This window comes from Tamandua tetradactyla, chromosome 13 (genome assembly GCF_023851605.1).
Source record: "Tamandua tetradactyla isolate mTamTet1 chromosome 13, mTamTet1.pri, whole genome shotgun sequence".
Classification (NCBI taxonomy): Eukaryota; Metazoa; Chordata; class Mammalia; order Pilosa; family Myrmecophagidae; genus Tamandua; species Tamandua tetradactyla.
The window spans coordinates 70,735,230-70,807,318 of NC_135339.1; positions in this window are offsets into that span (position 1 = coordinate 70,735,230).

Below are 72,089 nucleotides of genomic sequence, written 5' to 3' on the forward strand. Positions count from 1 at the left end.
CTTCAGGGAAACACAGCTACTGGCACACAGTTCTACAGCTTCAGGTACTTTCATCTAAACACAATAAACTGAAAGGGGATATCTATATAATTTGTAAGAATAACCTCTAGGATAACCTCTTGACTCTGAAATCTTTCAGCCACTGACACTTTATTTTGTCTCATTTCTCTCTTCCCCCTTTTGATCAAGAAGGTTTTCTCAACCCCTTGATGTTGAGTCCCAGCTCATCCTAGGATTTCTGTCCCACATTACCAGAGAGGTTACACGCCTGCTAGTCATGTCCCATGTAGAGGGGGGAGAGCAGTGAGTTCGCTTGCTGTGTCAGCTGAGAGAGGCCACATCTGAGAAACAAAAGAGGTTCTCTGGGGATGACTCTTAGGCCTAATTTAAGTAGGCTCAGCCTATCCTTTGCAGGGATAAGTTTCATAGGGGCAAACCCCAACATTGAGGGCTTGGCCTATTGATTTGGTCGTCCCTACTACTTGCGAGAATATCGGGAATTTTCTAAATGGGGAAGTTGAATTTTCCCCCTTTCTCTCCATTCCCCCAAGGGGACTTTACAAATACTTCTTTATTCACTATTCAGATCACTCTGGAATTTATTGGGGCATCACACCAATCTAGACAAACCAACAAAATCTCATGCCCTATTCAAGGTTCCATTACTTATGGTGTTCAATTAAACTATCCGTATAAGTTGAATTAGGAAATGCACTAGTTAAAATATAAATATTGCACCAAATAAACCTTATTTTGTTTCACTTCTCTTACCCCTTTTGGTCAAGGAGATATTGTCAATTCCATGATGCCAGGGTCATGCTCATCCCTGGGAGTCATATTCCACATTGCCAGAGAGACCTAAACCCCTAGGAATCATGTCCCATACAGGGCACATGGTAGTGAGTTTATTTACAGAGTTTGACTTAGAAAGAGAAACCACACCAAATTGTAGAATTTTTTATATATATCAGATATCAAATCCTTATCAGGTATATGGGTACCAAATATTCTGTCCTATTGAGTTGTCTGCCTCTTCACCTTTGAGGTATAAAAGTGTTCAATCTTGAGGATTTACCATTTACCTATTTTTCCTTTCATTGTTTGTGCTTTGGGTGTAAGGTCTAAGAAGCAACCTCCTATCACAAGTTCTTGAAGTTGTTTCCCTATATTTTCTTCTAGGAGTTTTATGTTACTGGATCTTATATTTAGGTCTGTTATTCACCTTGAATTAATTTTTTATAAGGTGTAAGGAAGTGTCATCTTTCAATCCTTTGGATATAGGTATCCAGTTCTCCCAGCACTATTTATTGAAGAGACTATTCTGTCCCAGTTCAGTGGATTTGGGGGTCTTACCAAAAATAAAAAATAAAAAAAAACACAGATCTGAGTATCCTTTTTTGAACTCTTAATTCAAGTCCGTTGATCAATATCTCTATTTCTGTGCCAATACCATGGTGTTTTGATGATTGTGGCTTTTCAATAAGCTTTAAAATCAGAAAGTATAAGTTCTCCCACTTCATTGCTCTTTTTGAGGATATTTTCAAGGCAACTTTCTCCTCTATGTGAATTTAATAACTTACTTTTCAAAGTCTATAGGTAGATTGTTGGAATTTTTATTGGTATTGCTTTGAATTTGTAGATCAATTTGGGTAGAAGTGACATATTAATGATATTTAGCCTTCCATCCATGAACATGGAATGTCTTTCCACCTATTTAGGGCTTCTTTGATTTCTTTTAGCAATTTTGTGTGTGTGTGTGTGTGTGTGTGTGTGTGTGCAGGTCCTTGTATCTTGGTTAAGTTTATTCCTAAGTACTTGATTCTTTCAGTTGCTATTGTGAATGGAATTTTTTTTCTTAATTGCCTCCTTGATTAGGTCATTACTAGTGTGTAGAAACACTACTGATGTTTGCATGGTTATTTATATCCCGCCACTTTGCTGAATTGGTTTACTGCTCAAGTAGCATTGTCACAGATTTCTCAGATTTCCAAATATAGGATCATGTCATGTGTAAACAATGAGAGATTACTTCTTCCTTTCTGATTTGGATAACTTTTATTTCTTTTCTTTGCCTAGTTGCTTTAGCTAGAACTTCTAGCAGAATGTTGAATAGCAGTAGTGACAGTGGGCATCCTTGACTTGTTCCTGATCTTAGGAGGAGGACTTGCAGTCTCTTACTGTTGCGTATGATGCTGACTGTGGGTTTTCATATATGCCCTTTATAATAATTGAGGAAGTTTCCTTTGATTCCTTCCTTTTGAAGTGTTTATATCAAGAAGGGAGGCTGAATTTTGACGAATGCCTTCCCACTTCAATGAGATGATAATGTGCTTTTTCCATTTCAATTTTTTGATGTGTGTATTGCATTGGTTGATTTTCATGTGTTAAACCACCCTTGCATGCCTGAATAAACCCCACTTGGTCAGGGTGTATAATTCTATTATTGCGATATAGGATTCAATTTGCAAGTATTTTGCTGAGTTTTTGTATCTACAATCATTAGAGAAATTCATCTGTAATTTTCCTTTCTTGTAGTATCTTTATCAGGTTTTATATTAGAGTGATGTTTTTTCATAGAATGAGTCAGGTAGTATTCCCTTTTCTTCATTTTTTTGGAAGAGTTTGAGTAGGAATAGTGCTAGTTCTTCTGGGAATATGTGGTAAAATTCCCCTGTGAAGCCATCTGGCCCTGCACATTCCTTTATAGGCAGGTTTTTGATGAATGATTGAGTCTTATTTGTGATTGGTTTGTTGAGGTCTTCTGTTTCTTCTTGAGTCAGTATAGGATGTTGGTAAGTTTCTAGGAAATTGTCCATTTCATCTAAATTGTCTAGTTTGTTGGCATACAGTTGTTCATAGTAACCTTTTATGATTTTTTTTATTTCTTTGGTGTCCATGGTAATGACCCCCGCTTTATTTGCATCCTCTTTCTCTTTCACTTTGTCACTTTAGCTAAGGGTCTGTCAATCTTGTTGATATTCTCAAAACAAAACAAAACAAAATACCTTTGGGTTTTATTGATTCCCTCTATTGTTTTTTTTTTTTGTTCTGCATTTAGTTCATTTCCACTTCAATCTTTTTTATTTCTATTCTTCTACTTGCTTTAAGGTTAGTTTGCTGCTCATTTTCCAGTTCCTTCAATTGCTCAATAAGTCCTTTCATTTTATCTTTCTTCCTTTTTAATGTAGGTGTTTAGAGCTATATTAATTTCCCATTCTGTACCACCTTCACTGTATCCCATACATTGTGATATTTTGAAAACTTGTTTCATTAATCTCCACTTACTGGTCTCTCTTGCAATTTCTTCTTTGATCTGCTGACTGCTTAGTAGTGAGTTGGTTAACCTCCACATGTTTGTGAAAGTTTCAACTCTTCAGGGGTTATTGATTGCCAATGTCATTCCATAGTGATTAGAGAAAATGCTTTGAGTAATTTCAATCTTTTAAAATAATTATTAAGACCTGTTTTGTGTGCCAGAATATGATCTATTCTAGAGAATGTTTCATGACCATTTCAGAAGAATGTACATCCTGCTAGTTTGGGGTACAATAATCTATACATGTCTGTTAGGCCTAATTCATTTATCATATTGTTTAGGTTCTCTATTTCCTTACTGATCCTCTGTCTGGTTGTTCTATCGATCTTTAGATGGTGAATTAACCCATTAATATTCAAAGTTATTACTATAAAGGCTATTCTTGATTCAATCATATTATCCTTTGGTTTTTATTTTTCAGATCTATTTTCTCTCTATATATGTTTATGCTGTTCTCCAGACCTCTCACTCCTTTTTTTCAGCCAACAGAACTCCCTTTAGTATTTCTTGCAGAACAAGTCTCTTATTACCGAATTCTCTCAGCATTTGTTTATCTGTGAAAATTTTAAACTCTCCCTCATTTTTCTCCATCTAGGACACTGATGATTCTTATATTTGCGTGCTTCACGATGTCCATCACTTCCCTGAGACTGAATTAAATTTTTCGCATCTATTTTGCCATCTGTTCTTTCATGTATTCAAATTCAATTGTCCTGTCCTCTAGTTCACTTATTCTTTCTCCTGCCTCTTCAAATCTGATGTGTGTCTCTAGACTATTTTTCATTTGGTCTGCAGTTGCTTTCATCTCTATGATATCTGCTATTTTTCTACTTATTCTTTCAAATTCTTCTTTATGCCATTGTAGTTTCTTCTTGATATCTTTTATGTCATTAGCCAGCCTTTGAATTTATTTAGTAGTGTTGTAGCAACATCTTTGATTAGTTGTTCCAAAATCTGTTTCCTCCAGTGTTTTAATTTGGTCATTAGCTAGGCTATATCTGTCTGCATCTTCATATGCTTTGTGATTTTTCTGTTGACTTCAAGTTATCTTGATGACGTTATTCCAGAGGTTGTTTTCCTTTAGTCATCTAAGGTTTTGTATTTGCAGGTCAGGCATGGGGTGGGGTATGGGGTTCAGGGCAGGGCATAGTAGCACATTGGTGGGGACTAGCACAGGGCTAGGCACAGAGCAGGGGCACTATGCTGGTGCCTAGAGCATGGGGTGTGGTACTCAGGGTTGCAAGTAGTGGTACAGGGAGTGTGGGGATGGAGTGCAGTATGGGCAGTTCTCACAGTGCAGGGGCAGGGTACGGGTGGGGAAACACAGAGGCAGGGTGTGGTCAGAGGTGGATTCCAGGGACTAGGCAGGTACAAGGTATGGGTGTGAAGGGGGATGGGTATTGGGGGCAGATGGTAAGGGTGTGAGGGGTGCAGAGTGTGGTTGTGGGATACGGGGGTTGGGGCGTGGATGCAGGCATGTGCGGAGAGCTGGGTGTGGGTGTGCACATGTACAAGGTGTGGGGGACAGGGTTCAGGGGTGGGGTAGTGGGGCACGGATACATGGGTCACAGGGGGACAGGGTGTGGGTGCTTGGGGCTCTGGGAGGCAGGGCTCAGGTGCATGGGGTGTAGGGATGGAGCACAGGGGTCGGGTTGTGGGTTGCAGAGTGGTGGCACACATGGGCATGGGGGTCAAGGGGCATGGCTTGACTTGCTTCCTGTCACCACCTTCCTGTCCATGCACTCCTGGGGGCTCTGGGTATTTCTTTGGAAAGGTGTGCTGTAGGCTCTTAGAGACCATTGGATGGTCTATTTGAGCAGGGAAAGTTGATTTACTGGCTTCTTGATTCCCCAATGAAACTCTGAGCTATGGAGATGAGGAGGCTGATATCCTAAGCTAGCTGCATTGGCAGGTACTTTCCTGGGCATGACTTCTTGACCCTGGTAGAGTCTCGATGGTGCCCACTCACCCAGTTCTCTGCATCTAAGTTCATCTGCTTTTTCATCCAGGAACTCCTTATGTATTATAGAAGACCCTCTCAGGTCATTTGCACCCTGGAACTGCTGTCCTGGCCATTTTTTATCACCTCTCTAGTATTTCCTTGGAGCAGGGGTGAACACAGCTTATCCTATTCCAACATTTTCCCAGAAGCAACTCTCCCTCATTTTTAAAGGACAACTTTGCTGGGTAAAGAAGTCTTGGTTGGCAATTTTTCTCTTTCAGAATCTTAAATATATCATACTACTACCTTCTCACCTCCATGGTGCCCTACAAGTGGTCAGCATGTAGTCTTATGTGACTTTCCTTGTAGGTGGTGAATGACTCTTCTCTTGCTGCTCTCAGGACTCTTTCCTCTTCAGCATGTGAGAGTCTGATTAGGATATGTCTTGGAGTGTATCTATTAGGATTTATTCTATTTGGAGCTCACTGGGCTTCTTTGATTTGCAAATTTATGTCTTTTATAAGGATTGGGATGTTTCCTCAGTAATCTCCTTTATTCTTCTCTATGCCTTCTGGGACACCAATGATTCTTATATTTGCATGCTTTATATTGTCCATCATTTCCCTGAGATTCAATTAAAATTTTTCCATCTTTCTCAGCATTTGTTCTTTTGTGTGGTCAAATTCATTTGCTTTGTTCTTTAGTTCGTTTATTCTTTCTTCTGCTTCTTCAAACCTGCTGTTATGTCTCTAGTGTATTTTTTATTTGATCTACATTATCTTTAATTTTTTAAGAGCTGCTATTTTTCTATTTATTCTTTCTAATTCTTCTTTATGCTCTTCTAATGTCTTTGTATCATTTGTGTCTTTAGTCAACCCACTAAATTTATTCAGGAGAGTTCTTTGCACATCTTTGATTAGTTGTTCCAAATTCTGTGTCTCCTCTGGCTTTCTAGTTGGGTCATTTGACTTGGGCCATATCTTCTTGCATCCTCATGTGTTTTGTGATTTTTTGTTGCTTTCTCGGCATTTGATAATCTTGAAAAGATTATTTTGAAAGTTGCTTTCCCTTGATCATCTACCTTTTTGTAGTTGCTTGAGTTAGCATTGAAGTTCTCCTTTGGCACGTGGTTTGTCAGTAATTTCTGGTGAAACCAGGGCTGACGCTCAACACAGGAGGTGCGACTCTTTTTGAAAGACCTTTAGGGGCTGAGCAGAAAAGCAATTTCCCAGACTTCTTCCCAGCAGATCTTCCTCTTGGGCCACCTCCTCCCTACAAACTTGTCATACACCGACAGTGCAATCCACTACTCAATGACCCGACCAGGTACCAATCCAGCTAAGGCCACAGTTCTCCATGTGCACCAGAAGCTGCCAACTCCGGTGCTAACACATGGGCATTGTACACCATGAATGAGACCCTACCTGTGGGCACAATGTGTCTGGTGATTCCTGGGCTCCTGCATGTAAAAGCCTCACACTGCAGGAGTGAGAGGTTCAACTTCCCCAGCAAACAGTCAGCCCAGGAGTGCCCTGGCTCTGCTATTTGCTGGGCAGCAAGACCTTGGTTTGTTTTAGAGCACTACTTTGACAGTTGGATTGTGCATATTTCTTAGCTCAAACAGACCCAGGTTCAAATGCATGGGGGTGCAGACCATCTCCAATACACCTGGGATATTGTCTGGGGAGGCTCTGAAAAGCTCTGCAAGGCCCCTGCACTTTCCGATGTGTCCAGCAGATGGAACTGGTTGGTGACTTAATCATCCTCAGAAACTGTGTGCCTCCTGGAACCCCGATAGTGTCAGCCAAGGTGGGGCTAAAACTATGGGATCCCTGTGTATTTATTTTGCCATTCAGAATCTGGCCCAATGTGGGACTGTTTCCCCTGCTCTGCTTGTGGCAGAGGACTCCCCCAGCTGTCCCAGCCTGCACCTGCCCCCAGGAAAGGATCAAGCCCCTAGCTACTGTTTTCCTCAAAGGTGAGGGATGGGTACCAGGATCCAGGCCTGGAACCACAGTCTCTGTCCACATTTCCTGGGACTCTTCATCCCTTACTGACCTGGGCCTTGAGATGTCCTCCCCTGTCCCCTGGGTCCCCAAACAGTTGATTTGTGTAGTTTCTGCCTGGGCTACTTGCTTCTTTTAATGAAGACTTTTTGGTTCCCTTCCTAGTTCTGCAGTTTTGAAATTCCTCCTTGCTGCCCTTTTGTACTCTGCTCTCCCCCATGGCTTAAATCTATGTGACTCTGTGGCTTTGAGTTTCTGTGTCTGGATATAGGTGGGGATCTGTCTGTAAGAATTGTCCCTTTTATGGCTGAATCTCTGGTGACGAGTTTTCAGTAGCTATTTAAATCACCATGTTGATTTTGGACAAGTGTGCCAAATCCACTCAGTGGGGGAAAGAACAGTCTGTTCAACAAATGGTTCTGGGGAAACTGGATATTCATGTGCAATACAATAAAGTTGGACCTCTATGTCACACCCTATACAAACATTAACTCAAAATGAATCAAAAACCTAAATATAAGTTCCAAACTTATGAAATTACTAGAAGAAACAAGGAAGTATCTTCAAGATCTTTTGTTAGGCAACGTTTTCCTAGAATTTACACTAAATCATGAGCAACCAAAGTAAAAGCAAATTAGACTTTATCAAAATTAAAATAAAACAAAAATTTGTGCATCAAATGGACAGTAATGAAATGAAAGTAAAAAATACACAACGTAGAACATATATCTGCCAAAGATTTAATACCCAGAATAAGTAAAGACCTCCTTCAACTCAAGAACCAAAAGACAGACAACCAGATAAAAACTGAGATAAAGAAATAAATATTTCTTCAAAGAAGATATACAAATAATCAAAAATCATATTAAAAAAATTTTCAACTCCATTAGCCATTAAGGAAATGTTAATACCACAGTGAAATACCACTTCGCACCCAGTAGAATAACTACTATTAAAAATAGAAAATAGCAAGTGTTGAAAAGGATATGGAGGAGTAGGAATGCTTGTTCCTAGCTGATGGGAATATAAAATGATGCAGCTGCTATGGCAATCATTTTGGCAATTCCTCCGAAAGTTAAGTATAGAAATTACCATATGACCCTGCAATCTCACTTCTAAGTATAAACACAAAGGATTTGAAAAAAATAAATAAATTTGAACAGATATTTGCACACCAGTGTTCATAGTGGCTTTATTTATAATTGCAAAGATGGAAGCAATCCCAGTGAATATCAACAGATGAATGGATGAACCAAACGTGGTAGATTAATACAACAGAATATTATTCAGCCAACAAAGGATGTATGTATCTGATACATGGACGAAACTTGACTGTATCATGTTGAGCAAAATAAGCCAGACACAGAAGTACAAATATTGTATGATCTCATAGGTATCAAATAATTGGAGTAATAAAATTCATAGACTTGGAAACTAGTATACACATGTGGGCTGGCATGCAGTGGGGAACAGAGATTTAAAGTTTAATTAGTACAGAGTTTCTGTTTGGGGTGCTAGGAAAATTTTGATAATTGATGGTAGCGTTGGTAGCACAATAATGTGAATGTAATTAACATCGCTGATTTATATAATTGAAAGTGGATAAAATAGGAAATTTTAAGTCACATAAATCTCTAGAATAAAATCTTAAAAAAAAGAACCATAGGACTGTATAACACAAACAGTGAAATTAATGGACTATAGCTAATAGTATAATTACAATAATATTGCTTCATCAACTGCAATAAGTTACCTCAGTAACACAATATTAATAAAAGGGGAACCTGAGTGTGTGACGGGAGTTATGGGAACACTATACTTTCTGCATGATTTTGCTTCAAACTTATAATTCTTCTAATAAGAAATATAAATTTAAAAATGCACTAAAGGAGAATTGAAAGATTTAGACTCTGATTTATTATCAACTGTGTAATCTTCGACCCCTGTTTCTTCATTTTTTAAATGGAGTTATTAAGAAATCTTACCACAGTTCTTATTTTAATACAAATGAATTTGTGGACATGATAGTTTAAAAATCTTTTTAGTTTTTTTTCTTCTTTAAGACATAGTCCTTTGTTTTATGGATTTCCTCATTTTACCCTGAATGATTGTTGAATAATTGGGACTTATGTCCATACATAGCCATAAAAATGTGATAATATCCATAACATGATAATAACTTGACACTATAATATGTGCCTGAAGGCTACAGCCATTAGTATCATTTTTTAAACAAATAAGACAGGAATGATCTCGGTGTGTTGAGGTGTTAGGGGAGTCTACACAGATGAAATATGATTAGAAGAAAACACAATATTCAAGCATAAGGAGAGAATTGTCTATATATTTATGTGGTCTCAGGTTCTGCAGCACGATGCAAATTTGAGATACACTGAATATACTGCCTCAAAAGCTGTGTGCTTCTCCAATCTGTATAAAATGTTGGAGAGAGGAAGTTACCTACAGGTGTGAGATGACAAAATGTCCCTCTTCATGACATGATAATTGACAAATGTTGCTGCACAACCTGAAATATGACCACAGAGAATGGTGGAGATAAGAAAGTTACTGGTCACAGAAACAGAGAGCTGGAACATAATTAAGATTACCGCCTGGTTCCCAACTCTTTACAAAAACAAAGAGCTGACCTTCCTCCTGCCCTTTGACTTTTTATGTTGATTCCACACAAATATGATTCTGTTAACCCCTTCTCTCCAACTATAAGAGCTGGTTCATAAGCAAGATCCCTTTTAAATCTCTCCAGTTCACCCTTCTCCAGATAGACTTGAAAGTTTTATTTCCATTTTAATTTTAGTTGCATGCTATTCCAATCTTCCGTTTAAATGACATGCAATCTGTACACCTAACAAATAAGTTCAGAACTCATTGGGTTTTTCTTTAACTCATGGTAATGTTTTGTTTCTGTTTTTGTTTTCAGCAGAAGCATTGTACTTGAAAATCACCCAACAGAGACCTGAATATATAAATAAATTTGTACTTGTAAAAGACAGCAATGCCAAAAAGAAAAATAGTAAAATAAAACCAAACTGGAAATAATTCCGATCATTTATCACAAATTTATGTATTTATTTTCTTAATTTAGTCCATTAAATTAGAATTTAACAAAACTTATTGCCCAAAGAGGCTGGAACATTGGATATGGATTTTTGGAAAGTAATATTTTTAATATAAAGACCAGGTCAACAGGTACCTCCTTTCTGTACATAGCTGTATAGTTGTCAATAATTAGTAATGTAATATATAAGTAGACTTAAAGCCACCGAAAATCTCACTGAGAAGGCTCCCAGGCTACTGTATCACAACCTCAAACTACAGAATAGAAAAAAAAAAAAGATGCTACCATGTGCATTAGCTATGATAGAAAATCCGAGAAGGCCCAAAGATTGGTGCCAGCCAGAAAATACCAACCCTGGGAGGTCCCCATGAACCAATAAATTCCTGTGTTTAAGTCAACCCATTGTAGATCATTTATTCTAGCAGCTGAGAAACTAAAAGAGCACCAACACATACAAATGCATGAAACAAAGTTCCTTGAAATATGATACTAGGTGTAATTCATTTTGATATCATGCACGATACCTGTCATGGTAGTTTCCATATTGTAGGTAATACTCAGCCATTGCTTGATATAAAAAATCCATACTATTGATTTAATGCACTGTGATGTGAGAAGTAGGTACAGGATGATTTGCCCTGAATTACTGATTTATTAGGCTTGACCTATGACACAGTATAACTAAATTTAAGAATTAGTATGATGAAACTACAATTTGTTGAAAACAAAAGATAGGAAGGCAGATTATAAAACTGGAGGGCTTTATTAGCACAGTGACTGGATTTGGGTTTCAGCTCTGTCACTAACCAGCTTTGAGGCCATCAAGCAATTCACCTCTCTGACTTTTCATTTTGTTCAGCTATAAAATGAACTTAGTTTTATAATCTGCAGGCAGCCTTTCGTTCAATTATATTTATTGGGTGCCTACTACATGCCTACATGCACAGTGTTATATATGCATTGGTAATTAAATCATCAGTCCCATGCTTTGTTGTTACCTGCTTTACAGAGAAGAGAAACTTAGGTTCATAGAACTCAGGCAATTTAAGTCACACAGTTTAAAATGTGGTATAAGTATTTTTGCTTATTAGGTGTTCCCTCAGAAACCACCTCCACTGGAGGCAGCTACACTTTGCAGAAAAATTGTAGCATTCTTTGTGTTCCTCTCCAGCACACATACCATAGTATAGTGCAGTTATATTTAATATAAATGCATAGTAACATAGCATTTACTGTGTAAATCAGGGTTTTCCGGAGAAATAGAACTAACAGAATATGTGTGTGTGTGTGTGTGTGTGTGTGTGTGTGTGTGTGTGTGTGTTATTTATAAGGAATTTGAATTTGTAGGACAGGCTGTAGCCTGGAAATTTCTGGTGAGAGCAATATTGAATTGTGGAGTCTGAATTCCTTAGGGTAGGAAATCAGCAAGGAATGAGCATGTATTCTTGAGGCAGAATTCTTTCTGACGCCTGGAACTCTCATGTCTTGCTGTTAAGATCTCTAATTGATTGGATGAGGTATACCCACATTTTGGAGGTGAATCTCCTTTACTAAAAGTCAGCTGATTATAGATGCTAATCCCATCTGGAAAATACCTCCACAGTAACAACTAGGCCAGTGTTTGACCAAACAATTCGACATCATAGACCAGCCCAGTTGATATATAAAATTAACCACAACACCATGTACCAAGAACTTTGCAAATTTCTCTACAGTAATTATCTCATTTAATATCACAATCCTATGAGATAGGTATGATTTTTATATTATGCTTTGATGAAGAAACTGAGGCACAAAAATTTGGGTAAGATGTCCAAGTCATATGTCTATTCTGTGAAAGAGACAGGATTTGAACCTATATCTCTCTGAGTCCAAGTTCAAATCCTTAATACTTTCTAAAATTCAGTTTACCTTGAATTTTTTAAGGACAAAGCCATAGAGAAAAGGTAACCTACACAGATGGTTATAATAGCCAATAAATAATAAATGGCTACAATGTTCATATAGGTTAGAATAATGTAACCAAGTTGTACATTTTCCAAATGGCACTGCCTTGGGTATAAATACCTGTCGATATAGGATGCTAGTAGGTCATATGAGTTCCTAAGACAGTGCTAGAGAAATTGTAAGGTATTCAATAAGCATATGCTACTTGATTTACTCATCCAATATGTATCCCACCCTCCTCCATCATTAGCACGTCTTTGAGAATTTATAACAATCTATCAGTTTACTCACAAACATATAACCTGATTCTCCTAATACAGCAAATGAAGCTTTAAAATATCATGTTGTTGTGGGTATTTCCTCTGAGTCTCTTGGCACTGCTGGTTGTAGAGCGGTAATAACTTTATTATCCAATCGGACTTAGATGGTTGTTTGCAAAGCTTATTTGTTGCTGGGAAACACACACACAAACACACACACCCAGATTTATAATTGTGTCTGTTGTTATTGGAAGGATTGTGACAGGTGGTAATTTTGTCAACTGTTAAGAATCCCCATCCAAAATACAAAATTTCACCTCTCTCTATGATGACCTTTTGCAACCTTCAGCTTCCACCACACGCAGGCCTTGTTCTTTGGCTGGGTGAGCACCCTCCTCCAATGGTGTACCATTTTGGGGTATTTATGTTACGTGAGTTTGTATTTTCCTACCAGAATTTTCCATCACAGCCCTAATAAAAGGATATAATGTATTTATTTATTACAATAATAAACACAGTTGTAAAATGGACCATAAAAAATAGATGACATGAAAATTTCTATAACCAGTATGTCAGTTGTAATTGAGAAATAAATGATCCACCTGTTTCCCATCATTAATTCCACTATTTTCTTCAGTATTTAGGATATTTATAACAAAATCAGCATTGTTTATATTAATTATTCCCTGACAACAGTGCCACATTGAATTTGGTTGGCTTTGTAATATAATTTCAGCTAACATAACATGACTCTTTCCAACACACTAAAATCTAATGAATATGATTAGATTAATATTAATGTCGTTTTCTTTTTTAACTTATACTATTAAGTCTATTTATATTGGTTATTGATAGGTTTTTCAGTAACAAATGGAACAATCATTTAATCGTCTATCACTGTTGTGATTTCAAAGGAGAGTACACAGATAGATAGATAAATACATAGATAGATAAACAGATAGGTGGATGGATGGATGGATGTGTTTTGTGTGGGTTAAATTATAAACTTAACCTTTCTGCACATATAATTCACTGATGAGGATTTAAATAGCCAAATAATCATTAAAATGAATGAACTATAATTATTTCACAGTTCCCCTCAATATTGTTAAGTATCCCTCAATAAAACAGCATCTGTCAGTTCAGGGAAAGTAGCAAAGATTTATTTTAAGTTTTTTCAAACTTTTTTTGTTGTTAAACCTTTCCTATTGCTAAAACCATTTTTCCCCTTTTAAGCAGATAGGCCCATTCATGTCTCCTCCTGGCAAATTATTTGCAATATTTTGGAGGAAGACTAGTAATGCAAAGGTGCATTTTTAAATGTATTTTTCTCAAAGATTCATTAAGTGATTACATAAATAATTCATGTTGACTGTAATAATAGAAAATATAAATAAGGAAAATAACTACTCCAGTCTTTTGGTGTCAGTCCAGTCAGTGATTGCTTTATAACAAACTACCCTGCAATCTGGTAGCTGAGAAGAGTGACCACACGAATTTTGTTCACAAATCTACAATGTGGGTGGGACTGGATGGGTTCAGCTCATCTTGGCTTCACTGATGTCAGCTGCAGTGGTTTGAACTCTGGGACCTGGGATCATCTATCTGGGCACTTGCTTGTTCACAGGCTTGATTATTGATGCTGCCAGATCTCCAAGGGGTGATGGCTGGAAACACGGTATGTGCCCTTTCTAGGCAGTTGTTTGGTTTTTTTCATACCATGATAGATGTGTTCCAAGGACATGTATCAACGAGGTCAGGTAGAAGCTATATTCTCCTCTTTTTTTTAGCCTTTTTATCTTTGGAAATAATTTTAGGCTTAAAGAACAGTCGTAAAGTTAATAGAAAGTGCCTACATACCTTTCACCTAGTTTCTTCCAGTGTTAATAGCTTACATAGTAAAAAAAAAAAAAAAAAAAAAAATCTTTACATAGTCATGGTACTGTAGCAGACAGCCCCTGTTTGCCCAAGCCATTCCCTCTTGCAGCAGGTGGGTCCCTCACCCCTCCTTGCAAATTTAAACTACCTCCTTTTAAAAAATTCCCCAAATTCCTCTGAGCAGTCGAAACTATACGTGAACAGGATGTTTGCCTCGAGAACGTGTAGAATTGCTCATAAGCAAGGTAAGACAAAATTCCGGTGAAGAAACCCCTCCCCTAACCGCTCATCCACTTCTATAAACCCAGCCTCAAGCCTTTACTGATTTAAATCCGCCAGTTGTTTTCTTCCAACACCACCAGTCCATACCTGTAATACATCATCCTGACTATAAAAGCTTCTGTAACCTTTTGTTCGGGGCTCAGACTTTCGAGGTGACTCAGTTGGGCCCCGTGCACATGGATGAATAAAATCTTGCTCCAGAGCCTGGGTCCCAGTTCCTTCAGTGTTCCCACAACAGTACAATGATCAGAATTGAAAAATTAACATTGATACTATAGTGGTAATTAAATATCAGACTTTATTCAGATTACACTAGTTTTTCAACTAATATATTTTTCTGTTCCAGGACCTAATCTAGGATACTATATCATCATTTTCATTATGTCTTCTTGTTCTCTTCTGATCTTTGATAGTGTCTTGGTTTTTCTTTGTTTTTTTGTGATTTGACTCTTTTGAAGAGAAGTGGTCACGTATATTGTAGAACATCCTCACTTTGGGTTTGCCTATGGTTTTTCATGCTGAGATTGAGGTTGTACATTATATTGGGAAGGATCATAGGGAGGTGATATGCCCCTCTAAATAAATCTTATCAAGGAAGTCCTGATGTTAACATGCCTTTTTATTGGTGACATTAACATTGATCACTTGGTTAAGGTGGTGTCTGACAGATTTCTCCACCGAATGGTGCAATATTTTCCTTTACAATTAAAAATATTTTAGGAAAGGTACAATGAGAAAGGTACTGCTTCTCCTTAATCTTTGACTCACCAAATTTAGCATTCCTTGGTGGCTCTTGCCTGCAACAATTACTGTGATGTGCTATGTATTGGCTTTTATGACTTAGCCTTGGTGGCACAGTGTCAATTCAGTCATAGTGACAGCTCCACTTAAATTCAAGAGGAGGGACATAATGCCATAGACTGTGAGGTAGGATGTATTGGGTTGGTCAGTGTCATCTTTGAACATACAGTCCTCATAGTAACTTTCCTTACTCTTTCCCTATGCATTTGCAGTTTCTTTTTCATGGACATGAGTTGCTGTACTATCTTGTGATCATGAGGATATTTCCATGTCATTGTCTATAGATTGTCACCATGATTTTGAATAGTTGAACAGCTATTAGCATTTAATCAAGCCTATAGTGTTGTATATTTAGGCAATTTTGACATTCCTAGGGTTTCTGGGCAAGTGTTTCCAAAGCCTAGAAAGAGGAAACATACAGGAATTCCACATGTATCAATAACCTCATTTTTGTCTTTCATATTAACTACTGATTCAGTGGCAGAAATTCTTATAGTATCTCCTAGAAATAATGGTTTCCTTAAACAGGAAAAGAGCCATATATTTGTGTATGTATGTATTCTCTTTTCTGTCCATTCTCTTTGCTTTTTGTTGTTGCATATCCAGACTCCCTGCCAGGGTAGAGCCTTGTGCCTCCTGACTAGACAGACTTTTCAGGATGGGTGTAAGTCACATAATAATAGAAGCACCTTTTATCTTTATCACAGTCTGTTTTCCCTTCTATGTAGATGACTCAAAAGTCTGTGTGAAGTTTGGCAGTGATTCTCTTGTTCATTGTTATGTCATGGCTTTGGAAGGAGGAAAATAAAAAAGTATTTGACAAGAGAACATCCATTTATCTCCTGAGGATATGATAAGGAAAACACACATTACTGATGAACTCAGTGTCATTTTAAACTTCTTTCCTTTTACCTGTAAGCATTCATTTACCAAAAAAAGTTATAAGACAATGTTGTTTAGACATTTCCTATGTCTAGTCTTCTTCAGTGTATAAGATTGTAGAGACCACACACTCTCTGCTTGCCCCAGCTTTTCCCATGAATTGGCCCTTTTAGATTTTTGTACAACTCACCTGAGGGTTTGCCAGCCCTCAGTGCCAGCTACTTAATTGATCCCACACTTCATCCAATCATCTTCTAGGACTGTGTCATTTAACTTTTGCCAAGTTTAAAAATAAGAAAGCAAACAAATGAAAACTTAAAACTTAACACCTTAAAGCCATAAGCCTTTATTTGGCTCATGATTTTGTGATTCGTGGGGTCAAGTGATCTGGGCTGGACTCATTTGAATGGTTAGGCTGATCAAACAGACCTGACTAACCTTGGTTGGGCTCCCAAGGTGTCTGTGGTCAGCTGTGAGATTGAGTGGGGGCTGGCTAATCTAAGATGGCTCAACTGAGTTTACTCATCTCAGTTTCCTCATCTCAAGAGAATGAGGAAAACTAAACAAATTTTCTTAAGACGTAGGCTTAGAACTTACACAATGTTGTTCTGCCATATTGGCCAAAATTAGTTACAAGATCATCCTAGATTAAAGGGTGAAGAAAGTAGACTATATCACTTGATGAGAGGATCTTAAAAGATTTGTAGCTACTTTTGTATTTGTCACATGGACTGGCCCTTGTGAAAATTTTACAAGTTCAAATTCAAACAGCCAGGGATAACACGAATTAGTCCTTCTATTCAAATTTTTATCAACTGACAGCCTCATAATTAGAACTATGAACACAACCTTCCTTATTTTTGTGCATCTAACTTGCAACTCAGTTGGTTTGAAATCTGGTGTCTAGAGTGTACAAGTGGTTCAGTGGTAGAATGCTCACCATCCAGGTTGGAGTCCCAGGTTTGATTCTCGAACCATGCACCCAAAACAAAACAAAACAGGCAGCCCAAAACTGAAATCCTATCTGATTTTTCAAAGTTCAGCCGGGCACTAGCATCTTCTTTTGCTGCTGCCTCACTGCCCAGCAGCTCTCCTCATACCACTATATCCTATGACTCAAGATATGTGTTGTCCTACTTGACCCACTGTCCTTGTTCCCTGCCACATCTCTGGTTCACCTGAAATGTCAAACTCCAGTTATCAGCTTTACCATCCTGCCTTGCTGGACGTTTTTAACTTCTAAGATTTTTCATTAAATAAATGTAGGCAGAATAAAACTGAAATTCTAGAATCACATTAGTTCTGGGGAAAATAAAAAGTTTAACAGTCTCCATTTTTAATACGATCCATGTAATGATGTTTGTCTACCTATCTTTACATATTGCTTTAGCGTGTAAGCTACCAGAAGGCAGTATACCAGAAATGGAACGGCTTTTAAAAACACTTTTATTAAATTGCAAGTTTACAGTTCTAAGGCTGTGAAAATGCCCAAACTAAGGCATCTAGGGAAAGATACCTTGATTCAAGAATGGCCAATGGGTCCAGAACAGCTCTGTCAGCTGGAAAGGCACATGGCGATGTCTACTAGCTTTCTCTCTGGTTTCTAATTTCATAAGGATTCCTGAGGGTTGTTCTCCTTCTGCATCTCTGAAGATCTCTGACTGTGTGGCTTCTCAGCTCTGATGGCTTTGTCCTTTCTGGCTCTCTCCGCAATGTTTCCTCTTTTAAAGGATTTCAGTAAACTAATGAAGACCCACTTGGAATGGGTGGAGTCACATCTCCATCTAATCAAAGGTCATATCCATAACTGGATGTGCCATATCTCCATGGAGATAATCTAATAAAAAAACTTAGACCTACAGTATTGAACCAGGATTAAAAGAAATGACTTCCCCCATATATTAGTTAGGGTTCTAGAGAAACAGAATCAACAGGCAACACTTGCAAATATGAAATTTATAAAAGTGTCTCACATGACCACAGGAATTGCAGAGTCCAAAATCCACAGGGCAGGCTGTGAGGCTGACGACTCCAATGGAGGGTCTGGATGAACTCCACAGGAGAGGCTCACCAGCAAAAGCAGGAATGGAACCTGTCTCCTCTGAATCCTCCTTAAAAGGCTTTCCATGATTAGATTAAGCATGATTCATTGTTGAAGACACTCCCTTTCGCTGATTACAAATGGAATCATCTGTGGATGCAGCTGACATGATCATGATCTAATTCTATGAAATGTCCTCATTGCAACAGACAGGTCAGCACTTGTCCAACCAGATAAACAAGTATCACAACTTGGCCAAATTGACACATGTCCCTGACCATGACACCCCACAAGGATGAGTCAGGATTAAAACATAGCTTTTCTTGAGTATATAATACTTTCATTGCCCTCATAGTAAAGCACAGTCTTCTTTGCTTTTACAGGCATCTCTCATTCTGCCCTAATTTTCAAGTTGAGATTCTTTTCCTACTAAGCCTCTCAGGGAACTCCATGTTACTGATAAGTTTCCTATAGCCCACCACATATTTCCCTGACCCTGCTCTTAAACCAGTTTATGCAATGACCTGACCTGGAATTCTCTGTAGCAGGATGGTAAGGAATTATGGCTCCAGAATCAGACTATTGGGCTTCATATCCTGTAGCTATGTGCACCTGGGCAAGTGGTTTAGCCCCGCTGTGCCTTTGTTTCCCCATTTGTAAAATGGGAACAATAATAGTACATGTGCCGGTCTGAATCTGTGGTGGATCCCAGAAAAGCCATGCTCTTTGATCCTCATTCAATATGCTGGGTGGGAACATTTTGATTGTTTCCATGAAGATGTGACCCACCCAATTGTGGGTGGTAACTGCTGATTAGATTATTTCCATGGAGGCGTGTCTCCACCCATTGAAGGTGGAGTTGCTTGCTGGAATCCTTTAAAAGAGGAAACATTTTGGAGAGAGTCCCTTTTTGGTAGAGCCACGAGAAAGCCAGCAGACGCCGCCATGTTTGCCATGTGCCCTTCCCCCAGCTGAGAGAGAAACGTTGAACGCCATTGGTCTTCTTGAACCAAGGTATCTTTCCCTGGATGCCTTTAAATTGGACATTTCTATAGACTTGTTTTAATTGGGACATTTTATCAGCCTTAGAACTGTAAACTGTTAGCAACTCATTAAATTCCCCCTTTTAAAAGCCATTCCGTTTCTGGTATATTGCATTCCGGCAGCTAGCAAACTGAACAGTACATAATAGTACAATAATAGTATATCATAAAATGATTATGGAGGAATCATTAAAGCACTTAGAATAATACCTGACCACAGAGTAAGTAAGAAAACATGTCTCTTTTGCCCAGAGCACCCCCAGCAGACCACTCCTCACATTTCATCAAAATTATATCTTACCCTGATCACTGATAAGTGAAATGGGATTGACTTTTTTGCCAGCAAACAGTGTATCTACACTCTGCTGTTAACCAGCTGTACTATTTTAGGTTTTGTTTTTTGAGTCTATTTGTTTCTCTGGGACTCAATTTTCTTGTTTGTCCTATTGAGGTGTAATACCTACCTTTAAACAAAAGTTTGCTTGGGAAATATAATTCAACGAACATTCTCAATTCATTTGCTGAGTATAGAATTCTATGCTAGACTGCAAGAGATATAAAGACAACTAAGATATCATTGCTGCCCTTAAGATTCTTAAATGACTAGAAAACAGATACCACTGGATTTCAGCCTGAGTATATATACTATCCAGAGCTGCTGGAAAGCCATGTCATGGACTCTGAGACTAAAACTCACATGAGATCTACATCAGAAGTGGATGGAGAAACCTGGGGTTTTGAGGACATAATTTAAACCCTAGATTAATTCATTCCTAAAGCTACCAACATCTGGACTTTTTGGTACTTCAAGCAGTAAAATGTCTTCTAATTTAAGGGTTCCAATTGACATATGAACAGATGTGTTAATCTGGGGAAACACTGAGTATTCAGGAACAACTGGGGAAAAGAAGTGAAAATTCTCTTGGAAGAAAACCAAAGTAAAATATTGTGCAATAGAAAGCATTTGTGGTGTCTGTCAACAATGAGTGCATTCAGAGATTGACATTTTCTTCCAATATCAGCTCACATCATATATTTCCATGGAAATTGATTTAAAAGAAAATAGAAGGTAGGGACAAGCTGATGAAATGCCATTTACCCTCCCTGCTTGATTTCTTTTAACTCCCCTAAAGTTGCCTCCCCCACTGTGTTATATGTGGGATAACTGAAGCAGATGGTTTTCATTAAATGCAACATTTCCTACACAGAAAGCTTAGGCTGTATCATAGAGCTCGCTATAAACCAGGGTGAAGATGATACGTGATGATTCTGATGGTGATGATGATTTTGATGATGGTGATGATGATGGTAATTTAGATGTCAACAATGATAACATCTACAGTTTATTGAGTGTGTTCTATATTCCAGGCATTATGCTAAGAATCTCATATACGTAATTTCTTCATACCATCACATCTACTCTGTTGAGGGTTGCTAAATTTCTGAAACCTTAAGTCACTTGCTTATGGGACTATAGCTTATAAATTGTAAAGCCAAACCAAACAGAAATCTTTCTGAGTCTAAACTGTGGCCTCATCTAATATGCTTTAAATACTCTATGTTTCATTTTGGGGCTAATCTGTTTGAGTTCATAGTGTGCTAACTCATGGTAGGTACCTAATAAGTATACAATGATCATGTCAATGGAAAACTGTCTACTCTCCTCTTACTGACAGGGAGATTAACACATGGTTACTTGTAAAGTCTAAGGGGCCCAGCAGAAATGCCCAGCTTAGTCTAGATTAGGGTTTCTCAACCTCAGCACTAAGCACTATTGCCATTTGGGGCCAGATAATTTTGTGTTTTGGGAAACTATCCTGTGCATTGTAAAATGTTAAGCAGTATCCCCAGCCTTTACCTTTTAAATGCCAGTAGCAATATCCTCCCTCCTCCACCAATATGACAACCAAAAATATCTCCAGAAATTTCTAATTGTCCCCTGGGGGACAAAATCATGGGTTTGGATACTTTCAAAAGAAGTCACTGTTAAGACAGAAAGACCAAATTTTGCTGTTTGTGGTTGAAATGAACAAATGTCATTTTTCTATTGATTAAAGAAAACACTGAAGCCCTATTGATTAAAATGGAAAGACAAAGGCCAGGCAGCATAAGCTTCTCTGGGACATGGACTATGTCAGGTTAAGAACTTAGCCATCCTCCACTGGCCTTGTGAATAAATGTCTGCTTCTCAAGGGAAATTTAGATGCAGACCCTAATTAAGAGCCATCCCAAGGTACAGTTGGGATTCAGGGCTTGGCAGACCACTGCTGTGGCCTCTAGCTCTTATCACTGCATTATCCTAGGGCACTGTATAGTAGAGAAAAAGCTAGTGCTGCTTCAAGGAAGAAAATAAATTAGCATTTGTGGAAAACAAGCTATGGTTGAGGCATGTTCATACTTTGTCTCATTTAGTATAACACCCTTGCAAACTAGAGAGCATTCAGTAAGCCCTTGAGGAGTTGTTATTGTTCCCATTTTAGCAAGTAAAGAAATTGAGTTATAGAGAAGTTAATAGCTTTCTCCAAATTGCCAAGCTAGTAAATGGCGGAGCAGAGATTAGAATTCCCCAGTGTCTGAATTCAGACTCATTATATCACACCTCCTTGAAATATATGAGAGCAAAGTTGCTAGGACAGAGCACTTCAATAGCTAGCAACTGACATATTTCCATTAACAGATAAGACATTTCCTTTAAAAAAAATACACATAGAGATGTAGGAACAAGATGGTGGCATCATGTGCTGGAAAAACCTTAGACAAGCTAATAAAAATAATAAAACTTTTTAGACCCTTAATGTTAGCTAGAGGCAGGCTCAATGCCTTTAAAAAATGGCATGACATTTAATTCATACGGCTTAAAGAAGAAGGTACTATTATTATCATCCTCCTTTTTCAGATAAGAAAATTGAGGTTCATAAATTATAAATATCTCAAGTCATGTAACTTATTTAAACTAAACTGCCTGAAAGAAATGAAACTGCTTTTGATTATGGTAAATTTTTACATTGCCTTGGGGGTTGCACCATCATCCAACAGTGGGAAAGTCACAGTTTCAGAATATAAATTGTCCCTAAAATAAGCTTTATAAAAACAAATTTGTAGTATTTATTTTTATTATTTCAACTGTGAAAGCCAGTCACAGACCTGCATTCAGGAACACCAAACCCAAGACATTAGCAAATACCATCCTAGGTTTAATTTCCAAAACTTCTAGAACAAGAGTATGACCACGTGTGCTGTTTTCAGGAGGCTCTTCACAGTTCATTTTCAAATGGCTTAGAAACACATATACATAATAACTGAATTTAATCCCCTCCAACTCGGGTCCTTTTGCAAAAGCTCCATTACACCAATACTATTTAGATTCTCTTTTGAAGCTTTAAATATTTCTCCTCTCTGCAGATCTTTTAATATTTTGTACTCATTGCTTTCTGTAAATTATTTTTTAGTTTGTTCCCAAAAGCCAATGAAATTTAGGTTAAGAAGAAATGAAAATAATTAATATTGTTAATAGTTAATATTTCTTCCCATTGATGTGTGGATGGGAATTGAAATGAAACCCACAATTGTCCAAGTGACACACAATCACTTTTAAGCAGATGAAGGAACTCAATAGAGACTGTTCTTAAATCAGTTCATGTCTTCTAAGAAGACAGGGAGTGTTAGGTACTTGCTCAAAAGATGTTTCCCAATTTCGAAATAGTCCTACCCAGGAAAAAAAAATCCAATTCATGTGTCCTTGTCACACACGTAAGCAGCTCTCCTGGAAGGATGGCAGGCACCAAGGACTCAACTATTATTGCCCTCTCGTGACTTTGCTGATTTGTCCACAACGCAGCATGTACACACATTAGAGCAACGCTTAGCTTCCACATAGCACTTAAGAGCTAGGGTTACAGGAACATTTAAGAACATGAATTCTATTGACTACAGCCCAGATTCCAGAGTGAATTCCATGCAGAAGCCTCATAATTTGGTATCATTTTGTGAGAAACTTTTATTGTTTCCTTCCCAAGTGAGGCTGAGAAATATGCATCTTCTCAAATTAAATAAAAGGGCTATAGTCAAAATCAAGGTGATCTACAGAGAATAAAAGAGAGAGCCTTTGGTTTGTCCAAACATAACAGTTCTGTGGGTTTTTTGCTTGGCCACAAAAAAGAGAACAATGTTTCCCTCCTCATCATTGATCAAAGAATCACGACTTTCCTGGAGGAGTACTTTGAAGGTGGAGGAGGAAGACTTCTCTAACAACTGAGTAAAGAGGTACATCACTTTAGTAGTTTGGAGCTGTGTATACCCCAGAAAAACATGTACTTAAACTCAATCCATCCTGGTGGGTGTGAACCAATGTACATAGGACCTTTTGCTGAGATTACTTCAGTGAAGGTGTGGCCCAAGAGACTCAGGATGGGACTTAAATCCTATTAGTGGAGTCTTTTATAAGCAGAATGAAATTCAGACAGAGAAAGAAAAAGCCACAAAAAAAGAGAAGCTGAAATTCAACAGAACCTAGAAAAGGACAGAGAGGCCAGGAGAGGCCGCTGTGTGCATTGCCGTGTGACAGAGAAGCCAAGGACCAAGAATTGCCTGTAGCCAGCCCCAGAATGCCAGGCTTAGGGAAGAAAACATTGCCTTGATTTGGACATTTGCCCCATCCTCAAAACCATGAGTAAAAATTCCCATTGTTTAAATGAACCCATAGCACAGTATTTGCTTGAGCAGCTCAGAAAATTCAAATAAACACATACAGGCAGAAGGCAGGTTCTAATTTTTTTTTCTTTGTTAGAGAAGTTGTGGGTTTACAGAACAATCTTGAATAAAATACAGGATTCCTATATACCACCCTGTTGCTAACTGCTTGCATTGGTGTATAACTATAATTTTACTATTAACTATAGTTAATATAGTTACCATGGTTTAACTTAAGGGTCACTGTTTGTGTAGTGTAGTCCCATAGATTATTTTAAATTTTTTGTTGGGTTACCATATACACACTCAAACATTTCCCCTCTTAATTACATTCTGATATATAGTTCAGTGCTCTCAATTGCATTCACAATGTTGTACTGCCATCACTACCATCTATTATCAAAACATTTCCATCATTCCAAATAGGAATCCTATATTTTAAGCCTTAATGCCCACTCCCTAACTGCACCCTGTCCCCTGGTAACTTATATTCTAGATTCTAACTCTATGACTTGGCTTATTCTAATTATTTCAAATCAGTGAGATTATACAATATTTTGTGTCTGGGTTATTTCACTCAACATGATGTCTTCAAGGTTCATCCAGGTTGCCACATGTGTCAGGACCTCATTCCTTTTGCTGGCTGAATAATACTCCACTGTATGTACATGCCACATTTTATTTATCAATTTATTGGTTGATAGACACTAGGCGTTTCTTCCATCTTTTAGCACTTGTGAATAATGCGGCCATGAACATTGTTATGTAAATATCCGTTCAAGTCCCAGCTCTCAATCCTTTTGGATACATGATGTCATAAAAGACCAAGGTGAGAATAGGCAGATAGAAAAGGTTTGTTACCTTGTTACCCTAACTGATGTTTTAATCCTTGCTACAATACTCACACTGTGTAGCCACTTCAGCAATGCTAGAATACCTACATTGATATAGAACTCACAACTTTCATCTAGTTGTACAGCTCTAATCATTTTCATTTAAGCATTTATGTAAACATTTATTAAGAAGCTACTTTTTGGCAGATACTCTGCTACAGTGAACTAAGCACACATTGATACGCTCAGAAAGCCCATAAGCAGGCAGAAATGCCACTAAACGAACAATTAAATAGAGAGTTTCATTGTTTTTAACGGAATTATCTTTGCCTATAATTCTCACTCACTATTCCTGGATTAAGCTCTTGAGGTAATCGGTATGACACTCACCCACAGTTCTGATGGTTCTTTGTTAGTCTGCAGAAAAGATGCCTGAAAGACCATTTTCAGTGCATTCATTCATGCATTTGTTTGTTCAACAGTAGTGGTTTAATAATATATTTTATGTCAGGCTCTAGCGATATGGTACAAAAAAATCAAAGATTGTATCCTTATCTTCATGAAGCAGATGACTTGCCGCTCTTCATTACTCTTGGGTGAAAGAGTTCCCTTTCAAATATCTTTCTATGACTACTTGAAATAGTACTGCATAAATAAATTTGAGACATAGTCTTTGCCTTCATAATGCTTAAGATCTTGTTGTACAGTCAAGTTTAGTTCCTGAATCTTTGTTTATTTCATGAATCTCCAAGGAAATTAGTTTTACAGCAATATTTCTCTGTATGATCACTACTGAGGATATCTAAAATATGTGATCCCCATTGCAATGGATTTAATTAACATTCAACTCTATGAAGGATATGTACAAATATTTTATGTTAATTTCAGAGGCTATGTGTAGACTCTCAGAATTCCTCTAATGATATATCTGTCAGCAAAGCTCATTCACTAAAGCAACAAAAATTGATCCTTTGTCCTTTCTCTTAGGCTTAATTTTGAAAATTTGAGGGCTGCCAATTTTCCAGAAATTCCAAAAGAGATACTAATAAGTCAGGGCTACAGACTAAAGTAACTCTTGAGAAGTTCTTTTTCTCTTTAATATGACTGTATCTCAAGTTACTGTGGTTTCAATACTTTCACTTCTTCTTTTGGAAAAGCCAAATGACACAATACAGTGATTGCCTGCCTACTATCCAGCAAGAGAATCAAGCTTCCAATATTCTCTCCAATATACCCAGAGCTGCAGGAAATTATTTTGCTGGTGATTGCTATGTCTATCTCTCCTTCTGTTGGTTATGAGTCATTGCCTTTCTCTATTCAGTCTACTAACCTCTGCTAAATTTGCCCAAGCTTTTCCCTCTCCCAATTATAGGTTATATGACTTCCTTATAATTATATTCTCGTGATAATGTTTTGATATGGCTTATAGATAAAGCATTATAGTTTAAAGCATTTCATTAACATGTGTGCTGGGTTGAAACTGTGATGTACTGCAGGAAAGCCATGTTCTTCTAATCCTCCAGTCGTTTAGTGGCAGCCATGCTCCTTTAATCCTGATCCAGTATTGTAGGGTGGAACGTTTTGATTAGATTACCTTCATGAAGCTGTGGCCCCACCCATTCTACCCCTAATGTCAGCTTCTCAACAAACGTGTACCTTGCTTGCATTGTCGCTGTATCTTCCACTGGCACAACATCAACAAGAAAAACAATTACACACACACACGTGCTAATGGATAATTGAACCAGAGGACATATATTTTCCACCCTGGTTTATTCCATAAAGGATGGCCAATCGTTCTGAGCAAAGTAAACATTTTTAGAATTTTACCTTAAATGGGCCTGACTCATGTGCTTTGATTTCTACTTGACAGTCAAAATTAATACACGCTCGTGCTATAAATTAATCAATAGATTTGTCTTCAAAATCAATAAAGCTTTTTTCTACTTAAAACTTTAAGTTTGTGGCCCCTATAAATTACCTGATATTGGTTATTTTGTATTAGATATATGTGGTGGGATAAGGGCAATCAGAAGTTCTTAAAGCACAATATGATCTCTTTTTCATTATTCCAGACTTTCTAAGAAATTCCTAATTATATTCCTAATAGTTCTTTCAGTATTAACCGTTCAAAATCATTAATCGTTGAGTTTAATTAACATTTTAAAGATTCCTTTGGTGAGTAGGTTGGTTGGGGTAGTTGTGAAGGATGGCAGTGGAGTTACTAGTATTACAAAGAAACTATTACAGTTACATAGGGGAAGTTAGTAGCCAGCAAGATCTTTGGAACAAAAGGAATCAAGAGCCCAGCATTCAAAACTAATGAGATATACATAAGTTATAGAAATTTAGAACCTATACTCAGCCCAACATCCTGCACTTGCATTAATTGCATCCTGCTTCTCTGGTCAAACAGAAGCTGGATTCAACCACCCAGTTGTAAGTACAGGCACAGAAACCCCAAAACTGGCCTTAAGGTGACTCCTGCCTTATTAGCATAGTAAAACTCACATCGAGAAGTGGAGACTTGCCACCATTTTTGAACATGCAACGTATGAGACAGTATGTAGTCAACATAGGATTATATAACCCTAGGGACATGCTCATTAATTAGCAGTCGACGGATAAGTATAGATGCAAACAACACTAGCATTTTGTAAAACACCTGGCCCCAAGCTACACAAAACTATATAAACCAAGGATAGGAAAGTTTAGGGGTTCCTACTTCTGGATGAGGGTCGGACCCTTGTCTCTGCAGTTGTAAATAAATTATTTGCACCTACTTATGCTGTGGTCCTTCTATCTTAAAGCCGTTGTCATTGGCTCTCTCCAAAGGTTGGTGGTTTTGCAACTTAACATTTCTACACTGGTCTAAATTTTTTTTTATTATAATATGCATATGTCAACTCTGGAATAAAGAAAACAATTGCCATTATTCCATAGTCTTGGAGGGATTCTGGATGGAACATGAATCACAGATACCTGCTTCTGCACATTTATTTAACTGGACTTCACAAACATGACAAGATTTTTGTCAAGGCAAGTTTGGTATGATTACATCGCAAATACATTGTCTTACAATAGCATCATAGCCTCCTATAATTTTTTTGTATGCTGTAAAGTGGGGGTCATATTTCATTCCTGTTTCTATGTGAGTACCCTTTATCGCAGCACCATTTGTTGAATTTTTGTTAGTTTGTTGGGGAAGTGCATGAGCCGGGAATCAAACCCAGGTCTCCTGCATGGCAGTGCAAATTCTACTACTGAACTACCCTTCCTCCTACAATGTTAACACTCAAGAAATAGCCCACAACTTGAGGTAGGCTGCGCCAAAATTTATAATTCCCTGCATTCAAAAGATTCTTTTAAGTAGAAAAATTATTATAACTGAGTGAAGGCATTGTATCATCTGAGAGACATCTCCTAGTGGTCAGAAAACACATCGGCTTAGATTGGTTTATCATGCTAACCTACAACTTCCCTTGAAGAAGCAAGCCTGAGAAAATATCCCTACTACTTGGTGGCGGTGCTACTGCTAGTAATAGCATTTTTATTGACAGGTTCCTCTGTACTCAGTAGAAGACAAAAACTATTGCATTAAACCTTCTAATGTTGAATAATAGGTGTCTGTGTCTCCTTTCATAAACGAGGACATTTTTTGCAGGAAGATTTATTTACCCAGAACACAGCAAGAGGGAAACAGAGCTTGGGTTGGAACTCTAGCTAGACTGGGGACACTGAAACTGTGAAAATGGCACAGTGGTGCCCATGTGAGAAGGGGGTTAGTAAGAGAGACCACAAAATGGAGAAATTAGTATTGAGTCCACCTAACTCAGAAAACAAAGGAAACCTTGGCCCATCGATTAAATGGATTCACTCATGGAACTGTCATTCCCTGGGGTCCAGTATCCACAACTGTCTAACTTCATAAATCTGCTCCCATCCCATCACAGTGTGGCATATCAACACTGTAAAATCATGCTTCTTAGAAAGTAGAATTAGCAATAATTTCAAATAATCCACTCATTCCTGCACTTACTCATGTACTCTTTCAGACATCTGAGTTTCTAATAAATGCCAGGCACTTGGGCCACAAAACTAAACGTGGCATTATATTCTGCCCCTGCCCTATGAGATATCTCACTTCAGCAGGGGCAGTAGTCAAGAAAACAGATGTAGACACACAGAGCCCCAGATCAAACTCACACCATATGCCACATGTTCCCAAATGGAATTCATTCAAATGTCTCTTCTGCACAGGAAAGGTCAATCCAAGATAATTCATATCTTGGAAAATATTTTCTCTGATATATAAGCTCTTGGAAAACTCAGTTTTCTCTTCCACATATCATTACAGTCAATAGATTCATTCAGCCACAGCTCCTCAAGATAGTTTCTTGTTAATTTAAAATTATGTTCTAAGCATCAATTAGTCTCTCTTGCAGACATTTCTCAAGTAAAAAAGAATTATGGCTTAATTTAAAAATGAAAATCGGTGGAATGTATTTGTTTTTCTTCCCTTATGTCAATTAACCAGCCACCAAAAAGTACAATTTAATTTATTAAGTGGGGGGGAGGCTATCATAAAACAAAAAGGATTGATTATTTGATTATTGATTGAATAGAAAGGTTTCTGTTCTTTTTTTTCTAACAACACAGTTAGATCACTTTTATTCCACATGTTTTACAAATAGAAAAGGCATTTTTAAGTTTTCTTAACATTTAGAACACTTTGTATCACCTTGGATAACACTTTTTTTAATTAATTTATTTTTTAAACATAACAACATACAAACATGAACATTCTTCCCATATGATCATTCCATTTTTATATATAATGAATAACTCACAGTATAATCACATAGTTGTATATTCATCAGCATGATCATTTCTTAGAACATTCGCATCAATTCAGAAAAAGAAATAAAAAGGAAACAGAAAAAAATCATATATACTATACCTCTTATCCCTCCCTTTCATTGATCACTAGCATTTCAATCTACTAAATTTATTTTAACATATGTTTACCCTATTAATTATTTATTTTTAATCCATATGTTTTACTCATCTGTCCATAAGGTAGATAAAAGTAGCATCAGACGCAAGGTTTTCACAATCACACGGTCACACTCTGAAAGCTATATCATTATACAATCATCTTCAAGAAACATGACTACTGGAACACACCTCTACATTTTCAGGCACTTCCCTCCAGTCTCTCCATTATACCTTAAGTAAAAAGGTGGTATCTATATAATGCATGAGAATAACCTCCAGGATAACCTCTCGACTCCGCTTGAAATCTCTCAGCCATTGACACTTTATTTTGTCTCATTTCTCTCTTCACCCTTTTGGCCGAGAAAGTTTTCTCAATCCCTTGATGCTGAGTCCCAGCTCATACTAGGCTTTCTGTCCCATGTTGCCAGGAAGGTTTATACCCCTGGGAGTCATGTCCCACATAGAAAGGCGGAGGGCAGTGAGTTTGCTTGTTGTGTGGGCTGAGACAGAGAGGCTACATCTGAGTAACAAAAGAGGTTCTCTGGGCGTGACTCTTAGGCCTAATTTTAAGTAGGCTTAGCCTATCCTTTGCAGGGTTAAGTTTCATATGAACAAATCCCAAGATTGCAGGTTCAGCCTATTGCTTTGGTTGTCCCCACTGCTTGTGAGAATATCAGGAATTCTCCACATGGGGAAGCTGAATTTTCCCCCTTTCTCACCATTCCCCCAAAGAGGACTTCGCAAATATTTTTTTATTCACTGTTCAAATCACTCTGGGATTGATCGAGACATCACTCTGGACAAATCTATAAGATCTCATGCCCTACTCAAGGTTCCATGTATTTATGGTGCACAATTAAATTGTTCACATAAGTTACATTAAGAAATGCACTGGTCAAAATATACATTTTGTACCAAATAAATATTTTTTGCTTTAGTCTCACACATGTTAAAGTTTTAAAGTATGAATTACCATCTATTTTCAACACCCTGCAGGACTGACATTCCTTTGTTCTTCTTCATGCAAAAATTTTTAAAATTGTACATTTAGTCACTATCACTATTCATTCTAGGCATTTGTAGATTATACCATCTGTCTTTATCGCCTATCTTTCCTTCTGATTTCATTTGTGCCCCCAGCCCTCCTCACTCTATCATTCTCACATTCAGCTTCATTCAGTGTACAAACATTACTGTATTACAGTTAGGTAGTATTGTGCTATTCATTTCTGAATTTTTACAATCAGTCCTGTTGCACAATCTGTATCCCTTCAGCTCCAATTGCCCAATATCTACCTTATTTCTATCTCCTGATGGTCTTTGTTATTAACTGAAATTATCCAAGTTCATTCACACATGTTAGTTCATATCAGTGAGACTATACAGTATTTGTCCTTTTGTTTCTGGCTAATCTTACTCAGCATAATGTCCTTAAGGTCCATCCATGTTGTTACATACTTCATAACTACATTCTGTCTTGCAGCTGCATAATATTCCATCGTATGTATATATCACAGCTTGTTTAGCCACTCATCTGTTGATGAACATTTGGGCTGTTTCCATCTCTTCACACTTGCAAATAATGCTGCTATAAACATTGGTGTGCAAATGTCCATTTGTGTCCTTGCCCTCAAATTCTCTGAGTAGATACCTAGCAGTGGTATCAGATCATATGGTAATTCTATATTTAGCTTCCTGAGGAACCACCAAACTACCTTCCACAGTGGTTGTACCATTTGACATTCCCACCAACAGTGGATAAGTGTGCCTCTTTCTCCACATCCTCTCCAGCACTTGTTGTTTTCTGTTTTATTGATAATGGCCATTCTGGTCAGTATGAGATGATATATCATTGTGGTTTTGATTTTCATTTCCCTAATAGCCAAGGAAGTTGAGCATCTTTTCATGTGCCTTTTAGCCATTTGTATTTCCTCTTCTGAGAAGCATCTGTTCATGACTTTTGCCCATTTTGTAATTGGGTTGTCTGTCTTTTGGATGTTGAGTTGAACAATCTCTTTATATATTCTGGATACTAGACCTTTATCTGATAAATCATTTCCAAATATTGTCTCCCATTGTGTAGGCTGTCTTTTTTCTTTCTTGACAAAGTTCTTTGAAGTACAAAAGTGTTTAATTTTGAGGAGTTCCCATTTCTTTCTTTCTTTCTTCAATGCTCATGCTTTGGGTATAAGATCTAGGAAACTGCCTTTTATTATAAGATTTAAAAGATATTTCTCTACATTTTCTTCTAAAAGTTTTATGGTCTTAGATCTAATGTTTAGGTCTTTGATCCACTTTGAGTTAATTTTTGTATAGGGTGTGAGATATGGATCCTCTTTCACTCTTTTCATGTGGCTATTCAGTTCTTTAGGCACCATTTATTGAAGAGACTGTTCTGTCCCAGGTGAGTTGGCTTGACTACCTTATCAAAGATCAATTGTCCATAGATGAAAGGGTCTATATCTGAAAACTCTATTCTATTTTTATGCCAGTACCATGCTGTTTAGACCACTGTAGCTTCATAATACACCTTAAAGTCAGGTAGTGTGAGACCTCCAACTTCATTTTTCTTTATCAGGATATTTTTAGCTATCCAGGGTACCCTGCCCTTCCAGATAAATTTGGTTATTGTTTTTTTTTTTTTTTTAATTTTGAATTGTAAGTTTTGGGGATTTTAATTGGTATTACACTGAATCTATAAATAAATTAAGGTAGAATTAGCATCTTAACTATATTTAGTCTTCCAATCCATAAACACAGTGTGCCCTTCCATTTATTTAGGTCTTCTGTGATTTCTTTTAGCAATTTCAGTTTTCTTTGTATAGGTCTTTTGCATCCTTAGTTAAATTTATTCCTAAATATTTTATTCTTTTGGTTGCCATTGTAAATGGAATTTTTTTTCTTGATTCCCCCTCAGATTGTTTATTACTAGTGTACAGAAACACTACCGATTTTGAGTGTTGATCTTGTAACCTGCCACTTTTCTGTACTCATTTATTAGCTCTAGTAGTTTTGCTGTGGATTTTTTGGGGTTTTGACATGTAGTATTATATCATCTGCAAACAGTGAGAGTTTTACTTCTTCCCTTCCGATTTTGATGCCTTGCATTTCTTTTTCTTGTCCAATTACTCTAGCTAGAACTTCCAACACAATGTTGAATAACAGTGGTGATCGTGGACATCCTTGTCTTGTTCCAGATCTTCGGGAGAAAGTTTTCAGTTTTTCCCCATTGAGGATGATGTTAGGGTTTTTCATATATTCCCTTTATCATGTTGAGGAAGTTCTTTTTTATTCCTATCCTTTGAAGTGTTTTCAACAAGAAAGGTTGTTGAATTTTGTCAAATGCCTTTTTCTGCATCAATCGAGATGATCATGTGGTTTTTCTGCTTTAATTTGTTGATATAGTATACTACATTAATTGATTTTCTTTTGTTGAACCATCCTTACAAACCTGGTGTTCTAGTTTGCTAGCTGCCAAAATGCAATATACTAGAAACAGAATGGATTTTAAAAAAGAGGAATTTAATGAGTTGCTAGTTTACAGTTCTAAGGCCAAGAAAATGTCCCAATTAAAGCAGGTCTATAGAAATGTCCAATCTAAGGCATCCAGGGAAAGATACCTTGGTTCAAGAAGGCCAATGAAGTTCAGGGTTTCTTTCTCAAGTGGAAGGGTATATGGCGAACAAGGTGTCATCTCCTAGCTTCTTCTCCTGGCTTCCTGTTTCATGAAGCTCCCTGGGAGGTGTTTTCCTTCTTCATCTCCAAAGGTCCCTGGCTCATGGACTCTTTGCCTTGTGGTGCTGCTCTTTCTGAATCTCTTTCATTCTCCAAAATGTTTTCTCTTTTATAGGACTCCAATAAACCAATCAAGACCCACCCATATGGGTGGAGACATGTTGTCACCTAATCCAGCTTAACAACCACTCTTGACTAAATCACATCATCCAGGGAGATGATCTGATTACAGTTTCGAGCATACAGTATTGAATAGGGATTATTCTACCTTTATGAAATGGGATTTTGATTAAAACTTGGTGTTTCTAGGGGACATACTTCCTTTCAAACCAGCACACCTGGGATGAATCCTACTTGGTCATAGTGTATAATTCTTTTAATGTGCTGCTGGATTCAATTTGCAAGAATTTGTTGAGGATTTTTGCATCTATATTCATTAGAGAGTTTGGTCTGTGATTTTCTTTTCTTGTAGCATCTTTGTCTGGTTTTGGTATGAGGGTGATGTTGGTTTCGTAGAATGAGTTAGGTAGCCTTCCCTCCTCTTCAATTTTTTTGAAGAGTTTGAGCAGGATTGGTATTAAATCTTCTCGAATGCTTGATAGAATTCACATGTGAAGCCATCTGGTCCTGGACTTTTCTTTTTGGGGAGCTTCTTGATGACTAATTCAATTTCTTTACTTGTGATTGGTTTGTTGAGGTCTATTTCTTCTCGAGTCAATGTTGGTTGTTCATGCCTTTCTAAGAAGTTGTCTATTGCATCTACACTGTCTAGTTTATTAGCATAAAGTTGTTCATAGTATCCTCTCATTATCTCTTTTATTTCTGTGGGGTTAGTGGTTATGTCTCCTCTTCCATTTCTGATTTTATTTATTTACATCCTCTCTCTTCTTCTTTTTGTCAACCTTGCTAAGGGTCCATTAACCTTATTGATTTTCTCATAGAACTAACTTCTGGTTTTGTTGATTTTCTAGATTGTTTTCATGTTCTCAATTTCATTTATTTCTGCTCTAATCTTTGTTATTTCTTTCCTTTTGCTTACTTTGGGGTTAGTTTGCTGCTCTTTCTCTAGTTCTTCCAAGTGGACAGTCAATTCATCAATTTTGCTCTCTCTTCTTTTTTGATATAGGCATTTAGGGCAATAAATTTCCCTCTTCGCACTGCTTTTGCTGCATCCCATAAATTTTGGTATGCTGTGGTTTCATTTTCATTTGCCTTAAGATATTTACTGATTTCTCTTGTAATTTCTTCCTTGACCCTCTGGTTGTTTAAAAGTATGTTGTTGAACCTTCATATATTTGCTAATTTTCTGGCCCTATGCCTATCATTGATTCCTAGCTTCATTCCTTTATGATCTGAGAAAGTGTTTTGTATGATTTCAATCTGTTTAAATTTATTGAGACTTGCTTTATGACACAGCATATGGTCTTTCCTTGAGAATGATTTGTGAGCACTTGAGAAAAAGGCGTATCCAGCTGTTGTAGGGTGTAATGTTTTATAAATGTGTGTTAAGTTTAGCTCATTTATTGTATTATTCAAATTCTCTGTTTCTTTATTGATCCTGTCTAGATGTTCTGTCCATTGATGAGAGTAGGGAATTAAGTCTCCAACTATTATGGTAGATATATCTATTTCTCCTTTCAGTGTTTGCCTCATGTATTTTGGAGTGCTCTGCCTCAGTGCATAAATATTTATGATTGTTATGCTTTCTTGTTGCATTGTTTCTTTTATTAATATATAGTGTCCTTCGTCTCTTTTAATTGTTTTAAATCTGAAGTCTAATTTGTCAGATATTAGTTTAGTTACCCCTGCTCTTTTCTGATTGTTGTTTGCATGAAATATCTTTTCCAACCTTTCACCTTCAACCTATGTTTATCCTTGGATCTAAGATACATCTCCTGTAGACAGCATATAGATGGGTCCTGTTTTTTAATCCATTCTGTCAGTCTATGCCTTTTGATTGGGGAGTTTAAACCATTAACATTTAGTGTTATTACTGTAAGGGCAGTACTTTCTTCTACCATTTTGCCTTTTGGATTATATATGCCATATCTAATTTTTCTGTTTTTTACCTTTACTGATAGTCTTCATTTCTACACTCTTCTCCACAACTCTCTCTCCTATAGTTTCCTTTCTGTCTCTAGTTCTCCCTTTAGTATTTCTTGCATAGCTGGTCTCTTGGTCACAAATTCTCTGAGTGATTTTTTTGACAGAGAATATTTTTATTTCCCCTTCATTTTTGAAGGACAATTTTGCTGGTTATATAATTCTAAGTTGGAAGTTTTTCTCTTATAGTAATTTAAATATATCATACCACTGAATTCTCGCCTCCGTGATTTCTGCTGAGAAATCTATACATAGTCTTATTGGGTTTCCCTTGCACATGGTGGATTGATTTTCTCTTGCTGCTTTCAAGATTCTCTCTTTCTCTTTGACATCTGACATTCTGATTAATAAATGTCTTGGAGTATGTCTATTGGATCTATTCTGTTTGGGTATGCTGCACTTCTTGGAGCTGCAATTTTAAGTCTTTCATAAGACTTGGGAAATTTTCAGTGATAACTTCCTCCATTAGTTTTTCTCCTCCTTTTCCCTTCTCTCCTCCTTCTGGGACACCCACAACATGTATATTCGTGTGTTTCATGCCATCATTCAGTTCCCTGAATCTGTACTCATATTTTTCCATTCTTTTCCCTATATTTTCTTTTCTTGTTGGATTTCAGATGTCCCATCCTCCAGTTCACTAATCCTATCTTCTGCCTCTTAAATCTAGCATTGTAGGCTTCCATTGTTTTTTTTTCACCTGATCTACTGTACCTTTCATTCTCATTACTTCTGTCATTTTTTTTCAGACTTTTGATTTCTTCTTTTAGTTCGTTCCTTGCCTTCTTTATATACTCCCTCAATTCGTTGATTTGATATTTGATGAGGCTTTCCATGTCTATTCGAACATTCTGAATTAATTGTTTCATCTCCTTTATTTCATTTGAATTTTTGGTTTGTTCCTTCGACTGGGCCATATTTTCAGTTTTCCTAGTATGATTCATTATTTTTTGCTGGCATCTAGGCATTTAATTTCCTTAATTAGCTTATTCTGGAGGTTGTTTTCACTATTTTAAGCTAGGATTTTCTTGCTGGATGACTTTGTTGTCTATCTGATCTTTGACATTCAGTTCAGCTTATTCTAGACCTCTAGCCTAGGTTTTGTTTAACAGATTAGAATTTTTCTGTTTTTGTTTTCCTGTTTCCTGCCCTGCTTGTATAGTGCCTTTTTTTCACCCTTAGGAGGGTCTACTTAAGTATTATAGACCCCAGCCAGATTTTCCAAGACCAAACTGGCCTCAGTTCTGGGTTGGCTCGCATCCAGTCTAGCTTATCCAGACTGGGGTATGCTGTGTGTTTGGTCACTGATGCAGCCCCAGCAGTTGTTCTGTACTGTTCCTGGCTATTTACTAGCTGCTCTGGAGGACGAACTAAATCCAACTCTCTCTCACTAAGCTGCCATCTTGGCCCCTCACCCCTCGTTTTGTTTTTAACATACTTGAAGTTTTTCAGGATAAATGAAGTTCACACAATCTTGTGTTGCTTCAACCCCAAAGCTGAACCTGTGGAATCTGATTTTGTTATAAATCATAGCCCTGAACTCTACTCTCTCTTATTGAAAAGAATGAATTATAATAGGTAAATAAACCACAAAAGTGTTAAACTTCAGGTAATATTTTCACAGTATTTCTCCTGAAGAAAGTTCAGAAATGTGACAATTAGGTAAACCTCTCCTGTTTAGACAAGAAAGAAGGCATATAAGCCCTTAAATTCATGCACAGTCAGGAAAATGTGTATTATATAAGTGTAAGTTGACCAATAACTTGCTTTCCTTTTGTCTTATGAAAATGAAACAAGACTGAATTAAAGACACAAAAGGGAAAATTTGCTTCTTGCTTACAAACATCCCACTTTCCTAAGTCTGTTTAGAAGATCAGCTATCTGTCTCATATCTCCTCTCAATCGTTCAAAATGTATTATATTTTTTATAACCTTGAAATTATTCCATAAGAAACAGAAAGTGTAACAAAGAAACCTAAACAAATTAAATGGAGCTTATTGGCTGACATGCAAATGTGTTTTAGTTTTGTCTCACTGAGGTCATGTTTCATTGTTATTAAAAATGTCAAGCAATATTCTGCCTTTTAGGAGTGTAAATTTTACTCCTATTTTTTAATATTACCCAAAAACCCTTATTGCATAATTTATGATTGCAACAGCCTTTGGTTGGTGCTCTTTTAAATTACAAACTATGAGCCCCATGTTGGCATTTTGCTAAATGGCTTTGCATATACTGGCTTTTCAACATTAACAGTGGTGAAAAATTATACAATACTTTTTAAATGATTATTCCTTTGTGTGTAACCTTCATAAGTGAAAATGATAAGTCTTCATTAATGGAGTGAGTGAGTCCTCCACTTATTCAATTGAGGAGATTTTGTTTCATTTGGGGCAGAATAGTTCTCCAACTATATAAATCAAATACTCTGTCTCCTTACTCACCACCACTGCTATCTTTTCACCTTTTATTGACAAATCCACTGATAAGGGGCTATATGGAAAGAGCTTGCTAGCTGAAAGATAGCATCTTAAAATCTCCTGCTTTCTCCTTTGGTTTACCCTCAAGGTGGTTCTCTGGTCTAAATTAAATTGTCATGTGTGTTTTCAATGTGCTAAGGCAGTTAGAAAAACAATTCCTTTTGTAATAGGACATATATGAGAGAGAAATGGAACAATATATTTAGGAAAAAGAAAAGTTGGGGACATTAATGTTTTCAAATGGATTTTTAATAGATTTACTTTATTCAGTAATTTTTCAGACTAATAGAAATTATTCTGATTGTAGCAGAAAATGTGTAGGAGAAGGGAGGATTTGCATTCTAGGACCAAAGCTATGATCAATAATCAATAATGGAGATACTTCATATTTGCTACAATGGACTATAATAAAAAAGACAAAACTGTTGGCAAGTATGTGGAGAAATCAGAGCTCATGTACATCGCTAGTAGGATTGCAAAATGGTGCATCTGCTTAGCAAAGCAATTGGCAATTCCTTAAAATATTGGCCAACCAATTGCACTATTAGTATCTATCCCAAACAATTGAAAACATACATCCGCACAAAAACTTGTAATTGAATATCACAGTAGCGTTGTCCATAATAGTTGAAAGTAGAAGCAGATCAAATGCCCACCAACTGATGAATGGATAAAAAAAATGCATATCCATACAATTAAATATTGTTATGTCATAAAAATAAATGAAGTACTGATACATTCTACAAGATGAACCTTGAAAACATTGTGCTAAGTAAAAGAAGCAGGATATTGCATTATTGCACTTACATGAAATGTCCATCAAAGGAAAATTCAGAGGCAGAAAACACTTCAGTGGTTGCCTAGAACTGGGAGAGAGGAAATGCGAAGTGGGAAGTTGGGTTTCTTTTGGGGGCGATAAAAGTTTGTAAATTAGACAATGGTGATGTTTATACAACTCTTTGAATATACAAAAATTACCAACTTGAACATTTTTAAATAATTTTATGGTTTGTGAATTATATCTCAATAAAGCTATTTTTTTTGAAAAATGAAACCGTTGATTAACAAAAGCAATCAATAATGGGAATCCAAGATACGGTATAACACTATGTGCAGTGAGATATGATGTGAACTTCAAAAATTCATACCCAGTCTGGTGCATCTTGAGATAATCTTGCTTAAAAGGCTTCTGCAGAGAAAGTACAGCAAACAAACCATGTGGTCTCTCCAAACAATTATTGATATAGAACTGGTACAAATTGACTTGTTGAAGCACCATGTTTTGCTAGTTCATGATGTCAGATATAGAGTAGTATTCAATTAATGGTGAATTGAAGAAATAGGAAAGAGAGAGACAAAGAGAAGAAGGAAGGTGGGAAGCCTAGAAAAAAGGAACAGAGGGAAGGAGAGAGGGAGGAGAAAAGGATAATGACAGATATTTTCTGAATATATTTCCTTTCTCAGAAAAATATGTGCTTTTTCAAAGGGTAATATATTAGTCCAACAAAATGAACATTTATGTGTAATTTTAGGCACCAAGGGTAGGTAGATGAGGAAATAATTAGAGAAGAGCTTCCTAAAAGCCCTCAGATGGTTCCAGAGTTAATGGCTTGCCCCTTTGTTCAGGCATTATCTTTTCCCTGCTTTCTCTCCCTCTAAGCACATGCTCCATTTCTGATTCCATTCTTGCCCTGTATTAGGCTGGCATTGGTGTTTGTCATGATCCTAAGAACCCAGAACTTACCTCTCTCCCCTGTAGTGGCCAGTACTTGCAGACCTACTCCCTAGTGCCCAGCAAGGCTCTGGAATCACAGATGGAGCATTACTGGAAATCTGTAGTCTTCTCTTCCCAGGCCCTGGAGGACAATTTACAGCAAGATAGGTTCACTGATGATGAGTTTACTGAGTTTGAAGGTGGCTGAAATGGCCCCTTCAAGGCTGAAAGCAGAGATAAACAAGGTCAGAGGCTGTTGTAGTAACCCAGGCAAGAAATAAGGAGGGTGGGAAAACTCTCAATGGCAGAGGAGCGGTGGCAAGTTGTGAACTTAAATGAATGTATCATCGACAGGAACCAGTGGTTAGAAAGAGGAAGAGGGGAAAGAAGATCTCTGGTTTGAATGTACAAGGAGATGATGATGCCACTTTCCAAGATAATGTATCAGAAGTATCAGAAGAAGGAGGACCTTCAACAGAAAAGAGTTGGCTCTTAATGTGGGGCACATTGAGTCAGAGGAGCCTGCAGGACTTTCCACTGCTGGTGAGCCATAGCTGTTTTCTTCAACTATGTTACATAGTAATTACATAGTAATTACATAGTAATTGCATAGTAATTACATAGTAATTACATAGTAATGATATGTAATTCAAAGCAGGGATGTAGAAGGAGCGACTAGCCTGTTATATGAAGTGAGCATGTTTACCAGCATAGCCAAACAGGAGGAAAAGAATGAAGACAAGTTGAAGAGAGGAGAAAGGTGGCTGGTCAATAAAGAAATACTACTTTGCACAAACATACTGGTCATGACAGTCCTTGGAAATGGTTTTTGGATAAATGCAGTGGTCTGTAATAAAATAAGTCATTGACCTCTACTAAATTAGCAGCTGAATTTATTTGAACCACTGAATTTCAGATTAAAAATTTTATTGGAGAATGCAATGAGTCTGGGATGACTTAAGTGCCATGTGGGTTAGTCTGATTATTTGGGCCCAACTACCTTCCATCTCTGGGCTATCCAAAAGCACACTCCAAGGATAGAGCTCAAGTTTCAAGCCACTTCCAGAGGAGACTAGGCAATTTCTCATAATGTAGATGGAACACCTTAAGGGTATCCTGATGTTTACATGTCAACTTAGAGGCATACCTAGTGGATACAGATGGGAAGACACAGCAGTTGCCAAATCTGTGCTACAAAAATGGAAAAGCTGTGCAGAAGTTGGGACTGAATAAGGGCTTTAGGCCACTTAGAAAGTTCCAAATTGGGTAAGCTGTAATGGCAGGTGCTAATGCAGCAGTTCCAATCACAGATTGAAGGACAGGCAAATGAGAATAGTATGAAAAGTATAATTGAACATCTACTAGACTTGATAGTCACAGTGGCACACACAGAGAAAAATTTCATCAGCACCAGCATTCTAAAGCACAAGGCCTGTGACAAATGAAATACTAATGTTTGTCACAGCCAGACACCAATGACTAAAGTCCGGAACAGAGAAAAATAATGAGCAAATACAAGGTCAAACATTTATTATCAGTGAGACAGTCTGCTTAATTAAAGTCATAAATGACCATTTTTAAATTAAAAGGGGCCTAAATTACGTTTCCACAACTGTTTATTAATTTCCTACATTTTAATGTTTCACAATGGGAACCCAATTAGTTCCTACTTATATAGTTAATTCAAAAATATTATATATTTAAATTAACTTGCACAATACAATCTAACAAGTTTCCTAATTTGTCAATTTACTGAATGTTCTTCTCTCACTCAATGTATCAGTTTACTGTATTTTACTCCCTTCTATAGATATTAACTTGGGTTTCATCTTTATTTGGAACATTTTTAAAGCTCTAGTTAATGATGAACTATGTATTTGTCCTTAAATTAAAATTTGTAGAACATAACTCAAATTGTCTGTTCTAGTTTGCTAGCTGCCAGAATGCAACATACCAGAAAGGGAATGACTTTTTAAAAGGGGAATTTAATAAGTTGCTAGTTTACAGTTCTAAGGCCGAGAAAATGTCCCAATTAAAACAAGCCTATAGAAATATCCAATCAGAGACATCCAGGGAAAAATACCTTGGTTCAAGAAGGCTGATGAAGTTCAGGATTTCTCTTTCAAGTGGAAGGGTACATGGCAAACACAGTCAGAGTTTCTCTCTCATCTGGAAGGGCACATGGTGAACACGACATCATCTGCAGCTTCTTTTCCTGGCTTCCTGCTTCATGAAGCTCCCCAGGAGGCACTTTTTTCTTCATCTCCAAAGATGCTGGTTGGTGGACGCTGCTTCTCATGGCTGTGTTGTTCTCTGCTCTCTCAGAATCTCTTATTCTCCAAAATGTTTCCTCTTTTATAGGACTTCAGAAACTAATCAAGACCCACCCAAAATGGGTAGGTGGAGACATGCCTCTACCTAATCCAGTTTAACAACCACTCTTGGTTAAATCACATCTCCAGGGAGATGATCTCATTATAGTTTCAAACATATAATACTGAATAGGGATCAGAAGAAACAGTTGCCTTTACAAAATGGGATTAGAATTAAAACACAGCTTTTCTAGGGTACATACATCATTTCAAACCAGCACATTGTCCAACCCTAAAATGAAAATGCAAAGTACTCCAGTGCTACTTTGGAGTTTTTTTTTTCAACTCATGTCTTTATTAAGAGAATAGTCAAGTATCATTTTAGTTTTCCAAACAAAATACATGCGCAAACATAGTTTGTTGTCTTTCATCATCATGTAATGCTATAAGCAAATCAATCAAGTGTATTGTTGATTGGATTTCCTTAGAAATTTTATAAATGAATTCATTATTTCCTACAATTTTATTGCCATCTCAGTTCTCATTCTAAAAACGTATTTCTTTAAAGGAAAGGAGAAGATAAAATATCTTTAGCTTAATGTTAGTAAAAGGCAGAGGGAATAAGGTCATTGCAATCTTGGTAAACAAAGAGACTCAATTTTCAATACTGTCTTGACTTGTACAAATAAGACTCTCCTTATTGACATTATTTGCACATCCTTTGAGACTAAAATATTGGATCTGCCTTCATTACCATCATAGCAATATAGCTTAAGAATAATGCAGGCTAGTTGAATCCTAGCTATCATGCAAGCACAAAAAATCAACATCATCAGGCATTGAGACAGTGTTTTAGGTTAGCATTAGCTGTCAGTTACAAGACCACTCTATTCCCTCCATTGCTGAGGTCCACCATCAACTAAAAGGTCCTTTTCACATCAGTATAACAGGCATAATAAACTAGAACCCTACAGTAAACTCAGATTTCCTTCTACTTTATGAATTTTTCAGTATTTGTACTTTTGCTTAATATAACAAGATTGATAGAACTATCTCTTAATAGATATCAAAATATGTTCCCAGCAACAAAGATAATTATTCCTCTTGCTAATTTTCCATAATATCTAAATTTTATTTTCACTTTTCTTATTCTCATATTAAACTCATTTTTCAAATACTAATATTCCAATATTATATTTTCCTGGTGACAGCATTCTCCCAGAAGAGTAATCTGATGATTATATACGGTGTTTTCTCAATAGTTGTAGTCCATTTGGCTTAACTCTGTTTATCATTTAGTATCCTCTGGCTGCTTATGGTGATCTAAGAAATGCCACTGTCAAAGTATGCTAGAGATTATGACTACTAGACAGAGAGAAACAGAAATTATTTCACCTAACTAACTGAAAGGCCTATAAGCCACCTTTAAGTTCATCATATCCTTAAGATACAAAGCTGAAATGCTTTCTGGAACCACCAGTCTTCCTTGAGAAGGCATAAGTCACTGTAATTTTTGGTGCTTCTTGTTTTGTTCCTAGTCACACATAATACTGAGCTCCATAGCAGTAGATGGTATGAGAAAGCCAACCTTGTAACTAACTTTCAGTTCCTTCAGGAGGCAAATCAAGTTACCTTCTATGGTAGTTTGAAGCTGGTATAAACCCCAGAAAATCATGTATTTAAATTTAATCCATTCCTGTGAATGTAGACCTATTGTGGGTAGGACCTTTTGATTAGGTGATTTCAAATGAGATGTGATCCACCCCACTAAGGTGGGTCTTAATCCTCTTACTGAAGTTCTTTATAAGAGGATAAAACACATATAGAAGCTAAGAGATGAAATTATGAGAAGCTCACAGAAAAAGCCCCAGTGGAGTTGAGAGGAAGATACTGAAGCCAGAATCTGGAAGCAGAAAAATCCAAAAGAAAAGGACCTGCAGATGTTCCCATGTACCTTGCCATCTGACTGAGGAGTCAAGCTCACCAGTTACCAGTCTTCAGAAAAGGTATAGTCCTGTTGATGCCTTAATTTGGATATTTTTCACAGCCTAGGAATTGTAAACTTGTAAATTAATAAATCCCCATTGTAACAGCCAACTCATTTCTGATAGATTGTGTTTTATCAGCTTTAGCAAACTGAAACACCTTTCCAAGGCCTTTTTTTCCCCAAGAAATTCCTAAATGTCTTAATGATTACGCATCGCCCAACATTATTCTCTCAAATAGACCTATATTAATCTGCCTATCTGCAGAAAAGTAAGTAAATGTCCATATGGAGCAAAGCAAGATGTCAGAGACAGAGACAGAGATAAAAATGACAAGAGACTGCGAACAACAGGCAAAAGAATAGAAGCTTGCCAAAGACATAAGGCTATAAATAGACACCTTCTACCCCCACTTTTCTTCCTTTCTTCTATTTTTTTGCTTTGGTTCTTGGAGAGTGTATGAATTATGGAGAAAACTAGGTTTGAATCGTAATCTGTCACAGATTAGCTGTGTGTCTTTAGACAATTTAAGTTCTATGAGTTTCCTGTTCCTCATTTATAAAAAGAGCATGCAAAAAGCTTTTCACAGGCTTATTGTGAAAATAAATGTCAAGTACTGAATATGTCGCCTTGCATATCCAATAAACAGTTCCTGGCCCCACTTCCATTCAATAAATATGCATTGGCACATTTTCCAAGCGTACCTCTTCACAGATGCCTTTGGTGGTGCTGGTGGTAGTGGTGAAGGTGCTGACCTTCGTTTCTTAGGTGTTGGGTGTACAATTACTTTCCAAACTAATGTATTTCCATTTCCAATACTGTTCACTTCTAAAGTCTGCCTGGCCCAACTTCTGTCTCACTTCTAAGTAACAGTCTTGGTTTATTGCCTTCATGACAATATCATGTTCTGTCAGACAGGATTTAAGGGGACCAAAGGGCACCTCTGCACAGCCAATCATCTTTCTTGAATCAGAATATTGAATGCCAGGGACAGACTGCCTGGGTGGCTTAGCACTTTCATTATCTGAACAATGCACAGCAATCTCCCACTGCTGGCCAACACCCACTCCTATTCCTAAACAAAATAATAATAGGTCCAAATTATTTTTTAAATGAGGCATTTTACTTTGCCCTCATTTGAATTCCTAAAAATCACCATGTTACGCAAAATAAAATCACTCAATGAAAATCATAGAATTTATGGGGCAATAAATGGTTTTAGGGACACAATATTCAAAGACTTCATCAGGGAAACATCATATGCACAATAAAAGTTTACCTATATATATATATATCAAATCATAAAGGAATATGTAATTCTCCAATAGGTACAGCACTTTACCTTAATAAAAAGGCCTCCAGCTAAGTTATAGAGATAGATGTTTGAAGGGTCACAGCTTATTATCATAAAGTGGTAGAAGGAGATCCTGAATCACTCCTACAGTTATAACCAGAAGTGCATGGATGTGGCTCATGACACAGGCAGTGAGCTCAGATGCCTGGGAGATGTTGGAGTTGTGCGAGTGTGTGGGTTCTGTGTCTCCCCAGGTGACGGTTAAGCCGTGTACAGTTTTCTGAGTGCCCCTCACGTTTCTAATGGACAAAAGTGCTCACAGGTGAACACAAAAACTGGGTTAGGTCCAAATTGTTCCCTAAAACATCAATCATGGTTGCTGAGTATCATAGCAGAACTGAATGTATGTATTTTATTCTCAGAATATACACATACACACAGTATTTTGGATGCGGGGAGGAACTGACGAAACATTCCCAAGTGAGTCTGATGATTTTATGCAATCAAGTACTACTTATTTGAAGAAAACCAACATTATTTCCTTCTGAAAACATAGATGGGATTAATGGCCCACTAACTCCATATTTGATTAAGATAACTTGGTGAGAATCAGTTAGAGAGTGGGGACCAGATCAATTATAATAGCATCTATTTTTAGTTTGGGGTTTCTTTAAAGCAAAATTTTTGCCCAGATAGATTTTATTTCATATTATGTGAAATTCACTCCCATTCCCAGGTGACACTCATGTGACTGAAGTAGGTTAAAATTGGATAAAAAATACACTGGGGAGGGCAGGCAACAGTGGTTCAGTGGCAGAATTCTCACCTGCTGTGCTGGAGACCCGGGTTCTATTCCTGGAGACTGCCTGTGTGGGAAAAAAAAAAAAAAATATATATATATATATATATATATATATATATATATATATACACACACACACACAACTGTGGAGTTTAGGGGAGCTAGTCTAGTCATTATATTTTCCTTTAAATAGTCAAGGTCACTCAGTAACCATGAACAGGTTCATGTAAGCAGAAACTTACTAGGATTCAAGAGCAAAATCTCAAAGTGGTCGACATTCTCTGGGGCCACAGGCATGCCTCAGATGTTTTCATTTGAGATCTCCCTCCCCACTCTCCTACCCAGATTTACAGGACTGCAAGGCTCTGCAACTTTTTTCCTCACCTCTGGCTACATTCCTTATTTATTGTTTTTATAATTTTTTTGTGGGTTATACTATCTTCTAAATTAAGTTAATCTATGCACATAGCAAAGTACTGAAAGGTTTATCAGCAGTGACAATGATGATGACAAAATCAGAACAAGAAGCCAACAGTCTGAATTACTCCATCCCGCTCTCTGTAGAACAGAGTCTTCATATAGTCTTCTCTCCAATCCCTCAATCAAGAACCCAGGGATGCTAGCAGATACCCACAACTAGGTGAGTCTAATTCATCACTAAATGGAGAGTAAGAGAGGAACGAAACTGTCTACAGGAGAGCATCTGGAAAAAAAGCAACATGACATCATGCCACTTTTTTTTTTTTTTAAATTTCCTGGTGCCATTCTTAGAGGCAGCCTGAGACAAATAAGAAAGCAGCTCCAGCACCAGTCCTGCTCCCCAGCTCTTCGATTCCACCTCCCTGACCACCACCCTGGAGCCTGCTCTCCTTCCAGATGCTCTTGAAGTTCCCTTTCTAACTCAGCCCCACTCAGTTTTTGATACTCTCCTTCCTTCCTTCCTTCCCCATTCCTCCTTCCCTCACCCTCCTTTCTCTTGCCTTCTCTTTTCTTTCTTCTTTCTTTCTTTCTTTCTCTCTTTTCCTCTTTCTTTTTCTCTCTCTTTTTCTACCTTCATCCCTCCCTCCCTCTCTCCTTCCTTCCTTCTTCTTTCCTCTTTCTTCTTTCATTTCTTCTTTTGAATATCCGTATATACATACAAAGAAACAAAAACAGGCTAAAAACTGGTGCATATTAAAAATGTGCACCTTGTAAAAGACAATGCTGTCAACATACAGCAAATATTAAAGTATGACACAAAATATAGAAAAATTATAGATTAATTATTAATTATAATATGTTTACCAAAGTAATTAAAAATATTTATGCAAAAAACACTATAGGCAGCATAGCTCCAAAAAGACACATAAATTTAAAGTCTTACACCCCCATTGTACCAAAGGGAATAAATACTACACCCTATCCTCAGTGCCCCCAGTGATATAGCCATAATTATGGGAATTAACAGTTCATATTCACTCTGTCCCAAAACTAATAACCAATGCTAATCTCTTTAGTAAAGTAGGTCTGATAAGCATGCAAAACCACTGCTATTTGCATGCTTAAAATAAATAACAGAATAGCTCATCACTGCCTTAGAAAATCAAGACAAACAGTTTCTGACCTTAATTCAGTGACATGGATAGTGTGGGGGGGGGAAGAAAAATTTGCCCTCTCATCATTATCTAGAAAGAACCATAAGATGAGCATGACTCTTTTAAACATCTGAATGAAGGTTTATTATTAAGGGTAGAACTATGGAGGTAATAACCACTTTCCTTTTTGGCTGCACTAGTGAACTGGGCATTGTAGAGTCCATGTATCTGGGCAATGTAGAGTTCATGTATCAGGAATCTTGGGAATTAGTGAGTGCTGGGTTGAGGCTTAGCTCCATCATTCCCCAACAAGTTCTTTTGGGTAAAATATGCTATTTTTTTTCCTCATTGAAAGGATTAAACAAGATAATTATACAAGATAAATTCCTCAATAAACATATCTATAAATAGAGCCCAACATCCATTTAATCTTTTTTCTTTTATAAATCCTAAAGCCTTTCCTGATACTTTAGGAGGAACAAAATGAGAATTGTTCATTCTTTCTCCTCTGTTTACCAGCAGTCTTTATACACCCTTAGCATGCTATTAGTGAACTGGATAATAATCATTGAATACAGGTCTGTTTCTTCCATGGAATTGAAGATGCTTGAATGAAGGAACATATCTTGGACTCTCTCTGTAGACTTAGAGGGCAGTATAGTTCCTGATAAGAGTAGGCAGGTGATTAACTGTGTAAAACAGATGAAATAATAAACAAATAATATTGAAAGTGGATGGCTGAGTCACGCGTTGTCAGTATATAAGGGTTCAGAAGGACAGAGGACACAGGTAAGGCTCCTTGGAGGAGGGGCATGGTTTAAAGTGTGATTACATAATGCGTAGTATGATGGTAGATCGACAGGATTGCAGTGATTATTTGAGAATTTCCTAAAACACTAGAACAACCCAGTCTAATTATTGTGATTGGGGGTGGGGATCAGACATCGTAAAGACCACAGAATAAACCTAAACCATTTTTAGGACAAAAATGATTTAAATTGGTTTAAAGGGAGTGACTTTAGTCAAATAGCACATAATTTTTAGGAACATATTTATTTCTTTCTGAGAAAATTATTTTTGTACTTTGCAAAGTGCAATGGGCAGTCCTGATGAGGAAGTACACCACCATACTTTATCAGTTATATCTATTTATCATATAATAAATAGATCTCAAAATGCATAATTGCTGAAACAATAGAAGAATATGAACTGCTTATACAAGAGTTAAAGCCAAAGGGAATAGCATGGGCAGGACTCAGGGAAATGAACAGACCACCAAGATGACAGAAGTGGGGAACAGGTGAGTTTCGATGGCTCAAAGTCAGGGTGAGAGTGAGGATATGGGATGTGGCGGGTCAGAGTAATGGAGGCTAGAGCCAGATATTTGAAGGAGCTTGAATGCCATCCTGAAAAATGTGGATGGTTGTTTTGCTGTTGTTATTTGCTTGTTTTTGTTAATGAGGGGAGGGATAATATCACATAATAATTAATATATTTTAAGCACTTACAAAGTACAAGACTTTAAGCCATTTTGCTTACAGTATTTCCTTTATCAGCACAATGCCCTCTCAAAAGGGATAACTGTTATTAGCCCATTTCAAAGATAGTGAAACTAAGGAACAGGAAGATTCAGAAAAAGAATCTTGAGTGAGGTCATACTGCAAAGAAGTGACAGATCCAGGATTTGAACCCAGACAGTCTGACTCCAGAGCCTAAGTTCTTAACCACTGTCTATATATTGCCATTCAGAAATAAATAAATACTTGGCTGCAAAACTCAGAGAAGCAATTCTAAGATCCATGAGATTAAAAGATAATTCAGGTAAGTAAGATAAGAGAAATGAAGGGCCAACCTGTGGCCCAGGGGCTATGAAAAACCACACTAATACTTCTGTCTTAAATTGTACTTTCTACTTGCCTCATTCCTAAATGCTAGTTGATTAATATATTTCATAAGTATCAAGCTGCTGAACTCCCTATTATACTTGCTTTGTGGATCTTTAAGTCTGAGTAGACCTGGAAAAATCTCAGTGTAGAAATAATATGTTCCATGTAAGCTTACTTTTCCCACCTTAACTAGATATATGTCTTACCTACTAGATAGTACTCTCTTAGAGAAAATGCATTCCACATTTCCTGATGTGACTGCCTTAATTAATTTTTTTTTCTCTTTATGGAAACATTCATAAAATACAATTGTTTATGCTGAAGATTCTCTTTACCTACCTGGCATTTTCCAAAGCCTCAGAAAGAAATCATCTAATTGGGATAATGTTCTAGCTCAGCGTTAAAACTGCCTTTTGAGTTGCCTCCCAACCCTCCGTCTAGTCCCTACACTCTGTCTGTCTGGCCTTGGGGCAGGTATCCTCTTTGTAGAACAACACACATATAATAGTCCTTGGTGCTAGGCCAGCCTCTCCTAGTATAGCTTTTCCTATGATATAATTATATTAGCATTATGGCTTTACTTCCAGAAACACTGCAAACATACCACTTTCCAATTTAGTAGGCATTATCATATGGTGTCCCAACATAAAATAATAGTAAAAATAATAATTATTTGGGAACTGAGTTATATTTCCCTCCCCCTAAGATTAAAATCACTAGACCAAGGCCAACAAGCTCACTTATGCCTCCTAGCACAGTCTTCTTGCCACTCTCCATTTCCCTCCTGACTTGTAGGTTATTAGGGAGGTTATCAAGAAAGAAAGAAACCACACCCATTTGCTGAGGATTGATAAGCTTAACAGTAGTGATCTATTTTCATCATTAGCATCACGGGATCCTTTAGGTGCTCAAAAACAAAGATATGCTATTTTGGAAATAAGGGGAAGCATTAAACAAAAGTGATATTGAGCATCAAAGTATGCAGGCTGTCTGTGCAGGGTGGTGATTTGACTTAAAATTCTGTCTACACTCCATTCACCAAATTCTATGTCCACAGGACTTCAGCTGACAAGAGAGAGTGATTGTTTAAAATTGAATCAAAGATGCCTGAAAGCTAGTTCAGGCCCTTGGAGCAATACATTCAATTCCAAAGTCAATTGCTAAATTGCTGAATTTTAAGTTAATACTCATATGTGTGTATCTGTGTGTGTACCTGTACACACATGTGTGTCTGTGTGTGTAAATATAAGCAGAAAGAGTGACTTTATAAATGGAAATTACAGAGTCATCACAAAAGACTCTAAAATAGTCATAAGAATGACTTGCATCTACTTCTTTCTAGATATTCATTCTTGTCTCCTACCAAATACTAGCACATGTACAACACTAAGCAAAACAAGAATTCTCAAGCTTTACAGCATACAGCTTCCTCCCAGACAGAGAAATATGTCATGTTCTTTTATTTATTCTATGTCCCAAAACCTCAAGTTTAAGAGTCATTAACTAAATTTAGATGATGTCCTGTAATATATGCTATTGGCATTTGCCTAGATTCCTTTAACTGAAAGTTTATCCCACAACTCCTATGAGTGTTGACCACTAATGTAATATGAGGAATTGTCCTCAGCAAAACCAAAGCTCTCTTGCTTGTGAGGTTATGTTCCATCACCAATGACTAGGAAGCCACAAATATTGACCAACTTGGGGGAACAAAAGTTGGGCTTCATCAACTTCAAGATTGGACAGTGTGTCACAATAAATGCTCCAGAGCTCCTAACAGGTATGGGCTATAATTTTGAGGATCATTAGGAGGTTTGTGCAAACAGACCATCTTCTGTACTAAATTTCAAGCTCCTTCACTCTTTTTATAATAATTAGTAGTAGTAACCACCTTTATAATTAACAATTATCTTTCTCCCATCCCTTAGGTCGCATAGTATAATGATGAGTACATTTTTGGTAAACACATATTTGGAAGCAGATCTTGGTAAAGTAAGTTATAGTATCACTTACACAAAGCACTTTGAATAGCCCCACAGCAAGCACAATGGTTGAGTGGCAAATGCAGTGACTTTTATGAGATGCAAATGGGCTTACTGAATGATATGCTAAGGAATTCAATCAAGCTGAAAAATTTTAAATGTAGTATTTGTAATATAAGGGACAGTGTTTTCTCACCATAGAGCACTGTACTATCATAAAATTTAGACTAAGAACAGTTATTCCACCCCAACACCCTTCTCTAATTAAAGGACACCACATAAGAAGAGGAAGTTCAGATGCTTTGGAGATTTTTTTTTAACAAGGCAAAGGAAGATTGTGCTTCAACACAGAATTCTACTACTGAGGGTTGTCAACTCAGGCATTGAAAATGACTAGCAGAAAAGTTTACTAAGTGCAGTCAGGAACACGTCAAATTTCTGAAAAGCAAAAATTTGGAAACATATATAAAAGGTACAGTAATTATAATCTGCATAACAAAAGGCTATCAGAAAATATTCCATAGAGAGAAACTTCCTTAGTGAAATAATCCTGAAGATCTGTCATTACCATATTTATTGTTACCACGAAAACAATATTCCCAGAGTGACTAAAAAGAGCTTGTTCATCTAAATAATATAAATTATCCACTTCATGCTTGTCTAAATCATCATTTCTTGTATTTAATCTTTTTTTCTTTATTAGAGAAGTTGTGGGTTTATAGAACAATCATGCATAAAATACATATGCCACCCTATTATTAACACCTTGCATTGATGTGGAACATTTGTTATAATTTATGTAGCACATTTTTATAATTGTACTATGGTCCATGATTTACTTAAGGTTTTATTCTTTTACTATACATACAAGCTAATATTTCCCCTTTTAACCATATTCAGATATATATTTCAGTGCTGTTAATTATGTTCACAGTGTTGTGCTACCATCATCACCATCCATAACCAAAATATTTCCCTAACTCCAAATTGGAGCCCTGCACATTTTGAGCCTTAACTTCCCATTCCCTATCCCCACCTTGTCCCTTGATCAACTTTATTATAAATTTTGAATCTATAGTTTCTCACATTTGTGCAGGACTTTACAATTTAAATTCACATTCTTTTTTTTTATTTTATTTTATTTTTTTTTATTAATTAACGGAAAAAAAAAAAGAAATTAACCCAACATTTAGAAATCAGACCATTCTTAAAGGTCTTCCAGGGTAGCCAAGATGGAGCGGCCCTCTTCATTTCACCCAACTAAAATTGCTATGGAAACATAGGAAGACTCTGTGACGTGGAAAGAAAGTGGACTGCTTAGGAAACTTGGGACTTGAGGAATAACATGGCAATGAGTCCTTTAGTTTTCTTATTGCCTCCCATTTATCCTGGAAAGGGAGTTACAGAAGCTTCAATGCAGAACCAACTACAAGTACAGAAAAATAGAAAGCAAAAAATTAAATAAACCTCCAAGGAAAGATTGTTTCCTCTAGTCAAAAGAATAGGCAGTTTAAGAAAAGAAAATCTTTTTGGCAATGCCCAATCTACTCCAGACAAATACCAACAGAAAAATCATACACACTCAGTGCTCCCATGGTTTCAATAGCCTGATCTTCTATCCAGCTCTAGCTAAGTGCCCCCTGGAATAGGCAGTGATATTCTGATTCCTCTGCCTGGTCTCTGGGACTGAGTTGGAAGCGGGCCTTCAATCCCCTCCTGGAAAGCAGGCAGTATTTTAATTCCCATGCTGGAGTAGTGTCAGTGGAGCAGAACAGGGAATATCTTCCATTCTTTACCTGGTGGAAGCAGTATAGTACCATTGGTGTCCAAATGATAGGAGGTGGGACTAATTGACAGTTCACCTCTCTCTCTCTCTCCCCTCACTTAGCATCAGTGAGGTCCAGCGGGAAGCCCAATTTCAGTCCCCAACTTGAAACAAAAAGTGGTGTGAGTCAGCCTTCTCTTCCCCTCTCCCTGGTGTCAGCTGAGCCCAGTGTGGCCTCTTGGTGCATCACTTTTGCCACTGAGGTATCACAGAATTGCTAATTATCTCAAAACAATGAATAAATAGAAGATCTCAGCAAACACAGAGGTTATACTAAAGAAAATATTGAAATTTTTAAATTGAAAAATACAATAACCGAAATAAAAAATAAATTCATGGATGAGCTCAACTGTTGAGTGAAAATGACTGAGGAAAAAAAATCAATAAATCTGAGGACAGGATCAATAGAATTTAGCCAATCTGAATATCAGAGAGAATATAGACTGAAAAAGAATGAACAGAGTCTAAGCGACTGAAAGGAAATCACTTTCATATCATTGGAGTACCATCAGGAAAGAAGAATGAGCATCGAGCTGAAAACATATTAGAATAAATAACGGTTGAAGATTTCTAAATATGCTGAAAATATATAAGCCTACAGATTCAAGAAGCTGAATGAATCCCAAATAGAATAAATCCAAACATTATAATTAAATTTCTGGACTCTAAAAAACAGAGAAAAAATCTTGAAAGCAGCCAGAGAAAGACAATGCATTACTTATTTTGAAAACCAATTCAAATGATAGTGAATTTCTTACCTGAAACTACAGAAGTCGTAAGAAAGTGGCACAATATTTTTCATAGTCAGTGGGGATTCTAGATCCCATACAAATATCCTTCTGAACTGAAGGGGAGATGAAGATATTCTCAGACAAAGGAAAACTAAGATAATTCTTCATTAGCAAAATTACCCTGAAAGAATGGCTAAAGGAAGTTTTTTAAACAGACAGAAAGTGACAACAGAAGAAAATGTGGAACTTCAAAATAAAAAGGAGACCAGAAAGGACAAAAGTAGGAGTAAATGTAGTAACATAACCTACTTCTCATGAATTTCTGAAATCATAATGTTGGTTGAAGCAAAAAATTATAAAACAACTTTATGCAGTGTTCAATATACAGAGAAGAAAAACTTAGACATATTTAAAACTCAGGGAGAGTAAAATGGCATAAACGAAAGTAAGGTTTGCACATTTCTTTCAAAGTGGTTAAAGCATATTCTTATTTAAACCTTGTATAGCCTTATTACTGAAGTAAAGCAAGATTAACCACTTCCACAAGTTAATAAAGGGAAGCTTAAAGATATTTTACAACTTGCCGCAGGTCACAAGGCCAGTGAATAGTTAGGTGGAGGTAAAAATCAATAGACTAGTTCATTTACATATACAGTTGGCTACTATTATGAATTACCAGCAATTGTACATCAGTGGGATCTGAATAATGAAGGGATCATTCTACTTTTGTGGTGGTGGCTGTTTTCTTTTGTTTTATAAAGAGAATCAGAACTTTATGAGAGTGGTGGAAATATTCTAAAACTGGATTTTGATAAAGATTGCACAACTATTTAAATTTACTAAAACTCATTGAACCTTACACTTAAAATAGGTGAAATTTTTGGCATGTAAATTATAAATCAATATTGCTATTTAAAAAGAGAAATAATTACTCTGACATATCAATGAAATAAAAATTGCTAAAGCCAAAACAAATTTCTTGCAGATTAGTTGCTTTTCATAGAGATAACATGTGGGATTTAACTAGGAATAGGGGAAGCCATGGGTTGTCTGCATTGCCAATTGTTTTTGTTTTTAATTTATTGACCTGCTTCAATTGGAAAGGAAATGAATATACACACATATTTCCACTTAAAAATATAATAGTGTTTTCTTCCCTAAGTATCTAGAAGGAGTAGAAAATTGAAATCAAAGAGATTCTTTGAAGTTCTACTGCATTATGTTTGTAGCCCTTTAGAGGTGTTGTGTTGACCACTCCCTTTTTTTTTTTTAATTTTTTTATTAATCAAAAAAAAGAAAAGAAATTAACACAACATTTAGAAATCATTTCATTCTACAAATGCACTCAGCAATTCTTAGTATCATCACATAGATGCATGATCATCATTAGTACATTTGCATCAATTTAGGAAAAGAACTAGCAAAACAGCAGAAAAAGATATAGAATGTTAATATAGAGAAGAGAATTAAAATAATAATACTAATAATATATATATATATAAAAAGGAAAAAGAAAAAAAACAAAAACAAAAGATACAAACACACAAACAAACAAACAAAAAACCATATTTCAGGTGCAGCTTCATTCAGTGTTCCAACATAGTTACATTACACTTAGGTATTATTGTGCTGTCCATTTTTGAGTTTTTGTATCTAGTCCTGTTGCACAGTCTGTATCCCTTCAGCTCCAATTACCCATTATCTTACCCTGTTTCTAACTCCTGCTGGTCTCTGTTACCAATGATATATACCAAGCTGATTCTCGAATGTCGGTTCCCATCAGTGGGACCTTACAGTATTTGTCCTTTAGTTTTGGGCTAGACTCACTCAGCATAATGTTCTCTAGGTCCATCCATGTTATTACATGCTTCATAAGTTTAGTCTGTCTTAAAGCTGCATAATATTCCATCGTAGGTATACGCCACAGTTTGTTTAGCCACTCGTCTGTTGATGAACATGTTGGCTGTTTCCATCTCTTTGCAATTGTAGATAATGCTGCTATAAACACTGGTGTGCAAATGTCCGTCTGTGTCTTTGCCCTTAAGTCCTTTGAGTAGATACCTAGCAGTGGTATTGCTGGGTCATAATCCATTCTGCCATTCTATGTCTTTTGATTGGGAAATTCAGTCCATTACCTTTTAGTATTATTACTGTTTGGATAATATTTTCCTCTACCATTTTGGCTTTTGTATTATATATATCATATCTGATTTTCCTTCTTTCTACACTTTACTCCATACCTCTCTCTTCTGTCTTTTCATATCTGACTCTAGTGCTCCCTTTAGTATTTCTTGCACGGCAGTCGGCCCGGGAAACCGCGCATGGAGGGCAGGGGGTGTCGCTGGCCGCCCTGGCTTGGGGGAGTGCCGGTCCTAATTGCCCAGCTGGCCCGAAACGCCAAGCGTGACGGGAGGGCCCCGCTATCCAACGTTCCCAGTCAGACCGGGGAGCCACGTGCGTGGAGGGGACCCCAGTCGCCAGCCGCCCCGGCTGGGAAAACGCGCGCCCCTCGGGTATCTCACCGCAGCAGATTTTCCCTGCCCGTTCAGCTGTTCCAGAATGGGGTACGCTGCCTTTTTGGTCTCTGTCGTGACTCCTGGAGCTGTTTCGTATTGTTTCTGTTTCTTTAGTTGCTTTTCTGGAGGAGGAACTAAGACCCGCGCGTCTTACTAAGCCGCCATCTTCTCCGGAAGTTTCCTGACCACTCCCTTTTGTAAATTTATTTAATGTCAATAAAACAAAGTACTGAAAAAATATTTCATGGGACAGAAGGGAGAAATCTATAGGGGATGAAGTACATTGGGAGACCTAGAGGTCCATGACTCCTTGGTCACCAGGAAGTCCAGAAAAAATATGTTTTCACTTCTCTTTGTAGTTCCTAACTTCCTTTTCACAATCTTGTCTCTGTTGCACACTATTGCTCGCAAAAATCACAGACACAAACACACAGACAAAACGTTTAAGCTGATCCGTGTTGCCGCATAAATAACACCCAAAAGTTAGACACAAAAGATGAAAAGTACAATTATGGTCATTAAAGTAAGAAAATAAACAACCTATGCAAGTTTAAGAGATGTTATTTTTTATTCTACACTGTCACTCATAGGCCCACTTCTGTAGCTGTTAATTCTGACACCACAGTCCTCGAAAAAAAGTAAATAGCAAAGCTGACATAGGTGTCTTCCCTGTGAATACAGGTGCCTGGCAGCTAATAGGGGATGGGGAGTTACGTTATTTTGCTTTCTAGTCGTTGTGCTTTTGAGGACAAGTCTCCTCTCTCCTGGGGGAGAATGGGAAAATATTTCTGTGCCTTTGGGCTACATCTTGTGATAGTCCTGAAGTTTCTGGTCATCTCTGACACGGAAGGGCAGGGAAGTAAGTTCTTTGCATCTTAAGGACAATGCAGCCATCTGGCCTTCTCTCTTTCATGTAACTCTGAATTGTGCAGAATTTGAGGCAGGAAAAAGAGGTTCTGTGCTGGCTCTAAGTTTACAAACTTTAGTGGCTATCTATTATTTTCAACTAGTATAGTGAATATGAATATGAACTCTGGAGTAAGACAGTCTTGGGTTTAAATGAGGATGACTTTGTCACTTACTAGCTGTGTGATCACAGATAAATTATTTAACTCTTTCATCTTCAACATAAGTGGAAATATTGAATACTTACCTCATAGGTCTTTTGAGAGGAACACATAAACTAAACGTAGGTAAAGTCATGCAGAATCTTGTACAAATTCACTTTTGATAAATACTTGTTGCTATAAATTACAAAGTTTGGGGCAGACTTAGACAGGCATTCTACAGGTCCAGAATGAGGAGAAGGAATCTGGTATTTCTTTTTTTTTTTCTTTCTCTCTCTTTCTCTTTTTAAACTCTGTGAGGGAGAGGAGGAAAGGAGAAAGTTTCAATAGTCTCTTCCACTTGGGCTTTCCATTCATCCTGTTTGAAGGAATATATCCATTCTGTGCCACAGAATTATGGATGAGCAATGACCAACTACACTCACCTACACACTCACACACACACTTAGGTCCCTGTATTTAAGGTGGCATTATCTTGGAGAGCTCCTTATCTTGTAAAGATAGATCTTTGCCAAATTGCTAATTGCTACAAAACTATTCACCTAGGTATTTTATAATTTCTAATTTATCCACTTCACTTTGGTGGATGTATGAGTTACTTGAAGAAAGCCAGTTATTGTTGTGTAGATGAGAACTTGAAGGGCAGAAAGAAAGGCTGGAGGTGTCACAAAAAGTCAGATCATTCAGAAACTTGTAGGTCAAAGCAAAGGACTGTGATTTTATTGAAAGTACAATAAGAAGATATATAAAGATTGTGAGACGTTTGTTAATTCATGACTTTGTCTAGCTACTACAGCCAATTCTGCAATAAACATCCCTTTATACACCATTGTGCACTTCTGTAAATATGTCTGCAAGAAAAATTGCTAGGAATTACCCCATCAAACAGTTCTCACATGTTTAAAGTTGATGGATTCTAAGTGATAAAGCAGGGAATATAAAGCCAAAATTTTTGAACCCCAATTTTTTTGCTGCCTCAGTATATTTTGAATATTCACTTTCACATAGTGACCACATAGTAGAGGCAGAATAACTATTTGTGTGAAGACTAATCCTAACCAATGACACATTTTGATATGTGTTTATATTATGGCTCTTTTTGTGGCAAGTAACAGAAATGCCAATTCAAAAAGTCTGTACTAAAAAAGGAATTTATTAGGTCATTATCTTGAGAACCAAAGATGATTCTGGCACCAGATCAGGCATAGCTTGATGTAGAGGCTTAGATTTTGTTGTAAGCAGTAGCTTCTTCTGTCTCTGTCTCTCTCTTTCTCTATCATCTATCTGTCCATCTATCACCACTATCATCAGTCTAATCTAACCCCCTCTCTACCTCTGTCCTTGCACTCTAATTGACTATGATTTCCTGTGGTAGACAGGCTCTCTCTACATGGTGGGAATAACGACTGCTGAAAACTCCAAACCTACAGCCTTACAGTTCACAAAACCTTCGCCACTAGCTCTAGCAGAAAGGTTTTGAGTTATGTGATCGTCTCTGAAGCAATCACTTTGCCTGAGGATGAGCGGACAGGAGACACTTCTATGATAGATCTGCCATGGGAAACAGTCTAGTCTCATCCCTAAGTGGGGAGTCCAGGCCACTCAATTAGAGTTCCACCAAGACAACAGGGTTCAGCAGAGCAGGACTCCCAAAGGAAGGAGAAAACAGGGCATGGGAAAACTAGGTAGGCAGTAAATGATGGTTCTAGAAACCACTTTGCCTTGAGCAGTAGACAGTTCCACACCTTAGTTGTTCTGTTCAGTTGAAAAGTGACCCACATTAGCTGCCACAACACAGTAAAAACACCTTTATGAAAAAAAAGCCTCTTATCTTCATCTATTTTAAAGACTTTGTCCTACAGAATGAATTATGCATCAGGTTAAATTCATTCTAATGCTCTTATTGATATAGGGTGGCTTTTTCACTGTTCCCCAACACTGGGATTATAATGAGATTCAACTCTATGTACTCTAACAGAGAAAAAAACCATAAAAAGCCCCTCCTTGAAGAGACAAGCCTGTGGGAGGGTCATCAACTGGCTTACACTGTAATTTGCTGGGGCAGATGTTCATCAAACCACATCCTAAAGAGGTGGCTGCTAGCAGGGCTGCATTTCAGAGATAGGAATTAAGCTGGATATGTAGTTATCCATTCCTGTTGCCTCCTTGACTTCTGAATGCTCCCAGTGATAGATCTCAGACTTCCTCTTTTAGGGCTAAATTTAACCTTGTCAAAGATTCAGAAACATGGTCAGAAATTCATAGGCCTTAGAAAATGCCAGTGGTTAGAAGGACCTTATATTGATCTATGTCACTTTATGAAGAAGGAAATTGAGCCCCAATGTAAACACATATCTGTTGAAGTCAGCATTATACAAACAAAAATATATCCTCACTGCATAGTCCTTTTACAACTTCAATTGGAGAGATACTTGACAACTAAATTTAATTCATTTTATTTTTTTCCTAAACCCAAGGAGAATATATCCTTGCAAGGAAATTGTTTCTTTCTCACCTGAACACATTAATATTTGTATGTTTTCTTTAGTGTCCTTTATGTTTTTTTGTGTTTCCTTAATCTGTTTAGGTGAAATTATTACTTCATTTAGGACAAAAACCTAGAGGAGAGCAGAAGCTGCGAGATGCTTGATGGAGAGGATCGCACTTTCACAGGACAAATGCATTCAAGTTTAACATTGTAATCAGGTAGGTAAAATGAGAACCTGCTGCTGGCCAGATATTATGTCAAACATTCTCCACCTTACAGCAATTTGTGCTAAAGCATCCTTCTGACCATTTACAGATGAAGCAACAGAATCCAGAGACTTTAAGGAGATATTTCAAAATTACTTAGTAAGTAAATCATGGAGCAGAGACTTAAACCCAAAGTCTGCCTATTGCTAAAATTCAAACTCTTGCATATCCTAGATAACATCCTTAAGGCACAACTTTAGGAATCTGCTTACTTCAGCGCTGGGTTTTGATGTGTTTTGTTTTGTTCTTTTAATCAGAAGCAGGTACAATCTAGTGTTTCATAAACGAGGACAGTTGGGTTTCTCCCACAGCATAAGCAATATTAGGGGAATAAAACATACCTCCCTCTAATATTATGTATTTTCTAAAAACATTCACATAACATTTCATTAAAAGTCTCTGAGGAAAATAGGACAGCTTTGTATATGCCAGTATCACAAATGGTACATCAATCCAGAGTGAACTCTTGAAGATTCCAAGTTAGGGGAAGGCCCAGCCCCACCACCAGATATCCTACCTCAAAGTCTAGAGCTTTTCTCACAGCATCATACTACTCAGAGATGTTAAAAGAGAATTCTCCATTAATTGTGGCATTCATGATTTTTTTTCCCTCAAAGAAGTTAAATTGTCTCCTTCACTCAATAAAGATGAATCAAAGGTTTGCTCAATTCCCAGGCTCAGGAGGAGTTGGCAAATCTAGGAACTTAGCCTCGTCTCCCCGTTGCTCTCAATCCCTCCTGCCCAGAGAAACCACAACAGGAACATTTCAGGAGAATCTCTCCACAGGGAAAAAGTTAGCTTTGTCAGGAGTTCTGATGAACCTCAGATTGGGAGCTAGTTCTGGGGCTTGGCTGCCTCTAGCGACTCTGTAGGGAGCAGTGGCTGAGGGAGAGTTTCCCATCGTGCCTCGTCTGAGCATTGATCTGCTTCCTGTCTACAGGGGAATTTATTCCCCAGACATAAATTCATGCCTTAAATAAATAAGTAAACTGGCATTTGAAAACATTTACAAAGTTATGCCACATCCATCATCTAATTCAATCTGAATCCAACCTAATGAGTGTGTATCTTCCTTTTTCAATAGGTAGAAACTGGTTAGTCATGCATTGATTAATTTGCATTCTTGGTACCCAGAACCCCATGTCTTTTGTCCCCACATCAGTCTTTCTTTTACTTAATGACCTTAGACTACCTACCTAAAGCTTTGTGGTGGGAATTTCCCCAGTGAAGCATTCGGAGACCTTACCTCTCAGCATCTCATGTAGCAAGTAGCTATTGTTTTCTATACGTCATCCCTTGTATGATGGAGACACCTAACAGGGCAGCAGAGACCCCACCACTCAGACATATGCCCCCTTCCTCTTCTGGGTAAAAGAGGTGTCACGCTTTGATCTGAGGATCAGTGAACACAATGTGTGCTCCCTACTTGAATTTGCATTCTCATCTTCTTTCTCTATTTGGTGGTCCAGGCATATACCTGGAGTGGCCTCATCACAAACCTCCAAACTGCCTTTCCTTATGTCTTAGCAAGGTTCTCTTCTAGTTCATCCAATTCATTCTAGAAGCTCTCATAAAATTTTGAATGTGTTGTTTTCAAGAGATAAATAAACCTATGCATGAAAAACAGGATGCTAGGGTGATTTAGAGCTTTGCCCTTTGAATGCAGCTGGCTCTATTTATGCAAGTTAAAACAGGCTATTTGTAAGAGCGTTTGTGCATCAATCCACATTACCTCTTCCAAAGAATTTCCCTGCACAGTTTTTTGCCTTGACCCAAACTCTTTGACCATTTCCATTACTTTGCAATCCCTAGCTCCCTTTCCTGGCTCTCTATAATTGCTTCTCTTCCTTTATTTATCAAAAAAGCCAAACTCTTCTCTTTGGCTTAGTGAATGCATTGCCCATCTCAACTCTGCAGCAGTGATCCTCTTTGGTCTTTTTGTCCTCGCTAATCTGTCCAATGGCTTTATATAAAAGATTCCTTAGGTGAGACCTCATCCTACAGCACCCTAATGTCCAGCTCCCAAACAATGGAGGGACAAGCTATATGATTTTTGGACAGTTGCTGTCCCTAGTAGATCATGTTTTCTCTCATAAAATGAGGGGTTTTAACTAGATTATTGAAGGAAGGAAGGAAGAAAGAGAAAAAGAGAGAGGAAATAAGTTTTCATAAATACAAGATGAATGATTAGAATTTCCGAGGTGGAATGTACTTTTCAAACATGGAAAATCCAGAGTCTTCAATTTTGCCAAGGGAAAAACTATTGTTTTGGGTAAAATTTAAATATTATGTGCCATGGACTATACTGAGAATCAGAAGAAAATTCTGAATATTCACCAGAATAAAATATGTACATATAATTGTACATGTATGTATACAATTTCACTAAGTAGACCCTAACCTCCAGTTAAGAACACTGAAACTGGTATTCTAGCTCAAGAGTCAATGAAATTGGTGTTTGGGTCACATATTTGGCACTTAATTTAAGGAAATCATTTTAATTGTTATATAATCATCTTGAATTTTCTCTAGTATGTTGTGTCCATTTAACTACAGTATTTGCTGATAATGTTTGCATTAAATATGTAGGTTACAAGACTATAATAGAATGTGCAAGCATCTAACTCCTATTAAATAAATACTCAAACGTATGGTATAACACCCACTTTGCATTAAATCCATTCATTACCATGAAGTTAAAACATTTTATATAAATAGATTTTCCAATCATTCCAAAATAATCATTTATTGCACTGAGTATTCTAATTTTTAGTGGGGATGATATGGTCCCAATACTCAGAGGCTTAGATGATGTAAACTGAACTTCTTATCCTGAGATACTTGAATTGAAGGATTTATCAGGTTAGCTTTTATATTAAATTGATAAAGTACAACCTGAGAAAGAAAAAAAAGATAAATGGTTGTTCATCTAAAATGTTATTACAATTTCACTGAATCATGAAACATAGCTAATATAATTAATCCTTTAAATATACCAGATATTCTGAAGAGAGGTAAAGAAAAAAAATGGGGCTCAGCAATTTTACAAAACCTAATAAAAGAGTGTTTCCAATGTTGCTCCCTACTTGAATTTGCATTCTCATCTTCTTTCTCTGTTTGGTGATATAGGCATATACCTGGAGTGGCCTCATCACAAACCTTACATGTAAGCCTCATCACAAGGCTTACATGTTTTTAGGTTGCTTCATATTCTTATTTAATCTAGTCTTGTACTCCACAATAAAAATATGTCATTTAATTCATCAGGGTAGACAGGCTTGGGCCAACAACTGCAGAAAGTATCTAGAAGACAAATAAATGAGAATACATCAACACATCAGAAAACTCACAAACAGACCCATGAAAGTGCTTTTCAATAAGAAAAGCCATCCTCAAGTATCATCAGGAAGGAGTTGTACACATAATTAATGACACAGAGTCTACATCTTGGTATAATTCCTGGTGCCACAGAATTCAGTTGTAAGTATCTACAGATGTCTTAGTTCTCACTATAGCAATGGGCTCAATGTGGTTATCACACAGGATAAGTTTCTCAAGATGTTTGATATGAACAAGAATGAGTAAAAACTTAAGTGACTCAGAGTCCAACTGTGATCTGGAGAATTCAAACTCAAAAAAAAAAAAAAAACACATGTATCCAAGACTGGTATATGAAGAAAAATGTGTTCTTAGTCCAAGCTGTTAACGCCATTTCACTGATGGTTTGGGGAAAAATCATGGATTTATGACATGCTAAATTTATTAGAATTCATTCTATTTTAGATAACAAAAACCCAACCCAAGATAGCTTACTAAACAAATGAAACAAACAATAGAAAAGGAATTTATTTAATGGCTAACAAACTTGGGAAATCCAAGGAACTCCCAGAGAGAGATCTTCAGTCACACCTTACTTCAGACACTGAAATAATATCATGAGGGCTACATTTCCTTTGCCATTGTAGCCATTGTAGCCCCAAGAGAGATGACTCACCTTGTCAACAACAGACAAAACTATTTAAATAATAATAATTGATTAGATGACCCTTATAGTTCATTCTCATTCTCAGATTCAAAGAGATTCTCTAAGCATAGTGGTATCTAGCATACAGGGCATTTCATATGCACGATAACTCGAGTCAAGAATTCATATCAAGTTTTCTTATTGTTGAATCTGGAGAACTGCCTCAGTTCTTGGACTCTGTGTGACTTTATGACTTAGCTAGAGATTCAGGGTGAAGTCAGTACAAGAATCTTTAGAAGGCACCGTGAGATGTAAAGCCACATATTCTTGGGTCACATGCTTCCCAATGAGCTGTGTAAACTTAGCCAGTTCAATTAGTTTTACTGAGCCTCAGTTTCTTCATTTGAAAAAATCAAGAGTATAATAATATCAACACATTTTTCAAAGGACTATTCCTGCTAATGGAACGTATCATATAAGTATCATTTTGTTCGGTGCCCGGCACATAGATGAACTAACTCTATCCCAGTCCTTTTCCCAACCTTGAAATATCCGTTCACTCAAATATATTTACTGAGTGCCTTCTCTGGACCTGGTACTATAGTAGGCACCAAGGATATCAAGATGAGTAATAAATGTATTATGCTGCTCAAGCTCTTAAAATCATTTAATGGCATGAACGGAAAGAAAATGATTAGGACCCTAATAGGAATACCTCTTAAGCCTTCCATGCCATACTCAGAATTGACCCTCTTTCTCTGAGGATGAGCATTCTCCCAAGATGTAACTTGGCCCCACCAAATAGCCAAATATGTCCTAACATGTATGGATATTACTGTTAAGACAGGGTGTAAAGTCAGGACGGATATCTCACTTGATACAGTTCAGGAATTTTCCATGAGAGAAGGACAACAGATGATGAAGAGTTTTCCCATTCCAGACAGGGATGTTCTGGTTGATAAAATACCTCCCCATCTCTTCTGTGTAAGAACATGGTATTTAGTGAAAGAAGGACTGGTTTAAACAAGGAGTAAAACAATTTCATGAGCATCTGTGCCAAAAGATGCTAAGCCAGACAGATGTCAAAGAAGACAAATGCATAGGGCCTAGAAAGGTAAAAGTATTGAAGAGTCTGACTAAGATACACCTAGGTAATACGGAAGAAACTGTCCTATCTCTGTGACACATCTACATTTACTGAGTGTCAGACAGAGGAATTATTCCTTGCCTGCTCTTCTCCCCAAGATATTTATTCTACTATTGCTCTTTATTCTGAAATCTCTCAGTTGGGTGTTCCTTAAGTTATACCTGTTTCTGACTTTGCCTGATGGTGGTATTACATTTAGACTCTTTCCCTAACTCTAGCTTTGAACAATTCCCAGCCCCAACCAATTGGAGGCTTCTATAGCTTTAGGAAAAAAGGCATAGTCTCTTCTAAACATAACCACTGCTGGCCCCCTTGACAGCACCAGCCTCCCCCCCTTTGAGGACGAATTTTAAACATGGGCACTGCTACTTTTGAAACATTATAAGGACATTGTCTGTCTGTGAGATGGGTCACATCTCATTATAACAATCTCCCTGGCAATACTTCAACTCTCTGATTAATAAGCTGAAAGAGGCCCACCCAGGGTCCAAATCATCCGGACCTGGAGACATCTGAGCTCCAGGTCTCTCTACTATGCTACCCACAAACTCGCTAACCTATGATATTGAATTAAAGAAGATTCCCCATTGTGCCATGATCTCTTACCTCAGTCTAGGATGCTCTCCTCATATTCCTTTGTCTGTCTCACTCAGACTTTATTTGGTCTCTGCTTCAAGGTTGCTTCTCTTTAAAGTCTATTTCCCGTAAACTGAGTTAATAGTAGTTCCCCATGTCCTGGCAGTTGTCCCTTTTGGAAGTATGTGTGCAATTGTCTATCTTCATCTTTGGACAGAAACTTCTTTGAGGGCAAGATGAGTTGTCAAATACCTACCTATATTTTATGCTTATCAAAGTGGTAAGTACACAATGAAATTTTGTTGAATCACTAAAGAAAGTACTTTCTTATGACAGGTCATTTATAATTTCTGATTGAGGGAGACTATTTCAAAATTCCTTTCCCTGGTCCTTGGTGTTGTCCTTTTTATTAGATGTTAACAGAAACAAAAGATGATTCATTGCTAACAGTGTTATATCTATTAGTATTTAAGACTTGCCCAAAGATTAGATCTGTGCCAGCATTGCTTAAGAAGGCCAACCATCTGCTGGAAAGGTTACCTAAAAATGAAGCCAACTATTAGCATAACAATCCCTTTGCCTAATACTCTTTAGAGTCTAATACTTGATAATTATTTGTCCACCAGCAATCACTAAGTTCATAAGTTTTGACCATAAGGCCAGAGAAACCTTAAGACATTATCAGATAGATAGTACAAACAAACAAAACAAAATTACCCACAATAAGAATTCAGAATATGATCAAATATTGAGCTGACCTCTAAATATAAAGTAACATATACATATATGTAGTGAAGCCAATTACTTAACTTACTCACTAGGAGGAAGTCAGCAAAATTGTCTGGTGGACCAAGAGAAAGAGGATCTATGTTTAAGTGTAGCCAACAAAAAATTGCGTTTGTTTTGCCCAAGCAAAGCGCTGCAGTCTGGCAGCCACTTCAGGTCATTTAAATGTCACTGTCACTGAAGCCAAAGTTTGCATTCAAATTCCTTGACCATGAACGCCTCGAAATTGTAGTTGAACACACAGTTCCATGTGCTCAGGGATGGAAGGAGATGCTGTGAAGATGACTTTCGTAGCTTTCTGTGAATGTAGCTGAAGCATTTCTCAGCCCTGTAACTCCATCCATGTGTTTTGCCAATCAGAGGGGTCTGGGGAGAAAAGTGTTGTATAGTTGAGTATGCGAAGTCTCAAAATGTATGTGTTACCTTTAGTTGCACATCTGTGCAGAACAAGAGACTACTAGAACATAATAATATGAAAATATGGATCATGTACATCTTTCTCACCATTGTACGTCCGTAATAGAGCACAGTCCCTGGTATATCATTGGTGCCCAATGACGAACCCCAAGGGCATATCATGGCACTCCATGAAAGAGGTTTTTCCTTTGTAGAAGGGCCTTATAGAGACTGCTGTTCACTTTGTTGCCTGCCTCCCTCTTCCGATTCTTGGCAGCCAACCTTCTACAATGTGCTGCTGAATTCACTACCTTAATCTATCTCAGTGACAAATCTAGGCATGTTTTAGCAGACTACACAGTACTCTGGGGTTGAAATTCACATCACTCTGGAGGCTCTAGAAGCTTTGCTTAACAAATTGATACTGAGAAAACATGAAAGAAATGTACAGCAGGCTGAGAGTTCTTAAAAGCAAGTGAAAGCTTCAGCACAAGTCAGTTAATACAGAAAGAAAAGTAAAAAGAAGATAGCAAAGCTGTTTATGCAAAAATGAATTTTCATTATTCTGAAAATAAACTTATGCTAATTTTTAAAGAAATAAGGATCACAATGATACTTATTATATGAATGTAAAGTTCAGCAACATAATGGCATGCAATCACGTTGGTAAAGCATAAATGTCTCCTCAAATTATTTTATTTAATCTCTAAGTCTGTTTCTTTCTTTGTGAAATGTGCATAGTAATTACATAGGACTGTTCCAATGATTAATTTAGAAATTGCATGTAGAGTTCCTAATGCAAAGTTTCTCCAAAATGACACCTTTTTTTTTTTGGTTACTGAAGAAGAAGGAATACTAGTTTTAATAATCAATGAGTTTCAAAACAGTGCCTTAAATTAAGTTAAAAGGTGTATATTTGTAGCATAGTTTGATGAGAGGAGCTCATATAATAAGGTGCATTGTCCAAGATGAGTGTGTAGTATAGAATATCCCCCAAATTCATTCTCCCAGAGAGTCCCATTTTCTAAAGCAGTCAGAAGACTCTTGTTCTGTATGTTCCAATTTGGGAACCACTGATTGAGATCAAACTTCTTAATTAAAATAAAGGGAACAGAGCAGGGTGTTTAGGCAAGAGTGAGACAAGCAGCTGCCTATGGAATAAAATTTCAGAAGGCACTCATCTTCATGGCCAAACCTATACTTCACAACAGTGAGAATAAATGTAACGACCTCCTTAGCCCTGTGTCCTAGGTACCACATGTGCCCTATCCTAATTCTGGTCCTGGAACTGACCCTGAGAAAGAAAGTGCTAACTCACTACTTAGTGTTAGAACCAGGACTTGAACACAGGCATCCTGATTCCACAAGAATTTCTTCCCATAATATCACCTTTGTGGATAACTTGAAAATTTCTGAGCAACTGCACACATCTGAAATGCCAAACCCTCTGCTCCCAAACCAGCCAGCCTCAGAGTTTCTCGGCCAGATCCCCATCCCCTGGGTTACCTTTGCTTTCTGGTCTTGGATATTAGCAAAAAACTATCAAATATTGATCTGCTTAATGTATAATAGTATTAAACAAAACAAAACAAACAAAACTGTTGACTTATGTTTATGGACATGATCCAAAGAGATTCATTGTAACACTGCTGATTGAACTTGTGCATCTGTTGGTCATTAAACCCTATATTGAGCCTCTAGAAACAGGACTAAATAGTGAACCCATCACCATAAGCTTTTTCCACTTCCTAAGGTGGAAGTGATGGCTGCAGCCAGGGTCATCTGCAATATACCACATTCCATTTCTTTCCCAGACTCCCTCATTTTCATAAGCCGGTGATTTTATACTTCCCCCAATAACCCGGTATTTATGAAAAACAGCTTTTATTGTGTATTTATTTAATGTACCTTAGAGGAACACAGCAGAAAATGAATGAGAAAAGTTTGTGGACATGTTATGGATAGAGGTTTCTGGGAAGGCAACAACAAAAGCCTCTTCTGATTTACAAAGCAAATGATTTACTACCATTAGAGTGTCCTTGGGGGCTTATCACAGTTGATAAATGCTTAAGTCCTGGGTGGTTCTATACAGAGGAAACAAAACAGAATACTTATGCCAGTTTGAAACTGTTGTGTATCTGAGAAAAGCCATGTTCTTTAATCCTCATTCAATATTGCTGGGTGAGATTTTTTTATTAAGTTGTTTCCATGGCAATGTGATCCACCCAATTATGAGTGGTAACTTTTGATTAGATGGTTTCCATGGAGATGTGTCTCCATCCAGTCAAGGTAGGGTTGCTTAATGGAGCCCTATAAGAGAACCATTTTGGAAAAAGTTTCAGAACCAACAGAGCCTACATAGCCAGAGACTTTTGGAGAAGCAGAAGGAAAACTCCCCCAGAGGAAGCCTTATGAAAGAAGAAGAGAAAGGTAGAAGACATGGCCATGTGCCTTTTGAGTTAAAAAAGAAACCCAGAACTACATTGACTCTTTCTTTGGAGTTATGTTATCTTTCGCTGGATGCCTTAGATTGGCTATTTCTATGACCTTAGAACTGTAAATTTGCAACTTAAATTCTCTTTTGAAATGCCATTCCACTTCTGATATATTGCATTCCGGTTGCTTTAACAAACTGAAATACCACCTAATACCACAAAATTAGTCTTAACCATATCCAGAACAAATGCTACAAATTAAGTTCATTGAAACTGATTCACTGACTCACTGGTAAGGCTCTCGAGCCTTGAATATTTATTAAATTAGTGTAATTATTCTTTTTATTTTGGGTATCTGATTCTCCATTTCACCCCAGTCTTGATATAAGAATCAGAAAGTACCTCCATGTGACAGCACAGACAGAAAACTAAGTAAATAACAACTGGAAGGGAGAAAAAAAAAAAAGAGAGAGCAAAACATCATGAAACAGACAAAAGAATGCAAAATATAGAGATGTTCAGAGAAATGGGTAATAAAAAGTCCTATGCATTTCAAAAATCCTGAGGGCACTGCTTGATTATTTCCCTACATAATTAACAGTCATAATATCCATTCACTAGTTCAACACAGAACACCTGACTGTGTGCCAAGCACTAATGAGAAGTAGAGAGGATTCTGTGATGGTCACGGAAGACAAAGTTCCAGCCCTTATGATTTTAAGATCGCAGTGGAGGAAGACGAGAAATAAGAAAGCATATGAAAAATATAGGAATGGCTTTGTCATAAAAGGTAGGATGTTCACTTCAAGAATAGGTCAATTAAAAAAAACATCTCTTTCTCTTTCTCTCTCTCTTCATTCATTCATATTCTGGGTCTTAAATCTATGCATGCCACTTCGTTGTTTCACCAATATGTGAAATTTGACTGTCTTACACTTTCTATGCCTAATCATTCTCTCCTTCATTGTGAAAATATCAGCAAGCAATAATATGGCCAGTAGAGAGTCTGCAAAAGAGAAGAGTAGCATAAAGGCCAAACATACTTAATGCTCAGACAAGATACTTGGTCAAATAGAAACCATTATCTCTGCAAATAATATTGCTGGAGGGCAAGGGAAATGCAGTTTGTCAGAAAGTCCTTTGGAATTCTGCATTCCTGAATTTAAATCCCAGTTTAGCTACCTAGCAATTGTGCAACCTTGGGCAAGTAATTTTCTCTCTTTCAGGTTGAGTTGCTTTATCTCTAAAATGGGATTTAGACCAATACCTCTCTTAAAGAATTATGGGGAAAATCTACACTAAGATGAGCAGGGAGCTTTTACATCCAGCATCATCTACACACCATTAGGGAAAAAACTCAAATGGTAGGTCCCTTCTGTTTCTTTCACTATGTATTTATTCTGCAAAGCTGTGAACAACTGTTAGATTGAACCATTCAGTCTCTAACCCAGAAGTACCCAGTGAGGTATATAAGATGACTGGTCTGGACTGGGGTGCATGTGCTCTGTGCTCATGAAACATAGGTTTAATCTGTTAGAAGGAACAAACCTGGGAAGTCTCAGAAATCATTTATCCATAACATTGAGCTGGACAGCCTTGACCACCCAGTGCTAAGTGCCTTCTTGGCTTTAGAAGCAAAGGGGATGTTTTACTTGCAGAGTCTATCCATGGTACATTTGCTCATATGCCAAGTACTCTTTGTAAAGTACCAAGAACTCTAATGATCCAGAATATGAAAACATGTACTGAGCTGCCAGAATCACTAATGACCAAAGGCAAATAAGAGGAAAATGAAAGTGCTAAAGAGAACTGACCCAATTTTGGATCCTAGCCAGACGTTCAGAGTACCAACTGCTTTCAGCACAGGTCACACCTGCTTAATTAGCAGTAATAAGGTAATTTGGAAGATCACAGAGAAATTAAATAGTTACAGATAAATGATCTAACAATTCTGCCTCAACCAGAAAGGAAACAGGTAGCAATTTAATAACATGATCACAAATGGAATTGCAGGTTAATGACCTTGTACTTTACAA